The sequence below is a fragment of the Lolium perenne genome, chromosome 7, assembly GCF_019359855.2.
Source record: "Lolium perenne isolate Kyuss_39 chromosome 7, Kyuss_2.0, whole genome shotgun sequence".
NCBI lineage: Eukaryota > Viridiplantae > Streptophyta > Magnoliopsida > Poales > Poaceae > Lolium > Lolium perenne.
The window spans coordinates 286,309,093-286,380,681 of NC_067250.2; the positions used below are offsets into that span (position 1 = coordinate 286,309,093).

At 44.6% G+C, this 71,589-nt stretch overlaps 5 protein-coding genes and 1 long non-coding RNA gene across 7 annotated transcripts; 3 read left to right on the forward strand and 3 right to left on the reverse strand.

The window, feature by feature from the left end:
- Positions 1 to 13,126: 13,126 nt before the first annotated feature.
- LOC127315203 (uncharacterized) lies at positions 13,127 to 17,563 on the reverse strand. Its single transcript, XM_051345713.2, has 2 exons — positions 17,137 to 17,563; positions 13,127 to 13,527 (listed from the first exon to the last, which is right to left on the reverse strand). Exons 1-2 carry the CDS (start codon positions 17,561 to 17,563, stop codon positions 13,379 to 13,381), a joined length of 576 nt encoding a protein of 191 aa, XP_051201673.2. The 3' UTR covers positions 13,127 to 13,378.
- Positions 14,034 to 16,509, forward strand: LOC127312392 (uncharacterized). Of its 2 annotated transcripts, XR_011749072.1 has the most exons (3): positions 14,063 to 14,507; positions 14,694 to 14,784; positions 15,081 to 16,509. It is a non-coding gene; the product is annotated as an uncharacterized lncRNA (long non-coding RNA). The 2 variants fall into 2 exon arrangements; XR_011749071.1 differs by having other exon boundaries at positions 14,034 to 14,784.
- Positions 17,564 to 42,180: 24,617 nt separating the features above from the next.
- Positions 42,181 to 43,644, forward strand: LOC127315202 (pentatricopeptide repeat-containing protein At3g61360). Its single transcript, XM_051345712.1, has one exon. It carries the CDS (start codon positions 42,181 to 42,183, stop codon positions 43,642 to 43,644), a length of 1,464 nt encoding a protein of 487 aa, XP_051201672.1.
- A 606-nt stretch (positions 43,645 to 44,250) lies between these two features.
- LOC127312391 (nifU-like protein 3, chloroplastic) lies at positions 44,251 to 45,357 on the reverse strand. Its single transcript, XM_051342919.2, has 4 exons — positions 45,187 to 45,357; positions 45,039 to 45,114; positions 44,653 to 44,942; positions 44,251 to 44,497 (listed from the first exon to the last, which is right to left on the reverse strand). Exons 1-4 carry the CDS (start codon positions 45,268 to 45,270, stop codon positions 44,306 to 44,308), a joined length of 642 nt encoding a protein of 213 aa, XP_051198879.1. The 5' UTR covers positions 45,271 to 45,357; the 3' UTR covers positions 44,251 to 44,305.
- Positions 45,358 to 49,903: 4,546 nt separating this feature from the next.
- LOC127312388 (uncharacterized) lies at positions 49,904 to 51,873 on the forward strand. Its single transcript, XM_051342918.2, has 3 exons — positions 49,904 to 50,044; positions 50,272 to 50,522; positions 50,872 to 51,873. Exons 1-3 carry the CDS (start codon positions 50,026 to 50,028, stop codon positions 51,325 to 51,327), a joined length of 726 nt encoding a protein of 241 aa, XP_051198878.1. The 5' UTR covers positions 49,904 to 50,025; the 3' UTR covers positions 51,328 to 51,873.
- LOC127312387 (pentatricopeptide repeat-containing protein At5g44230) lies at positions 51,589 to 54,024 on the reverse strand. Its single transcript, XM_051342917.2, has one exon. The coding sequence runs from the start codon at positions 53,856 to 53,858 to the stop codon at positions 51,894 to 51,896; it is 1,965 nt and encodes a 654-aa protein (XP_051198877.1). The 5' UTR covers positions 53,859 to 54,024; the 3' UTR covers positions 51,589 to 51,893.
- Positions 54,025 to 71,589: the final 17,565 nt, after the last annotated feature.

Consider the following 71,589-nt stretch of genomic DNA (forward strand, 5'->3'; position numbering starts at 1 on the left):
CTCTTTTAGATCCATGTACATCTTTGTACTTCCCGGATGTATGGAATATGGTGTTTGATGGGCTTCCCGGAGTATTACTTCCTTAATTTCAGTAATATCCGGAACACAAATTCTCTTTTGAAACCATAATGATCCAGATTCTCCGCGGTGAAATTCTGATGGTCTTCCTTCATCTATTCTTCTCATCTCCTCCATGATGAATGGATCGTCCAACTGACCCATCATTATCCCATTCTTCAAGTTAACATTTAGCTCATCGGCTACTTGTAAGGCCGATAGTCCTTCATGAGCTTCCTTCTCCCAAAGTTGTATTTGGGCTTGACTTATTTTCTTCCTCAACTCCGGTGATATTTCTTGTTCCACTCCTCCGGTACTCTTCCTACTTAAGGCATCTGCTACGACATTGGCCTTTCCTGGAGTATAATTGATTGTCAAATCATAATCCTTGATCAATTCAAGCCATCTTTTCTGCCTCATGTTGAGTTCCTTCTGAGTGAAGAAATATTTGAGACTCTTATGATCTGTATAGAGCTCACACTTGGCTCCATAGAGGAAATGTCTCCATGTTTTGAGTGCAAATACCACTGCTGCTAACTCTAAATCATGTGTTGGATAATTCACTTCATGAGGTCTGAGTTGCCTCGATCCATAAGATATGACCTTCCGATCTTGCATGAGTACGCAACCCAATCCATGCTTGGATGCGTCACAGTACACGGTGTAATCCTTGCCAACTTCCGGAACCGCTAACACCGGTGCTGTGGTGAGTTTCTCCTTCAGAGTTTGAAAACTCTTCTCACACTCCTCTAACCACACGAATGGTGTGTTCTTTCTTAACAGCTTTGTCATGGGTCCTGCTATCTTGGAGAATCCTTCAATGAATCTCCGATAATATCCTGCCATTCCTAGGAATCCTCGGATTTCCTTGACAGTCTTGGGTGCTTCCCATTCTAGAACTGCTGCTACCTTGCTCGGGTTAACTGCTATTCCATCTTTACTAATGACATGACCAAGGAATTCCACTTGATCTAGCCAAAATTCACACTTGCTAAATTTGGCATAGAGTTGATGTTCCCTTAGTGTTTGCAACACTAACCTCAAATGTTCAGCATGTTCGGCCTTGTTCTTGGAATAGATCAAGATATCATCGATGAATACGATGACAAACTTGTCTAGATATGGCATGAAAATCTTATTCATGAGATTTATGAAAATTGCTGGGGCATTGGTTAATCCAAAAGGCACTACAAGGTATTCATGATGTCCATACCTTGAGACAAATGCAGTTTTCGGAACGTCTTCCTTCTTGATCTTTATCTGGTGATAACCGGATCTTAGATCAATTTTGGAAAAAACTCCCGCGCCTCTAACTTGATCGAATAGATCTTGTATTCTTGGAAGTGGATACTTGTTTTTGATTGTGACGTTGTTCAGATTTATGTAGTCTCCGCACATCCTTCTTCCTCCATCTCTTTTATCCACGAAGATCACAGGTGATCCCCATGGTGAAACACTTTCTTGTATAAATCCTTTCTGTTCCAAGTCATCCAATTTCTCCTTAAGTTCTTTCAACTCCTTAGGCCCCATCTTATATGGTGCTTTAGCAATCGGAGCTGTTCCTGGAATTAGGTCGATAGTGAATTCTATCTCCCTATCTGGTGGCATACCAGGTAATTCCGCAGGAAACACATCCTGGAATTCATTCACTACAGGTATATCCTCTAACTTCACCTCCTTCATGCTGTTTAACTGTAGCTCCACTTCAATCTGTGTATGTTTGTCGCCTTGGTAGATCATTCTACTTCCATTGGGGCTTTTCAAGGATACTGTCTTGTTCACACAGTCGATCAATGCTCCATTAGCTTCCAACCAGTTCATACCAAGAATGACATCAATGTCCTTCATCGGTAAAATGAACAGGTCCGCGTCAAACGCGCACTTATTGATCATGATGACTTGTTTTTGTTTGGTATGGGTTACTACTATAGTTCCCCCCGCAGAAAGTATGGTTATGGGTGTATCTAACTTAGTGCAACTAATCCATGTTTGATGATGAATTGTTGAGAAATGAATGATGTAGTTGCACCAGTATCAAAAAGTACTTTGCCACGATGAGTGAGTATCTGGAGCGTACCTATCACCGCCTGATCGGAGTTGACCACCTCCTCCAGACTGGTGCAGTTCAGCTTGCCGAAGGGCTTCTTATTCTTCCAGTTCCCTCCGGTGTTTCCTCCTCGGCTTCCACCTCCTCCAGACTGACCTCCTCCGGTGTTTCTCTTGGGGCAGTCCTTCAGCATGTGCCCCTCCTGGCGACAACCAAAGCATATGATCTTTGGTTTCTTGCAATCCTTGGCAAAATGCCCTGTGAATCCACAGTTTCTGCAAACTATTTGATTTGCAGACTGGAATGCTTGGTTCTTCCTACTACCGTAGTAGTAGTAGTTGTTGTTGTTATTGTTGTTGTTGTTGTTGTTGTTGTTGTTGTTGTTGTTGTATCTGGGCTTGAAACTCAAGCTGGTATTAGGTTTGTTACTAACAAACCTCTTAGGCTCAAACTTGGCCTTTTTCCTTTTCTCCTCCTGCAGTTGTTTGAAATCATCTTCCAAAGTGATGGCAGCATCCACCAACTCTTGGAACTCGGTTGCTCTCATCATACGGAGCTGTACTTTAAACTGGGGACTTAACCCCCTCAGAAACCTTTTCTTCTTCTTGTCCTCGGTGTTGACTTCTTCAACCGCATACCGGGACAGCTTTGAGAATTCCCTGACATACGTCAGGATGGCCTTGTCCTTCTGCTCGAGACTTTCAAATTCTCGACGCTTCAGTTCCACGATACTTTCAGGGACATTGGATTCCCTGAACTTTCTTCCAAATTCCTCCCAGGTAAATACCTTTCCAGCCGGATAAACGGCTACTATATTGTCCCACCATGATGCGGCAGGTCCACACAGCAGATGGGTAGCATAACGAACCTTCTCTTGGTCGTTACATCCAACGGTATTGAGCTTTCGCTCAGTATCCATAAGCCAATCTTCCGCGTCCATTGGCTCGGGCGCGTATGCGAAAGATATAGGCTTGGTGTTCTGGAAGTCTGCTAGTGTGACTCCCGGATTCTCGGGTCTCTCTACCCGGTTCTGTTGCAGCAATTCTTGGAAGAATTTATTCTGCTGCTCCAACGTTACACGTTGTCTTTCCTCCACCAGCTGCATGTACTGGACAAAATTCTGCTGCGTCATGGGTGGTGGTGGTGGTGGAAATTGATTTCTGGCTACTTCCTCAGCCTCTTCCTTTTGCTTTGCCTCGCGCTCCATGCGCTGCGCTTCGGTCTCCTCTCCTAACGCTCCCGACATAACCCCCTAGTTCTGCAACACAAGATGATACTCATAATTACTCCATGCGCAAGTTTTCTGAGCTCAAATTTGTGCACAGAACTAGTCACGCAATGGAAATCAAGAAGCAAATCCAAATCATACAAAACATATACCATGTATATACATACTTAAGTGGTCTTATTACAATACTCAAGTCGATGTGAGTATGCAAACTCACTTATTAAAGTGTATGTACAAATTTATACAAATATTACATACTATAATACACGTGGTACTTGTGTATTATAGCCTCGCCTCCCTTGGTGGACTCTAGTCGATCTTCACTCCCGGTACATCCCAGGCTTCCATCCGGTCGAACGTGTCGTCCTCCTGATAGACCCTGGAACATAAGGTCTCCCCGTCGGCTGGTAATCCGAATCAGATGATGATCCTAGGGAGAAGTCAGTGTTCACAAACTGATCGTTAAGTGCATCATAGTCCACCCATCGGGTGTACTCCCCGGTAGCTCCACCATAGGTGTTTCCAACACTTGTACCCGACTCAACCTGTGTCGGATACCCTCCATCAACTCCTTCATTACTAGGATAACTCTGGTTCTGGATTGTGGCGTCATCATTCATCTCCCCGTCATAATACACTGAAGTACTATGGGTTCCCGTATCAGATCCCCAACGCCAACCCGTGGAATTTTCGATAGGAGTCTCGGAACGCTGATTGTTTCCGGATTCCTCTCCGCCCTCATATCCCCCATAGGAACTACCCAGGTAGTTCTCAGGTGTAACAGGTGTAGGTTCACGCTCAAGGGGATCAATACTAATGTAGTCACTAGCTGAGTAAACTGGTGTGTGCACTACATTCTCCATAGGTTCTTTCCCCCTATTCTCCTCCTTGGGTTCAGTAAACTCCTCTAGCATCGTATCAATTTATCCCGTCAGATGATGGTTCAACTGAAAGAGCAATGATATAAAGTTGCGACTATTGTCCATGTATTTTGCAGCTGCTATTGGTTTGCGTTTTGCATATTTGTAGTGGTTAAGCATGGGATCCTCTTCCTCCTGATTATGAGGGATGTGGGTGAATTCGGAACCCATAAGCTCTTTCGTCTTATGCTCCCGAATGTCGGTTATGGCTCTCATAACGGCTATATGGTAGGCTGTGTTGATAGTTCTGGCTTCCCCTGCTGGCATTACTACGCTCATTCCCAAAGATTCGGGAAGTCGCAGTCCTACCCTACACTTGGCCAATACAGTACCATCATAGTACATGTATTTCTTTACTTGGATCTGGGGATCACACCCAAATTCAAGTAACATGGCTCGTAGAATATCTGCAAGTCCTCCTTCGTATTCACTTAGTGTGGAATCCATCACTTTCACGTTTCTTCCGGGACGTGAACTTGCCATGTTGGCTGTAGAAATAGAAAGATTATAAGATTAGTAATAATGCATCATAATAGAGGTAATAAAGAATTATCGCACTAAAAGATATGATTGTTGTATTCTCAATTGAATATACACCATATTTTTAGAGAATTCTTTACTAATCCTATTTGACTCCTAACGTTTGGTCCCATTTACTAGGTTCCAACCTAAGGTCAAAGCTTTTGCTCTGATACCAACTGTGGTGACCCTGCATACCACTGCATGTTGTAGTATGCCAGTCGTTGATATAACATTCACGAAGTACCATTCCGCAAATATTACATCCCTCAGAGTAGTACAACAGAACATAGCAGGTCCATAACTCATTCATTTATTATTACAAATATCATACACATGTCGTCTCGGAGCTCCTCTTGGGTCCTAAGAGGAATACTCCTGGGTTCGAGGCGAACCCAACTTAGCTTACAATATAAGAGTCTCATTAAGTTATACATTTATTTCCTCGAGCAGCTAAATACTAAGAGTTTGGGCTGCTCGGTTACTACTACTACTCGAGATGTTCAGGCTTGATCTCCTCCGGAAGCCTCCCCGGTTCCGTAGACGATGAGGTAGTATACGCCCTCGATACCTCCAGAGAGGTCTGGTTCTTCATAGCCGATGATCTCGGCTCCTTCATTGTTGTCGTAGTCCTCCTCTAGACGATTCAGACAATCTAAGCATGGGATTTAAGAGTGGTATGAGTACGAGCGTACTCAACAAGTTCATTATAGATAAGAGGTGTTTAATGCACTAGCTACGATATTAGACCAGAAAGTCTAATACCAATGCAGGTTTTGATAATCATTTCTTCAAGAGATTGCTTTTATTCCAAAGAGCTATGTCCGTCAGCCTTCACCGGTTTACTAGAACTTCATGGAGCTCCTTTCCGGCCGCGTTCACAGTTCCTTATCCCGGAACAGGGAGTGACAGGTCACAGTTCTTTACACTCTGCAGAGGGGTGTTGCTTTACCCATAAGAGATCTTAACCTTGTTGCCAACCAAGCTGCAGGCTTGTCCACACTTCCTTTGGTGTGAGGCCAGGAGTAAGGTCATAGTCAATCATATTCCTCCGCTACCTCGCACACCCACCCGTTGTTGCATGCCCCGACCCTGGGTCCACGCCGGTCCCATTATTCCTGTAGATTTCAAGGTGGACCCCGACCACGACGACAGTGCTGGGCTCTACCATACACTCCTACGCCGGTAGCTGCAACCCATCATAGACCGCATTACCGTGGGGAATTAGAGTGGGATCCCCACCCTCCGGTTGTTCCGCAAGACACAACTGCTACGGCAAGCAATGCTTTACCGTGGGGAATTAGAGTGGGATCCCCACCCTCCGGTTGTTCCGCCAGATACAACTGCTACGGTAAGCGCATCTGTTGATGTACAAGAGGTGGAAATACGATTGACTAGTCCGTCCCCTTCCAGATCTTATGGTTAACACGGGTATTACGGCACAAGAATCACTGGCGACATTTGTTGTTTAATCCTAGATGGATATAAACCCTTGCAATGGAACCTCCACCATATCAACACAATCCATGGTTCCATTGCCCACCACATAGTCATATTCATAGTTATGAAAATAGTGGTTTTGGTTTTTATGCAATAGTGATAGTCATAGTACTTTGCAAGTAATTTGATAAAGATACTCAAATGACATGAGCAAGCGATGAACTTGCCTGAACACTGCAAAGTTTTGCAGTTGGAAGGTGTGGACTGACCCTTGTCCTCTGTTTCTGAAAAATAGCATCATTGTCCGATAAGGGCAATGGTTGAAGAAGCAATTATGCTTGATTCCAGTTTTAGGGTTTGTTTCCCCTTCCGATGTCGTTGTAATTTCATGTGAGAGGTTAAATACTAACAACCTCTTGGAGATACTTGATTTAGGGTAAATACAACCTTGAGATATTGTCAAGGTGTTTTTGAGAGTCCAATTGCATTAATGGACTTATTTTCATTATTGAAAATAATATGAGTGATTTAAATTATTATTTAAATCATCAGAATAAGATTTATTCTTAATTGTCTTCAAAAATTCTGTTTGGTATTTTATTTAAATAGAGAATTTTATGCTGATCCATTTACATATTTTTAATTATTTTTTTAGAGCTTTTATCAATTTTCTATGGAATTTCAAAGTTTCAGGTTTTTATTGAATTGTGAAAAGACATATATGCCCCTGGGCCCACCTGTCAGTGGAGCCCAGTGGGTTGGGCTAAACCAGCTCGGGTCCAACCGACCCGAGCGGTCGCTCGCTCACTCCCTCACCCCGCGCCGCTCGACCTAACCCTAATCCCCTCCTCTCTCACTGGCGACCTGCGTCGCCCGCACCTCCGCCGGCCGATTCCGGCGGTCCCCGGCCGCCATGGCCCACGCCATGGGGCGCAATCGAACTGCCAGACGATGGCGATGCGTTCTATCCACGTCGATTTGGAGCTGACGCCGTCCCTCGCTCGTCATCGACCCTCACCGCCATGCCTAGGGTTCGGGATCCGCTTGATCCCGCGGCTCCCCAAGCCCTGGTGTGATGGTGCTGTGGCCGCCACGGTGGGGTGGTGCTGTGGGCCGCCATGGCCTGGCTTGGCCTGGCGCCGCCGTGCCCTGGCGTGTGCCGCCGTGGCCGCCATGGTGGTCGGCCTGCTCGACCCTGGTATGTTCTCCACTTCTTCTTCTCTCTCATGTGCTTGTTCTTCTTCCTCTCTCAGTAGCTCTAGCCATGGCTTGCGGTTCCTGGTGCCTATGCTGCACGATGGCTGGCTTGCTGCTACTGCGTTGCTGCTGATGCTGATGTGCTTGTGCAAGCTTGCTTTACTTGCTAGAATTTCTTCCCTGTGCCTCTGTTCTTGTTTCTATGCTTGTCTGGCACTCATGTGTATTCAAAGATGCTTCCATGGCTTAGTTGCAGTATGCAATTCTTGCAAATTTGCAAGTGCCAGAGCTCCTATGGCTAGTTCTTGTGCTCAGATTCATGAGTAGGCTCATCTGAGCATTGCTATTGGCTTAACTGCATGATTCAGTGATTACTGGTATATGCTTTAGTTGTTTAGCAAGATCTAGTGGTTCATCAAGCTTTTGATGTGCTTCTGGATACAATCATATATCATCTATTTGATTATCTGTGAAGCAACTGTTGATTAAATATGGCTACTTAATTAGCTGTGGTTTGTGTGATGCTAGAATTGGGTGCTAGCATGCTTTAGCAAGCTCTGGTGATCCAGTGATCATCAGCTGCTTGATTATGGCTTGCTTTACTTACTGCCTATGCCTGTCTGGACTTATTCTGGTGACTGTGCATCACCATGCCTTGTGCTGGTGTGTGATGTGCTTGGCTCAGTTAACTGCTGTTGCTTGCTGTGATCACTTGGATCCACTGCAAGGCTCTGGTGTGTAGATTTCCTGGACATTCATTTATCAGTGTTGTCTTGCTTGACTAAGTGGATAAATGAGATGAACTGCTTGCAGTGATGATTCTTATAATGAATTGGATTGAGCTAGAGGGATGCCAACAGTGGTTGGGGACCCTAGCTCCTTTATGAACTCAATCTGAGTAATGATACAATTGCTTGGCTTAGTGTGTGGTTGTTTCTTATTTATCTATGCTTGTCAGTGAAGCTTGGCTTCCTATTTCTGACAATATACATGATCTACTTGATACAGTAGTAGACTGGGCATCCTATGCCCCATCTGGATGGAAACCAACATGTGTTGGCACCTCCTGTGATGCATGAACTCCATGGAGTGATGATATGCTTCTCTTTTGGCTTTTCTGTGTGGCTAGGTAGTTGTTGTGACCCTAGCACTGCTTGATGTGCTAGTAAAGGTTGCTCCTACCTCTTCTGTATGCTACTATGCAATATTACTGGTAGTCAAATGGCTTCCAGTATAATTGATGTTGAAATGAAAATAGACATAGAAATGTCTATATTCTGATGGTCTTAGAAGGGCTAGTGTGGTCTGGTTGTACTTGGATAGTCTCTGGGATTGTTTGCTTTCCTATTTCCATTTGGATGATGCTACCACTGTTCTGGTTGGCATAACCATGGGTATAGGCTTGATTGATCCCTGGTCCTTTCCACTTCTTCCAGGTTTCACTTGGTCTCTGACCAAATGATGATCAAAACAGGGTTTACCCCACCCTTTTATGCTCCTGTGTTGCAAGCATGCTTATGTATGAGCAAGATATGATCTTGCTCAGGCTTTTGTGTGGTATACCTCACTCCAGCTCCTAGAAATAGGTGTTGGTGTAGAGGATTTGCTTTTGTGATGCTTGGTTTGCTTGCCCTGCTCCTCCTTGCAAGCTTGTGGTGCTTTACTCCATCTGGTGCTTGCTCACAGTTGACAGTTCTTGGTGAAGCTGTCCCTGGATGGTTTCTGATGGCTTGTTGTTCTTCCTGTTCTAAGTGTTCTTGCTGTTCTTGGTGAACTTACCCAGGAGCTTGTGTCGATGGAATGGTTAGGGTTTGGATGGAAAAAGGTTTTATATCATCCTCTCTTTGCTCTCCTGGTCGACAGCTGAGCCTGGCACCATTTTGGTGACTCCCCTGGCTTATGTGTGCTGTTGTGCATGCACATAGCCCGGTGAGCTGCCTGTGTGGTTCCCTGTTGGGACTTGGTCCATTTGGTGGATCAGCTCGGCTGATCTTGATAATATCCTCTCTAGTTCATTATTTCTTTGCTAACCTGCCAAGTGGCTATGCCACTTGGCATAACACTTGTTTTTTATTTGCTTTGTGTTTGTGTGCAGGGAAACAACCTGATGCTCCAAGGATCATGGAGATCATCAAGTACAAGGCTCAATGAAGACTAGATTGTAGTGTTAGGATATAACATTAAATTGTACTTTTCTTTTCTTTTCATTTTCCAATTTGTCCAATTCTTGTAATATGTTGTAATATTCATTTGTTCCAATTTTGAATATTGTAAGTGACAATGTATCTTGTGTGATTATTAATAAAGCTCAAGTTTTCCTTAATGAGCTTTACTTAATTGTTGTATTATTTATAATCTTGATTAAGGCTAATTGTTTATTAAATTATCTCAAGTTTGGATAATGTGATATTCATTTGATGTTTGAATTTGAAATTCAAATTCAAACTTGGGTTGAATTCATTCATACAACTTAATTCAATCATGCAACTTAAGTTTGTGATGCAAACTCTCCCCTCTCTTCTCAAAACCCTAGTTTAGTTGAATAAGGAACAGGTTTGTCGCACTCTCGAAACCCTAACCCTGTAAGGTGTCGAGAGAGAAACTTGTCCCCCTTCGATGCAGTTTTTGTTTAAAAGCGCGAAATTTCCCCGTAAATTACAATGCAATGCACATCCCTTTCTAAAATCTACCCCTCGATCGTCTCTAAACCTGGGATATTGCATTTGTATAGATGTATTTCAGCATAGGCTGGACAGGAACGGACAAGCTGCATGTGTGTATATGTATTTCATGGTCACCTGCAAAATGTTATTACATTTCTGGCATGGTCAAAATTGCGGTAATATTTCTTTGTGTGGTTCATGCTCAAATAACAGATTATGGTTTCACTTTACTAGCCCCTTTTGTCATTTTAGAATAGACAGTGGAGCGATTTGTGGATTCAGAAAACAAAGCGGAACAGCCATTTCTAATCCAAGAGGCAGGCAGTTAAGGAGCTAGATAGAAGCATGAGGGACATAATGAACAGACCAGATCTTCCATTCGGTGGGAAAACGGTCGTATTTGGAGGAGACTTTAGACAAGTGCTCCCTGTTGTCTGAAAGGGTACAAGAGCCCATATGGTAGACACGTCACTAAGCAGGTTCAAGCTATGGAAATGCATGAAACAAATGAAGCTTGTGCGTAATATGAGGGCTGAAAACGACCCGGGGTTCGCAGAATACCTAGTGGGAAACGAAACCGATAAGACAAATGAGAACGGAGAAATACTTCTACCTACAAGTATATGCGTGCCAAATAAGGCGGGTGATAATGGCCTTCACAAACTCATCGAGCATATCTACAGAACGCCAAGCTCTTCCCTAGAAGATCCAAAATACATCACGTCAAGATCAATTTTAACAATAAAGAACGACTGCGTAAACAGAATCAACCTAAAAGTGATTGATCGATTCCAAGGGGTGGAGATGGTGTACCATAGCTTCGAATTCCATAGAAGAAGACCCACATGGATACTATCCAGAAGACTTCCTAAACACCCTTACCCCAAACGGACTGCCTCCACATATGCTTAAGCTCAAGATTAATTGTTCGATCATACTACTCACAAACATCGACCCCCCAAATGGCCTCTGCAACGGCACAAGATTGGTCGTACGAGGATTCTAGAAAAATGCAATTGACGTAGAGATTATGCTAGGACAGACGACGGAATGTTCCCGTTCCATTTCAATAGGAAACAATTTCCTATGAGGCTCAGCTTTGCGATGACAATAACTAAATCACAAGGCCAGACAATACCAAATGTAGGTGTCTACCTACCTGAACCGGGTTTGTTACATGGTCAACTATACGTCGCGCTTTCCCGAGCAACCGTGACAACGAACATAAAGGTACTAATAGGTACATGTGATGAGGATAAGGAGGACAAGAAGATGCACACGAAGGACAAGAAGAAGAAGAAAATAAATACAAGCGACACATACATAAAAAATATTGTGTACACTGAAGTCCTAACTAAATAGTTGTAATTTGTAGTATGTTTTTGTGTGATACAGACAATTTTGTACAGATTGTTAGTGTACCTTGCAATGAAGCAATCAGTCACAAGTTTCAGAGTTTCGCTTGTCAATAGTATCTTATAAGACTGTTTCAGCAATCATCTAAAGGTATAATGACAGGCACAATATTTCTTTCAGGATGCGAATTGCAGTGAATAATTAAGCTAAATTAGTGGATACCACAAACGAAAAAATATATATATGATCCTACCATGAACTAACCTGGGCATAATACCCAAGGAGGGGATTGGTCATGACACAGTGGAGTGGTTCGGACATTACTGAGAGAGGGGGTCATGAACATTCGGGAATTGAAAAGAAGAGATCAGGCTAAGAGGAAGGAGAGACAAAAAATAGACCAATTCTACGCATTAAATTATATATTAAAAATAAAAAAATGTCTAAAATTGGATGTATCTAGATCCGATTTAGTACGTAAATACATTTAAATTTAAGTAACTTGAGACAATTTTATAGATGGAGGAAGTAAAAAAATACGGGTGAATCGACTTTGAGCCAAAATTTGAATAGTAATAATGTTAATTAATACTACTAAGTATAGGGTTAAGGCGGGTCAATGAACTTTGAGCAAATATAAAATAGTGACATGTTTTTCAACTTAAAGCGAAAATTTGGCTTCTAATCCATCGGTTCTGATGAACATTCTTTGTTGCGCAACAATGTATGTATATTAGACACAGCTATTGCCAACCAACATGACAGACATGTGTAGGATGAAGTATGCACCAAATTAAAATCACATAGCGGTGGAAGCCACTACAAACTAGTGAAGTGAGAGCTCGCACATCATTTTAGCATTAATTATGTTAACGTGACAACCTTCCACGATTGTGCCAGAAAGAAAAAGTGTCATCACATATAATTGTAGAAGCATTTGCGCAATTATTTGTTCCGATGCAACGCACGGGCACTTTTACTAGTTAAAGCTTAAAAAATTCAGTCTTGCGACAAAATACAAAATCTATTTGACAAAAATAGCAGCAGGAAAACATATTTTATTCAGCCACTTAGAAATGTTAGAAAATCTGAAAAATGACGCATTTATATAACTAAAATATGTTCTTACATTATTTTTCCTTTGATTTACGAGTCGCCAATATTTTCAATAATTTGAACAGTCAACAACAATGCCTAGAAAACAGCTGCTTCATATAGTTTCGAACATCCATCAAATCGAAATGGGTAAAACTTTGCACTTTTGTCAAAAATAGGAGAGAAAACAAAAAATAATACTTGCTACCAATAGCAAGGACTGAAAACAAACAAAAAATGCAAAAACATAAGAGGCTAACTTTCGAAAACTCTTTCTTCGACAGCCGGGCACGGCCGCCACTGCCGGATCGAGGGGATCTATTGGTTTTTAGGGGCTCTTTGGAGCCGCTCGCGCCTAGGTACACGTGATCCATGGAACACGATTTCGGCATGCATGAGTGGAGCCGTGGACACAGCTTCAAGCATTGGGAACCAACATGTTTCATAACATCAGCCAATAGCTATTTTCGATCACCATTAGTTAACCATAACAAGAATCCCACATGCATACAGTGTAGATATTCTCTCTTACAGTACATATAATTAACTTGCCAATTCGATACAAAGATTTATCAATAACTTCTGAGTAACTACTGTACTACTCGTCTCCTGCTTCACCCTTGTAATTCTTGATGGCGTCGTGGAGTTGTCTTGGTCACTCTTCAGCAACATGGAGATGGATCGGATGTGGCTAGTCCCTGATGCGGATCGCCTCGTCTCGTCTTGTCGTCAAGTCGCCGTCATGATCGTTGCCTGCCGGTCGGTCGCGCTCATCGTTGCCACCGTCTGAAGTTCACGTACCCTGCCGCCTGCGTCCTTCTTGATCCCATTGCGTTCGATCTTGTGCCGGTTCACTTCACGCGCGGACTCGTTCGTGGACGACGCCTCGACGATCTTCAGCCACCTTGTCCCACAACGCATGCGGCACCATCCCGATCAAGAGCCTCGGCACCGCCGTCTTGTACGCTTCCCGGCACATGGCGTCCGCCACCGAGTTCCCCTCCACTACAACAAAAACATGCAGTAGAGACATTTTGCTAGAGGCACTTTCCACTATGTCTCCTAAATTCTAATGCAATTTGTTATAGAGGTATTAAGAGAGACACTTTAGAGAATGCCTTAGCGGAAGAGACATCTACCTAGAGACATTCTCCAAAGTGTCTCTTAACATGCTTATAAAGACACTCTAAGAGACATTTTTTAGATTGACTCAACCGTAGAAACATTTTATTGTAGACAATCCTCATAATGTCTCTTGGCACACTCGAGATACACATTGTAGAATTCTTTAAAAGTGAGATGTATAACACAACCACTATAGGACAATCATTTAATACAAAGTTGGAGAAGCTTCAAAATATATCACAGTACAAGTTTCCAAATATGAAGTAGAAAATATAAACTTACTATGTACGTAAATCGTGGAACATAGGTGACTATGTAAAATGTAAAACATCTATAGCAACATCATTTTTTGAATATGCAAAAAAAAAATTCTGGAAAGTTCTCTTACTACATCGAAAGATGGAGCACCGCACCAAACACAATGGCCCAATAGCCGCAGCCGCAACCGCAACACATAGCCCGCACATGGCCGGGCGTCCGCAGTACCCGTCACACACAGCCCCACCTTCTCCTCAACCTCAACTCAGAAGGAACTGCCGATCTATCCGCCACCAGCCCGCCGCCCCTCCCCATATCCTGCAGTACCCGTATCCCGCCGCCACCGTGAGAGCAGCAAGGGGCAGCGCCATAGCCAAAGCCGGCTGCCTTCCTCGACTCCACCGTCGAGGCTACCGCCGTGACTCCGTGGGGCGGTTCAGCGCCGTGTCGGCCTCCTTCCTATCCTGCCGGGCCCCGCTGGTCAGTCTCCTCCTGGACGAGCTCTCCGACGAGGCCGCACCTCCTCCTCGTCCGGCGCGGGCGGCAGCGGGGGCTTATCCTACGGAGGGAACACCATATTGCACTCTATTCTCCACACACACGTACATTCCCCTGACCTATCAACTCTTTGTTTCTTCTTGACCAGGTCTCTCATCCGCCAACGACCACGGGCTATTGGGGCGGATACTGGCTCTTAGAATCCCTACCCTCTCCTGAACCTATTCCTCTAATTTCCCGTTCAGTTATAGCCCCAAATTCTCTAATTTTCTCTTGCTTTTGGATTTCAGGTTGTGGTTCTGCTGGGACTCTTCTACCTCCGCTCCAGGTTCAGGTCGCCGGCCACGCGACCGCAGAGGAGCTGCTCCAGATTCGACTGCAGTTTAGTGCTCTCGCTCTCACTCTGTTGATTGCTACTAATATTCATATAATAAAACTCTAGAGACATATGGCTTTAAGTCCACTTTTATCTGTTGTTATTGTGTAAGTACATCTGGTAGTCAAGCCCTCATGCCTAAGCTTAGTATTTAAGCTAACATTTCCAAAACTTGATTTGGCTGCTCGGTTGCATCTCTATCTCTACTTGGCAAAATTGGATTAGCACTATACCTCACCAAATTTTCAATAGTATATATATGGTCCCGTACTGATCTAACTCTGTGCATATTTCCTGCTAGAGATCAAGCTTCATATGTTAGGCGCAAGGTATCATGTATTCGTGTAATGCAATATATGTACGCAGGTGAGGTCCATCTTTGCTCATCCCCAATTTCACTAGGGAAGCCAACATACAGCTTCTGGTAATCCAATGCCTACCAATTATTTTGGATCTCCAGTATGAAGGCCTTCCAATTAACACTTCCGTTTTTGTTCTACCAAATAGTAAAAAAAATACTCTATTATACATCAAGTTATATGACGTGCAGATGGGAACTTTGATGAATAGATACACAGATCCAACTAATGATCCATTATCAGTGCACACCATCAGTTTGATGAATTGTTTGACCAAACTGCATCGATTAAGAAAAGCTTGCCTAGACATCTGTTGCAGCATTGGCCAGGACTCTATGCTCAGCTCTGCTGCCAACAAGTAAGTGTGGAGCTCAAGCAGGTTGCTCAATGCTTGCCTCTTTCCTAACAGAGTTAAAATTATGTTGGGTGGCGGAGTTAAGCTTTTGCTATGTTATCCTGCGGAATTAATTTACGAAGCATATAGCCAGGTTAGTACATCTAATGTCCGTGGAGACTACAAGAGAAGAATTTACATCCAGACTGAAATCAATAGTGGGAAAGTTCAGTAAGATATATACAATCTCGACACCCATGGTTTCTCCAGTTATTGCGTAGTCTTTGTTTCTTACTTCTCTATGCAACCAACTTCGGCTTACAAAAGGTAATATTTTGTATAGACCATAGTAACAACTTATTATTTAGTTGTTGCTTGGTGTTTGTGGCCCACAACCAATTTCTGGAGATTAAAAGTACCATAGCATTATACATATTGTAGTCATGCACTATTTATGGTGTGACAATCCATGTAAATAGGATTTGATCAGTTTGGATTCAGTTTCATGCTAATAAGTTACCAATATAAACATATATTTGGTATCATCAATGTTTAGAAGCTTCACAGCAGGTTTCTTAAGAAGTCGCACCATTACAAATGAAATGAGTATATCCTTACTACTATTGTTTTAAGCGATTCTAAGATTTGCTAGCCCATGGAGTGCCCGGGTTGATGATAGTAATGATAATTTCTTTGAATTTGTGATAGGGGGAATACATATTTCTATATCAGCGGTTGGCTCTTTGACGAAAGTGGCATTGGTTCGGTGGCTCCAAGGTCTCTGAATTTTATATGTTGGTTGGCAACAATAGCTCGGAAGGGAACTCTATAGTGTTTGGTCACATGGTATAATGGTGTGTAGTATTAAGACTATGTCGTTTGATTTTTGTGATGTTGTATAGCAGAGAGAAGTTAGTTGTGATTTTTTTTCTTCAGTTCTTTTTTTTAATGGGCATCTAGCTGGCACACTCTGGTGTCAATATTTTATTTGTAATACTCATGTCTTTATCTACATTTAGTGAAATCCCAGTGAATAAGAGTAAGTATATTTTGTTCCTATGTCATTTAATTTGTATGTGTATTATGTTATTGAATCTCGGTAGTGTAATTTTTAGAGAGCAAATGTTTTGATCTAAGTAAAGGCATAAAAGAATGTCTCTATGATGTCGCTCTGGAGACTTGTTAAGATACCTCTATAGGGACTATATATGCGCCTAAAAATGCCATTACCAGATATTCAAAAAGGACAAAATCTATGTCTCTACACAGTGTGAGATATATTTCTATAGACAAAACAATATGCCTTTATTCAATGTCTCTACATTTCTAGAGATGGATACGTTGCCACACCAAAATGTTTGTATTAATGTTAGAGACAAGCTTAAATGCCGCAAGAAAGTGCCTCTATACCTATACATACACTTTCGAAGTGTATCTTTGAAATGCCTCTATGTGTGTACATACAAAACCTGGTGTCTTTACGAAGTGACCATATATCATTTATAAACATTTTTCAAAATGTCTCTATGGTATAAGACACACTGCACGTAGTGACACTTTTAAGACAATGGGTAAAATGCCTTTACAGGAATGTAAAGGCAATATAAGTGTCTCTACGTGACCAAAATAGTGCCTCTATGGGCTAGTTTTCTTGTAGTGCTCGCGGAAGTTGTGCTGCACCTCGCAGACGTCGAAGGAGTCCAGCAGCCAGATGATCTCGTCCAGCATCTCGCGCGGGATGCGCGTCTGCGTCGACTCGCAGCGCAGCAGCTTTACCAGCGTCAGGTCGTCGCCCTCGACGACTAACCGGTCGCATCCGTAGTCCAGGGCGAGCTTCAGGCCACGGATCAGCGCCCGGGCCTCGACGATGCCGATCGGCGCGTGCTCCGTCCGCTCGGCGAAGGAGAGGACGACGCGCCGGTTGGCGTCGCGGATGACGCCGCCGATGCTGGCACGCCCGCTGCCGTCGTGTAGCACTGAGCCGTCGAAGTTGAGCTTCGTCCAGCCGAACCGCGGCGGCGTCCACCGCACCAAGGTGACGCTGGGTGGAGAGCGAGGCTGGGCGTTGCCGCTCCAGGGTCGGCACGCCATGCTGCATGGCGATGGCGAACCGGTGGAGAAGCTAGAAGCCCTGTGGAAGGAAGTCGCCATTGGGTTGGATGGGCGGAAGGTTGCGGGGAGGGAGAAAAATTATGACCTAGATGACATTCATGCCCTGGCTTATATTATCAGCCATTCAGGCCAAATCGAGTCCGGCTATGCATAGTAGTAGAAATCAGAACGGTGGCGTTTATCGTAAGCATCCGAAACCCACACAATCGAGTCCCACAGCGTACATACCACGCCGGTGACGTTAGTAGCAAGCATCCGAAACCGAGACAACTGTTCGTGCTGTGATTTTTACTGGAACGTCGAGAATTTTGTGTTGTGATTTTTACGGGAACTCAGAGAGACCGCGTGCCGACCCAAAGCTACTCGCCCCCGACGGTCCTACGCATCGGTCAACGCAAAGCTACCGCCACTATTAGAAAATGAACCTTCGTTCCATACCTTTTGTCACGGTCCATTCCGGAGCCGGGACAAATGGACAGATCATGTCGCCCCGAAATCATCGAGAAGGTACGGGATCTTTTATCACGGTTTAATGCCTTTTGTCCCGGTTAGAGCGTCAAACCGGGACAAAAGAGTCTGAGGCCTTTTGCGGCCTGCTGGCAGCCCTTTTGTCCCGGCTGGAGACACGAGCCAGGACATAAAGTCCAACAGTTCGTTCCCGCGCGGAACCCGATCGTCGCCATTACTGGCGCACAAAATTCGGGTCGCTGACGCACACAGAATTCGGGTCGCCGACGGCCGGCCATGGGAATTGATCACCCGGTGGCCGGCCTCTTCATCTTCACCTTCCTCACCTTCATATATGTTTCTATCTCCTCACCATTGCCACACATCTCTTATCACATCTCTCATCTCTCCCACAAAAGCTCTCTCTCCCGTCGACATTCCAGCCTCAATGGAGCACCTCGCGCGCGTCAAGGCTCCTCGCTCTCGGATATACCATCTCATGGCCGAAGGGATGGCTTTCAAGGTCACGGTCGCTCTCCGTGCATCAAGAGTGGAGTTTTGAAAACAAGTAAATAATATGAGCTTCACATCACAACATTATGGTCGTGGCACCACTACTGTCTACCACTCCTCACGTCCATTCTAGTTGCATCGTCGTCCCTCCTCACGCCTATATCTTCTCCCACCTCCTGCTCTCTCACTCCCCATCACTTCTGGCGCTCTCCCTATTATGCCACTTGCTTGACCTCCCCCCATTTTCCAGTCATCGAGAGCTCCGTCCTGGTCCTCCTCCAACTCCTCGCCCGCTCCTGCCGCATGTTAAATATAAATTCCTAGTCTCTTTCATGAGATCGGTCTTCTGATTGAGTTGGCTTGAGAATATAATTACACATGGTATCAGACCTACAAGATCCTGGGTCAAATCCTAGCTAACGAATTTAAAATAAACATTTGCTGATTCCCTAGAAAAAAGATCCACGTCTAAGGCTTTTGCGAGATCTAAAAAAGGTCCACCAGCCTAGAAGAGAAGTAGGTCTTAAATATAATTGTTTGTTCTCTTCCATAAGATAGGTATTTTGGTTGAATCGGCTAGAGCAGGCAACTCCACACCACCATGTTCCCCTATCCTGCGAGATGAAGCATCCATCACCAATCTTGAAAACCATCTCCGAGTCATGCGTCTCCAAGGCCGATATGTAAAAGGTAATGCCTGGGGACTCTATTTTTAGTGGGGTTGGACAAGTTACTTATCATTTTCCTACTCTGCTTTTCCCAAAGTGAGATGATCGCAGTTGATGGAGGCCAACATCTCAAAGTTCAAGTCTTAAGTGTCGAGCTCGTAGGTATTAGTTCGAGGCAAACTCTTGAGTCATGGTTTGCCTTTTGGTGCCCATGGTGTCAATGCAATGACATTGTCTTTGAAGACGCCACCCCGTTGATAGAGGTAGTGTGTCGGAGGATCTACTCTGAGGAGGATCTGTGGGGCTCAGCCAACCTCTTCAGAGGTAGGATCTCTCAGCGGTAGATAGGTGGATGACGGGCTAGTCTGTGGTATGTGTCTTGCTTCTTCGGTAGCATGGGGTGTCCATCGCTAGTGTCTATGCCGAATATGTTGTAATCTAGCCTCTTGGCTACTCCTATGAAGTTGATACGTCTTTCCATGAGGTATCCTTGAACAAATTGAGGTGATCATCAACAGCATCGAGCTGTGCTTCAAGGATATTATCTAGACGACTCTCAATGACATAATCGATATCCTCTCCGCGAGAAGCAGGGTGACTACAGCGTGGTGACAATTGTTACACCATGAATTGGCATAGCTGTGCTTGTGAAGTTGCTGGCGCAAAGTTGACGTGGGAGTCAGAGATCTCTGTAGTGTAACTTTTCTTCAGGTCCCCGGCAACGGCGCTAGGAAAAGCGCTGCTTGTGACGGTAAAGCACACATCCGTTGGGAACCCCAAGAGGAAGGTGTGATGCGTACAGCGGCGAGTTTTCCCTCAGAAAGAAACCAAGGTTATCGAACCAGTAGGAGTCAAGAAGCACGTTGAAGGTTGATGGTGGCGGAGTGTAGTGCGGCGCAACACCAGGGATTCCGGCGCCAACGTGGAACCTGCACAACACAACCAAAATACTTTGCCCCAACTTAACAGTGAGGTTGTCAATCTCACCGGCTTGCTGTAACAAAGGATTAGATGTATAGTGTGGATGATGATGTTTGCAGAAAACAGTAAGAACGAGTATTGCAGTAGATTGTATTCGATGTAAAAAATGCACCGGGGTCCACAGTTCACGTCTCCGATAAGAAATAGCATGTTGGGTGAACAAATTACAGTAGGGCAATTGACAAATAAAGATGGCATGACAATGCACATACATATTATGATGAGTAGTGTGAGATTTAATTGGGCATTACGACAAATTACATAGACCGCCATCCAGCATGCATCTATGCCTAAGAGCATCTCCACTCGTCTCCCCGCAGAGCCCCCCACGGCCACTTTTTTTCATCCGGACGGCGAAAAACGGCCCAGTCAGGCCCCCGGTTCCTCGTTTTGATCCGGATTTGAGCCTATTTTCGTCCGGACTCCCCATGCCATCCCCGGCCCCCCGGGGAGCGCTCGGGGACTCCGGATGAAGCTAAACCAACCGCCCACGCCCACATGTCTCCTCTTTTGTCCGGATTCCCCGAGCCGTCCTCTTTTTCCCCGAGAAACGCCGCTTGGGGAGCACACGACTGGAAATATACTGCCCCCCACGCCAAATCTTCCTCCAATCCGGACAAAAATTTCGCCGGATTTGGGCGTGGGGAGCGCCAACGAGTGGGGATGCTCTAAAAAGTCCACCTTCAGGTTAGCATCCGCACCCCTTCCAGTATTAAGTTGCAAACAACAGACAATTGCATTAAGTATGGTGCGTAATGTAATCAACATAAATATCCTTAGACAAAGCATTGATGTTTTATACCTAGTGGCAACAGCACATCCACAACCTTAGAACTTTCTGTCACTGTCCCAGATTTAATGGAGGCATGAACCCACTATCGAGCATAAATACTCCCTCTTGGAGTTACAAGTAATGACTTGGCCAGAGCCTCTACTAATAACGGAGAGCATGCAAGATCATAAATAACACATAGATGATAGATTGATAATCAACATAACATACTATTCCATATTCATTGGATCCCAACAAACGCAACATGTAGCATTACAGATAGATGATCTTGATCATGTTAGGCAGCTCACAAGATCCGATAATGATAGCACAATGAGGAGAAGACAACCATCTAGCTACTGCTATGGACCCATAGTCCAAGGGTGAACTACTCACACATCAATCCGGAGGCGACCATGGCGATGAAGAGTCCTCCGGGAGATGATTCCCCTCTCCGGCAGGGTGCCGGAGGCGATCTCCTGAATCCCCCGAGATGGGATTGGCGGCGGCGGCGTCTCTGAAAGGTTTTCTGTATCGTGGCTCTCGGTACTGGGGTTATCTCGACGAAGGCTATATGTAGGCGGAAGAGTAGGTCAGGGGGCGTCACGAGGGGCCCACACACTAGGGCCGCGCGGCCAGGGCCTGGGCCGCGCCGCCCTAGCGTGTCGCCGCCTCGTCGCCCCACTTCGTTTCCCTTTCGGACTTCTGGAAGCTTCGTGGAAAAATAAGACCCTGAGCGTTAATTTCGTCCAATTCCGAGAATATTTCCTTACTAGGATTTCTGAAACCAAAAACAGCAGAAAACAGCAAATGGCTCTTCGGCATCTTGTTAATAGGTTAGTGCCGGAAAATGCATAAATATGACATAAAGTATGTATAAAACATGTGAGTATCATCATAAAAGTAGCATGGAACATAAGAAATTATCGATACGTTGGAGACGTATCAGCATCCCCAAGCTTAGTTCCTACTCGTCCCCGAGTAGGTAAACGATAACAAAGATAATTTCTGAAGTGACATGCTATCATAACCTTGATCAATACTATTGTAAGCATATGTAATGAATGCAGTGATCCAAAGCAATGGTAAAGATAATGGTTAAACAACTGAACCATATAGCAAAGACTTTTTATGAATAGTACTTTCAAGACAAGCATCAATAAGTCTTGCATAAGAGTTAACTCATAAAGCAATAAATTCAAAGTAAGGCATTGAAGCAACACAAAGGAAGATTAAGTTTCAGCGATTGCTTTCAACTTGTAACATGTATATCTCATGGATAGTTGTCAATATAAAGTAATATGATGAATGTAAATATGCAAGCATGTAAGAATCAATGCACAGTTAACACAAGTGTTTGCTTCTAAGATAGAAGGAAGTAGGTAAACTGACTCAACATAAGAGTAAAAGAATGGCCCTTCACAGAGGGAAGCATGGATTGCTATATTTGTGCTAGAGCTTTTATTTTGAAAACATAGAGAGAGCATAAAAGTAAAGTTTTGAGAGGTGTTTGTTGTTGTCAACGAATGGTAGTGGGCACTCTAACCCCCTTGCCAGGCAGACTTTCAAAGGGCGGTGATACATCTCAAACGTATCTATAATTTCTAATGTTCCATGCTTTGTTTTATGATAATACCTACATGTTTTGGTCACACTTTATGATGATTTTATGCGTTTTCCGGAACTAACCTATTGACGAGATGCTGAAGTGTCAGTTCCTGTTTTCTGCTGTTTTTGGTTTCGGAAATCCTAGTAAGGAAATATTCTCGGAATTGGACGAAATCAACGCCCAGCATCTTATAATTCCACGAAGCTTCCAGAACACCCGAGAGGGACCAGAGGAGAGCCACAGGGCCACCACACAGGGTGGCGGCGCGGCCAAGGAGCCAGGCGCGCCCCCCTATTGTGTGGAGCCTCCGTAACCCCTCAGACTCGGCCTCTTCGCCTATAAGAAGCCCCCTGACCTAAATCTTCGATAGGAATAAGCCACGGTACGAGAAACCTTCCAGAGCCGCCGCCATCGCGAAGCCAAGATATGGGGGACAGGAGTCTCTGTTCCGGCACGCCGCCGGGGGGAAGTGCCCCCGGAAGGGATCTCCATCGACACCACCGCCATCTTCATCACCGCTGCTGTCTCCCATGAGGAGGGAGTAGTTCTCCCTCGAGGCTAAGGGTTGTACCGGTAGCTATGTGGTTAATCTCTCTCCCATGTACTTCAATACAATGATCTCATGAGCTGCCTTACATGATTGAGATTCATATGATGAGTTTTGTATCACTATTCATCTATGTGCTACTCTAGTGATGTTATTAAAGTAGTCTATTCCTCCTCCATGATGTAATGTTGACAGTGTGTGCATAATGAAGTACTTGGTATATGCTATGATTGTGATCTCTTGTAGATTATGAAGTTAACTATTACTATGATGGTATTGATGCAATCTGTTCCCCCTTTCATAGTCTGTCGGTGACGGTGTGCATGCTATGTTAGTACTCGGTATAATTGCAATGATCTATCATGCACTCTAAGGTTATTTAAATATGAACATCGAATGTTGTGGAGCTTGTTAACTCCGGCATTGAGGTGCTCTTGTAGCCCTACACAATTAATGGTGTTCATCATCCAACAAGAGAGTGTAGAGTGGTTTTATTATGTGATCAATGTTGAGAGTGTCCACTAGTGAAAGTATGATCCATAGGCCTTGTTTCCAAATACTGCAATCATCGCTTATTTACTGTTTCACTGCATCTTTACTTCCTGCAATATTACTACCATTGACTGCACGCCAGTTGTAGACATCAACTATTTTCTGGCGCCGTTACTACTGCTCATATTCATTCATACCACTTGTATTTCACTATCTCTTCGCCGAACTAGTGCACCTATACATCTGACAAGTGTATTGGGTGTGTTGGGGACACAAGAGACTTCTTGCATTGTGATCGCAGGGTTGCTTGAGAGGGATATCTTTGACCTCTTCCTCCCTGAGTTCGATAAACCTTGGGTGAACCACTTAAGGGAAAACTTGCTGCTGTTCTACAAACCTCTGCTCTTGGAGGCCCAACACTGTCTACAGGAAAAGAAGCGTGAGTAGACATCAAGCTATTTTCTGGCGCCGTTGCCGGGGAGGAAAGGTAAAATGCGCTCACACTCTGGTCCCAGGTAACTAAGTTATTTTCTGGTACCGTTGTAAGTGCTCGAAGCTATTTCCTTTAGATCCTGCAATTGCATCTTTTTGTTTCTTTTTTTTATTACACTAGTTAGGCATAATGGAAAGCAACATGGAGCTTTCTAATCTTCTTCCTGAGTTAAGACATGGATGGTTTGATGCAAAAATTAAAAAACCCATGGAACATATTAGTATGAACACTTTGAACACCATTGTTGCTAATGATATGGAAAATTCTAAGCTTGGGGAAGCTGATTTTGATGAGCATGATATTTTTAGTCCCCCAAGCATTGAGGAAAAAATTTACTTTGATGATACTTTGCCTCCTGTTTATGATGATTATAATGATAGTGGTCTTTTGGTGCCACCTACTATGGAGAGTAAATTTTATTATGATTATACTATGCCTCCTACACTTGATGAGAATAATAATGATAGCTACTTTGTTGAATTTGCTCCCACTACAACTAATAAAATTGATTATGCTTATGTGGAGAGTAATAATTTTATGCATGAGACTCATGATAAGAATGTTTCATTTGATAGTTATATTGTTGAGTTTGTTCATGATGCTACTGAAAATCATTATGAGAGAGGAAAATATGGTTGTAGAAGTTTTCATGTTACTAAAACACCTCTCTATATGCTAAAAATCTTGAAGTTGAGCTTGTCTAGTTTTCCTATGCTTGTTGCATTATGCTTAAATGACTTGTTTATTTACAAGATCCCTTTTCATAGGAAGTGGGTTAGACTTAAATGTGTTTTGAATTTGCTTTTTGATGCTCTCTTTTGCTTCAACTCTTATTTCTTGCGAGTGCATCATTAAAATTTCTGAGCCCATCTTAATGGCTATAAAGAAAGCACTTCTTGGGAGATAACCCATGTTTTTATTTTACTACAGCAATTTTGTTTTTTATTTGTGTCTTAGAAGTTGTTACTACTGTAGAAACCTCTCCTTATCTTATTTTATTGCATTGTTGTGCCAAGTAAAGTCTTTGATAGCAAGGTTGATACTAGATTTGGATTACTGCGCAGAAACAGATTTCTTGTTGTCACGAATTTGGGCAGGGTTCTCTGTAGGTAACTCAGAAAAATATGCCAATTTACGTGCGTGATCCTCAGATATGTACGCAACTTTCATTCAATTTGAGCAAGTCTGGTGCCTCTAAAAAATTCGTCTTTACGGACTGTTCTGTTTTGACAGATTCTGCCTTTTATTTCGCATTGCCTCTTTTGCTGTGTTGAATGGATTTCTTTTTTCCATTAACTTCCAGTAGCTTTGGGCAATGTCCAGAAGTGTTAAGAATGATTGTGTCACCTCTGAACATGTGAATTTTTGATTATGCACTAACCCTCTAATGAGTTTGTTTTGAGTTTGGTGTGGAGGAAGTTTTCAAGGGTCAAGAGAGGAGGATGATACAATATGATCAAGAAGAGTGAAAAGTCTAAGTTTGGGGATGCCCCCGTGGTTCATCCCTGCATATTTCAAGAAGACTCAAGCATCTAAGCTTGGGGATGCCCAAGGCATCCCCTTCTTCATCGACAACATTATCAGGTTCCTCTAGTGAAACTATATTTTTATTCGGTCACATCTTATGTACTTTACTTGGAGCGTCTGTTTGTTTTTATTTTTGTTTTGTTTGAATTCATGCTTGTGTGGGAGAGAGACACGCTCCGCTGGTTCATATGAACACATGTGTTCTTAGCTTTTAATGTTCATGGCGAAGGTTGAAACTGCTTCGTTCATTGTTATTTGGTTGGAAACAGAAAATGCTACATGTGGTAAATGGTATGATGTATTGAATAATTTGATACTTGGCAATTGTTGTGCTCATATAGATCATGTTTAAGCTCTTGCATTATATACTTTGCACCTATTAATGAAGAACTACATAGAGCTTGTTAAAATTTGGTTTGCATGATTGGTCTCTCTAAGGTCTAGATATTTTCTGGTAAAGGTGTTTGAACTACAAGGAAGACGGTGTAGAGTCTTATAATGCTTGCAATATGTTCTTATGTAAGTTTTGCTGTACCGGTTCATACTTGTGTTTTCTTCAAACAACCTTGCTAGCCTAAGCCTTGTATTGAGAGGGATTACTTCTCGTGCATCCAAAATCCTTGAGGCAATAACTATGCCATTTGTGTCCACCATACCTACCTACTACATGGTATTTCTCTGCCATTGCAAAGTAAATTGCTTGAGTGCTATCTTTAAACACTTTAAAAGTTATTACCTCTTATTTGTGTCAATGTTTTATAGCTCATGGAGGAAGTATGTGGTGTTTATCTTTCAATCTTGTTGGGCAACTTTCACCAATGGACTAGTGGCTTCATCCGCTTATCCAATAATTTTGCAAAAAGAGCTGGCAATGGGATTCCTAGTCCCAAATTAATTAACTTTCATAATTTTACAAATAGACACTCCTCCATGGTATGTGATTGTTGGACGGCACCCGAGGATTCGGTTAGCCATGGCTTGAGAAAGCAAAGGTGGGGAGGAGTGTCATCTAAATAAAACTAAGATAAAAAGGCACTCCTTCATGGTATGAGGTTGGCAGGCACCCGAGGATTCGGTTAGCCATGGTTTGTGAAAGCAAGGTTGGAAGGAGTGCCACCCAAAAATAAAAATGTTTCATGGGAGCCGCTCTTTGAAGGTCTGTCTGGCAAGGGAGTTAGAGTACCCATTACCATTCGTTGACAACAACAAACACCTCTCAAAACTTTACTTTTATGCTCTCTTTATGTTTTCAAAATAAAAGCTCTAGCACAAATATAGCAATACATGCTTCCCTCTGCGAAGGGCCTTTCTTCTACTTTTATGTTGAGTCAGTTTACCCATTTCTCTCTATCTTAGAAGCAAACACTTGTGTTAATTGTGCATTGATTCTTACATGCTTTCTTATTGCACTTGTTATATTACTTTATGTTGACAATTATCCATGAGATAAACATGTTGAAGTTGAAAGCAACCGCTGAAACTTAATCTTCCTTTGTGTTGCTTCAATGCCTTTACTTTGAATCTATTGCTTTATGAGTTAACTCTTATGCAAGACTTATTGATGCTTGTCTTGAAAGTACTATTCATGAAAAGTCTTTGCTATATGGTTCAGTTGTTTACTCATGGTCTTTACCATTGCTTTGAATCGCTGCATTCATCTCATATGCTTCACAATAGTATGATTAAGATCACGTTGGTAGCATGTCACTTCAAAAATTATCTTTGTTATCGTTTACCTACTCGAGGACGAGTAGGAACTAAGCTTGGGGATGCTGATACGTCTCAAACGTATCTATAATTTCTGATGTTCCATGCTTGTTTTATGACAATACCTACATGTTTTGTTCACACTTTATGATGATTTTATGCGTTTTCCGGAACTAACCTATTGACGAGATGCCGAAGTGCCAGTTCCTGTTTTCTGCTGTTTTTGGTTTCAGAAATCCTAGTAAGGAAATATTCTCGGAATTGGACGAAATCAACGCCCAGCATCTTATAATTCCACGAAGCTTCCAGAACACCCGAGAGGGACCAGAGGAGAGCCACAGGGCCACCACACAGGGTGGCGGCGCGGCCAAGGAGCCAGGCGCGCCCCCTATTGTGTGGAGCCTCCGTAACCCCTCCGACTCCGCCTCTTCGCCTATAAGAAGCCCCCTGACCTAAATCTTCGATAGGAATAAGTCACGGTACGAGAAACCTTCCAGAGCCGCCGCCATCGCGAAGCCAAGATCTGGGGGACAGGAGTCTCTGTTCCGGCATGCCGCCGGGACGGGGAAGTGCCCCCGGAAGGCATCTCCATCGACACCACCGCCATCTTCATCACCGCTTCTGTCTCCCATGAGGAGGGAGTAGTTCTCCCTCGAGGCTAAGGGCTGTACCGGTAGCTATGTGGTTAATCTCTCTCCCATGTACTTCAATACAATGATCTCATGAGCTGCCTTACATGATTGAGATTCATATGATGAGTTTTGTATCACTATTCATATATGTGCTACTCTAGTGATGTTATTAAAGTAGTCTATTCCTCCTCCATGATGTAATGTTGACAGTGTGTGCATCATGAAGTACTTGGTATATGCTATGATTGTGATCTCTTGTAGATTATGAAGTTAACTATTACTATGATGGTATTGATGCAATCTATTCCCCCTTTCATAGTCTGTCGGTGATGGTGTGCATGCTATGTTAGTACTCGGTATAATTGCAATGATCTATCATGCACTCTAAGGTTATTTAAATATGAACATCGAATGTTGTGGAGCTTGTTAACTCCGGCATTGAGGTGCTCTTGTAGCCCTACACAATTAATGGTGTTCATCATCCAACAAGAGAGTGTAGAGTGGTTTTATTATGTGATCAATGTTGAGAGTATCCACTAGTGAAAGTATGATCCCTAGGCCTTGTTTCCAAATACTGCAATCATCGCTTATTTACTGTTCCACTGCATCTTTACTTCCTGCAATATTACTACCATTGACTGCACGCCAGTTGTAGACATCAACTATTTTCTGGCACCGTTACTACTGCTCATATTCATTCATACCACTTGTATTTCACTATCTCTTCGCCGAACTAGTGCACCTATACATCTGACAAGTGTATTGGGTGTGTTGGGGACACAAGAGACTTCTTGCATTGTGATCGCAGGGTTGTTTGAGAGGGATATCTTTGACCTCTTCCTCCCTGAGTTCGATAAACCTTGGGTGATCCACTTAAGGGAAAACTTGCTGCTGTTCTACAAACCTCTGCTCTTGGAGGCCCAACACTGTCTACAGGAAAAGAAGCGTGAGTAGACATCAAGCGGCTCCCATGAAATTTTTTATTTTTTGGTGACACTCCTTCCAACCTTTGCTTTCACAAAGCATGGCCAACTGAATCCACGGGTGCCTGCCAACAATCTCATACCATGAAGGAGTGCCTTTTTATTTTAGTTTTATTTAGATGACACTCCTCCCCACCTTTGCTTTCTCAAGCCATGGCTAACCCAATCCTCGGGTGCCGTCCAACCTTTCACATACCATGGAGGAGTGTCTATTTTTTTTGTAAAATTATGAAAGTTAATTAATTGGGGTTGGGAACCCCATTGCCAGCTCTTTTTGCAAAATTATTGGATAAGCGGATGAAGCCACTAGTCCATTGGTGAAAGTTGCCCAACAAGATTGAAAGATAAACACCACGTACTTCCTCATGAGCTATAAAACATTGACACAAATAAGGGATGATAAATTTTGAATTGTTTAAAGATAGCACTCAAGCAATTTACTTTGGAATGGCAGAAAATACCATGTAGTAGGTAGGTATGGTGGACACAAATGGCATAGTTTTTGGCTCAAGGATTTGGATGCACGAGAAGTATTCCCTCTCAGTACAAGGCTTAGGCTAGCTAGGTTATTTGAAGCAAACACAAGTATGAACCGGTACAGCAAAACTCACATAAGAACATATTGCAAGCATTATAAGACTCTACACTGTCCTCCTTGTTGCTCAAACCCTTACTAGAAAATATCTAGACTTTAGAGAGACCAATCATGCAAACCAAATGTCAACAAGCTCTACAGTATTTCTTCACTAATAGGTGCAAAGTATATGATGCAAGAGCTTAAACATGAGCACAATAATTGCCAAGTATCACATTATTCAAGATATTATACCAATTACCACATGTAGCATTTTCTGTTTCCAACCATATAACAATTAACGAAGCAGTTTCAACCTTCGCCATGAACATTAAGAATAAAGCTAAGAATATATGTGTTCATATGCAACAGCGGAGCGTGTCTATCTCCCACACAATGAATTCTAGGATCCAATTTATTCAAACAAAACAAAAAACAAGAACATAAAGACGCTCCAAGTAAAGTACATAAGATGTGATGGAATAAAAATATAGTTTCACTAGAGGAACCTGATAATTTGTCGATGAAGAAGGGGATGCCTTGGGCATCCCCAAGCTTAGATGCTTGAGTCTTCTTGAAATATGTAGGGATGAACCACGGGGGCATCCCCAAGCTTAGAGCTTTCACTCTCCTTGATCATATTGTATCATCCTCCTCTCTTGATCCTTGAAAACTTCCTCCACACCAAACTCAAAACAAACTCATTAGAGAGTTAGTGCATAATCAAAAATTCACATGTTCAGAGGTGAAATAATCATTCTTAACACTTCTGGACATTGCACAAAGCTACTGAAAGTTAATGGAATAAAGAAATCCATCAAACATAGCAAAACAGGCAATGCGAAATAAAAGGTAGAATCTGTCAAAACAGAACAGTCCGTAAAGACGAATTTTTTAGGTGCACCAGACTTGCTCAGATGAAAATGCTCAAATTGAATGAAAGTTGCGTACATATCTGAGGATCACTCACATAAATTGGCAGATTTTTCTAAGTTATCTACAGAAAACACTGCTCAAATTTGTGACAGCAAGAAATCTGTTTCTGCGCAGTAATCCAAATCTAGTATGAACCTTACTATCAAAGACTTTACTTGGCACAAAAATGCAACAAAATAAAGATAAGGAGAGGTTGCTACAGTAGTAACAACTTCCAAGACTCAAATATAAAATAAAAGTGCAGAAGTAAAATCATGGGTTGTCTCCCATAAGCGCTTTTCTTTAACGCCTTTCAGCTAGGCGCAGAAAGTGTGAATCAAGTAATATCAAGAGACGAAGCATCAACATCATAATTTTCACAACTTGTCACAGTAGGTATCTTAGATGCTCCATTATCTATAGTGGTATCAAGGGCTTTGTCAATTTTAGGCCTATAATAGTTTTTTGGTTTAGGCACCTTAGAGACATACATGAACTTTTGCTCCTTACCCACATAAGCTTTCTCCTTAAACTTAAGAGAAGAAAAGGTTGAACCTAAGGTTCCCATAGCTTTTTCAAGATCACTAATCCTTTGAGTTTGATTATCATGAATAACACAAGCTTCTAAGATGGCAATTCTGTCATTAATTCCACCTAGAGATTTGTCAAGTTTATCAGTGCTATTAAGTAATTCTCCCAATTTAGTCTCAGTACTTGGAAGATTTTGCTCTATGGTCTCCAACTTTTTCATGACATCTTCAAGAGAGATTTCAATTTTAACTTCATTAATAGGTGGTATTCCAAATAGACTCTCAATAATGCAACTAGCTTCTAAAGCAGGAGTGCCTAGGAACTTACCTCCCGCGAGACAATCAAGAACATACCTATTCCAGCTAGAGATACCAACATAAAAATTCCTGAGTAGGATAATAGTGGAGTGTTTCTTAGTGCACCTATTATGAGCATCACTAATTCTATACCAAGCATCTTTTAAACATTCTCCCCTGGTTGCTTAAACGAACGAACTTCAACTTCAGGATTACTCATTTTAGCAGTGGTAAATAAAGCAAACTAGATAAAGTAAATGCAAGTAACTAATTTTTTGTGTTTTTAATATAGGGAACGCAAACAAGATAGTAAATAAAGTAAAGCTAGTAACTAATTTTTTGTATTTTGATATAATGCAGCAAACAAAGAAGTAAATAAAAATAAAGCAAGATAAAAACAAAGTAAAGAGATTGGAAGTGGAGACTCCCCTTGCAGCGTGTCTTGATCTCCCCGGCAACGGCGCCAGAAAAAGCGCTGCTGGCGCAAAGTTGACGTGGGAGTCAGAGACCTCTGTAGTGTAACTTTTCTTCAGGTCCCCGGCAACGGCGCCAGAAAAAGCGCTGCTTGTGACGGTAAAGCACACGTCCGTTGGGAACCCCAAGAGGAAGGTGTGATGCGTACAACGGCGAGTTTTCCCTCAGAAAGAAACCAAGGTTATCGAACCAGTAGGAGTCAAGAAGCACGTTGAAGGTTGATGGTGGCGGAGTGTAGTGCGGCGCAACACCAGGGATTCCGGCGCCAACGTGGAACCTACACAACACAACCAAAATACTTTGCCCCAACTTAACAGTGAGGTTGTCAATCTCACCGGCTTGCTGTAACAAAGGATTAGATGTATAGTGTGGATGATGATGTTTGCAGAAAACAGTAAGAACGAGTATTGCAGTAGATTGTATTCGATGCAAAGAATGGACCAGGGTCCACAGTTCACTAGTGGTGTCTCTCCGATAAGAAATAGCATGTTGGGTGAACAAATTACAGTTGGACAATTGACAAATAAAGATGGCACGACAATGCACATACATATTATGATGAGTAGTGTGAGATTTAATTGGGCATTACGACAAAGTACATAGACCGCTATCCAGCATGCATCTATGCCTAAAAAGTCCACCTTCAGGTTAGCATCCGCACCCCTTCCAGTATTAAGTTGCAAACAACAGACAATTACATTAAGTATGGTGCGTAATGTAATCAACACAAATATCCTTAGACAAAGCATTGATGTTTTATCCCTAATGGCAACAGCACATCCACAACCTTAGAACTTTTACATCCTTGTCCCAGATTTAATGGAGGCATGAACCCACTATCGAGCATAAATACTCCCTCTTGGAGTTACAAGTAATGACTTGGCCAGAGCCTCTACTAATAACGGAGAGCATGCAAGATCATAAACAACACATAGATGATAGATTGATAATCAACATAACATAGTATTCCATATTCATCGGATCCCAACAAACGCAACATGTAGCATTACAGATAGATGATCTTGATCATGTTAGGCAGCTCACAAGATCCGACAATGATAGCACAATGAGGAGAAGACAACCATCTAGCTACTGCTATGGACCCATAGTCCAGGGGTGAACTACTCACACATCAATCCGGAGGCGATCATGGCGATGAAGAGTCCTCCGGGAGATGATTCCCCTCTCCGACAGGGTGCCGGAGGCGATCTCCTGAATCCTCCGAGATGGGATTGGCGGCGGCGGCGTCTCTGGAAGATTTTCCGTATCGTGGCTCTCGGTACTGGGGTTATCTCGACGAAGGCTATATGTAGGCGGAAGGGTAGGTCAGGGGGCGTCACGAGGGGCCCACACACTAGGGCCGCGCGGCCAGGGCCTGGGCCGCGCTGCCCTAGCGTGTCGCTGCCTCGTCGCCCCACTTCGTTTCCCTTTCGGACTTCAGGAAGCTTCGTGGAAAAATAAGACCCTGAGTGTTGATTTTGTCCAATTCCGAAAATATTTCCTTGCTAGGATTTCTGAAACCAAAAACAGCAGAAAACAGCAACTGGCTCTTCGGCATCTTGTTAATAGGTTAGTGCCGGAAAATGCATAAATATGACATAAAGTATGTATAAAACATGTGAGTATCATCATAAAAGTAGCATGGAACATAAGAAATTATCGATACGTTGGAGACGTATCAGAAGTCCAAGTCTCAAAGACGAGAATAATAGCGGGTGTTTGATGCTTCATGCGATCAAACGCAATAAAGTACCCCTAGGAGTGGAGATGTGTCCTGCTTTCACGGTTGTTTATATTAAGTTTCCTAGTTCCTATGTACTATGTGCTTCCTAGGCTTTAGAACCACCATATTTTCTTATGTATCATCTGTGACATGTTTTGAAATTTTGTACAAAATGTTTCCATGTACCTAATTTATGGTATTTGTTCACTACATTTTTCCAAAGGGGCACCGTAGCAGTATTGCACTCTACTGTAGCAATGTTGATCCCGTCTTGAGATGGTCGCAGGTGATGGAAGTCAATGGGATTAGTTAGAGAGTTATACAAGTAGAAATAGAATGGAAATGAGAGAGAGAGAGAGGTGGCCATCCATGCCGATGCATGGCATGGTCGGCTCCCATCCTTGCGAAGCAATGATGGACAAAACTAATTGTTCAAAGGACAATGTAGATGGACCAATATGCATAGATTCTATTGTTAGATCACTTGGGTGGTTCTCATGATGATTGAAAAGGTTTCTAGAACTAAAGGGGAAACAGAGTTTAATCCTTTGAATGGATCAAATGATCATTTGGTCCAAGAATGGTTTGGGGAATAAGTGGATGATGAGAAGTTTGGAGAGGAATGGCGATGTCCGCCACCACCAGCCACCACCGGTGTGCCGCCGATAGGAGGCGGGGAGGCCGCAGCATAGGCTCTGGCCACCGTCCCCGTCCATCCATGAGGGAGGCGAGAGGGCCGCCGTCGCCCCTCCATCCTCGTCAGACCGCCGCCGCACCGGGAGGCGGGAGGGCCGCCGCCGCACGTGAGAACTCCCTGGCCGCCGTCCCCACCGCGTCACGAGGGAAGGCCCCCGACGCCGCCACGCCCCGAGGTCTTTGCCCCGGCGGCGGCGGGATGCGGCTAGGGTTGGGGGTTAGGGAGGGTTGGGGGTGCGGGAGTGGGTTGGGGGTGCGGAAGCAATTCAAGACCGCCAGCCCTGTTAAGTAATTTAACTCTGCATCCCCCCCCCCCCTCCCATCAAACTTTCTAATGGGATATCAAAAAGAATTGGTTGAGTGTGGTTTTAGTGCCACATCGGTCAAGGAGTCCGTAGCATTTGTCAGTGGAGTTCTTGTCTATCCTAGGGATAGTGCCTCACCAGAGAAGGTCGAGAAGTGGAAAACTGGATCTGTTAAGGTCGAGAAGTGGAGACCAAGGAATGCAAAAAAATGTGGGGTTTATTACGTAGAAAAATATCAGTTGCCAGATTTTAGTTCTCGCAAATGATGTCACCACAGACGTCACCATGTTTTTGAACATGAAATTTAATTGTTTCGTGTAGAATATTCGGCTTCACTAGCACCGATCCTTTTTTCTCTCGAATTCTTTTATTCCTAGAACCAGCTTAGAGCAATTTCAATAGTGTAGCTACCTGCTGGCTATAAGTCAAGTGTCATGTTATTTATAGTTAACTTAGAGCCACATATACAATAGTAAGCTATAAATATATAGTACTTTATCAATGTATGACCTACATTTTCACTCTCACAAAGTGTCTAGGAGCACGTGCTAGACCTGACTCTTGCATAAGAGTCCCCTCTCCTTCTTTCTTCTCCTCTCTCTTCCAATTAAGCAATAATATATTATTTTAATCCTTATAGCTAGCTGACTAGGATTTATTGTACTTGCTCTTAGTGCTTGATCAGTCGATTGACTCCATCGTTGGTAAACAATCCAATATATGTGTGCATGGGGAAGACAGGAGGCAAAGCCATCATTGGTGGTGGCGGTGAGGGTCGCGGCCACAGTGGCGACGTGAACTAGACCGATTCGGAGGCGAGCAATAAACTTAGGGAGGTGGGGTGGTATGTTGACGCCAGAGAAGATGAATAAACTTAGGGAGGTGGGGCAGCGGAGGGGGAGTTTTAGGGAGGGCAGAGTGGCGAGGTGAACGGCGGCACGCCCGGCCACAGCCGGGAAGGCCGGCGGTGGTTGCAATTTTGTTACTAAGGTTTATTTACATTTTTTACATGGCTTCGAATGAACTGCGTACCTGTAATCCATGGACCACGATTTCAGCATGTATGGAATGTGGACAGAGCTTTCAGCATTGGGCACCAACACGTTTCATAACATCAACCAATAGCTATTTTTGATCACCATTTAGTGAACCATAACAAGAATCCCACATGCAAACAGCATATATATTCTCTCTTATAATACAAATAATTAACTTCTTCGATACAAAGATCCATCGATAACTTTTGAGGAACTAAAAAAAAAATACTGTACTACATGATCGACGATCAGTGCTACTCGTCTCCTGCTTCACCCTTGTATTTCTGGCCGGCCGGATATGGCGTCGTGGAGTTCTGGTGTCTTTTTTTTTCGAGAAAAGGAACCAAAATAAGTTCTGGTGTCTTGATCACTCTTCAGCAACATGGAGATGCATCGTATATGGCTAGTCCCTGATGTGGATCGCCTCGTCTCTTCGTGTCGTTAAATCTCCGTCATGATCATTGCCTGCCGGTCACGCTCATCGCTGTCGCCGCCGCCGCGCTTCAGGTTTGCCGCCAAGTTCACGTACGTCCTTCTTGATCCCAGTGCGTTCGATCTTGTGCTGGTTCACTTCACCCGCGGACTCGTTCGTGGACGACGCCTCGACGATCTTCAGCCACCTTGTCCCACAGCGCGTGCGGCACCATGCCGATCAAGAGCCTCGGCACCGCCGTCTTGTACGCTTCCCGGCACATGGCGTCCGCCACCGAGTTTCCCTCGCGGTAGTTGTGCTGCACCTCGCACACGTCGAACGAGTCCAGCAGCCAGATTATTTCGTCCAGCATCTCGTGCGGGATGCGCGTCTGCGTCGACTCGCAGCGCAGCAGCTTCACCAACGTCAGGTCGTCGCCCTCGACGACTAGCCGGTCGCATCCGTAGTCCAAGGCGAGCTTCAGGCCGCGGATCAGCGCCCGGGCCTCCACGATGCCGATCGGTGCGTGCTCCGTCCGCTCGGCGAAGGAGAGGACGACGCGCCCGTTGGCGTCGCGGATGACGCCGCCGATGCTGGCACGGCCGCTGCCGTCGTGTAGTACTGAGCCGTCGAAGTTGAGCTTCGTCCAGCCGAACCGCGGCGGCGTCCACCTCACCAAGGTGACGCCGGGTGGAGAGCGAGGCTGGACGTTGCCGCTCCGGGGCCGGCACGCCATGCTGCATGGTGAGCCGGAAATGGTGGAGAACCCAGAATTGGCTTGCAAGAAGCTTGCCATGGTGACTAGAGAAAAAGCTTCGAGGGAGAGATGACCTAGATCGGGGATTGCGGTTGCCTTATATCCTAGTCGGGAGAGAAGTGAAAACTGACTTACTACCATGCCTACCTTTTATGTTCGGCTGGATCCGAATCCGACTATGTTTGGGTTTCAACCCAAACTTGAGTGGTACGCGTTCTGCCAATGCTGAGCCTGCCTACCGCCACAGCGGCGCGCCGCCCCATGGCTCCACAACCTCAAGCAGCACCTCTCCCACCTCGTCCTCATGCACGCGCCAGCGATCCTGCCTTCAGTATCGTAGGCAGGTTTCTGTGTAGTCAATTGACTGCACCAAAATGTGCCAAAGCGTTTGTATGTTTTAGAAAAATTCAAGGAAAATCTGTGGAGTTTTTGAAACATGTAAATATTATGAGCTTGACATCAAAACATTTTGGTCGTGTGCATCCGTACTTCCATTAGGGTGTTGCGTTGTTACATTTTGGTCATGGCACCTCTACAGTCCGCCACTTCTCACTGCCATTCTACCTGCCTCACCGCCCATCCTCACACCTCTCTTCTCGAATCTCCTGCTCTCACACTCCCTGCGGCTCCCGGCGCTCTCCCTGTTCTGCCGCTTGCTTGACCTCCCCCATTTTCCTGTCCCTAAGAGCTCACTCCCGGTCCTCCTCAGCCGTCTCTCCTCCTCCCGCCGCCTATTGAATATAATTGCCTAGTCGCTTTCATCAGATCAGTCTTTTGATTGAACTCGATAGAGCATGCAATTCCACATGGTATCAGATATATATGATCCTGGGTCAAATCCTAGCTAACGAATCAAAAATAAATATTTGCGGCCTCCCTAGAAAAAAGATCCAACGATCAACGTCTAAGACATGTATGAGATCTTAAAAAAGGCCAAGCAGCTAAGACGAGGGTCGAGGGGTTAGGTGTTCAATAGAATTGTGTAGTCTCTGGTCTCTTCCATCAGATTGGTCTTTTGGTTGAATTGGCTAGAGCGTGCAATTCCACACCGCCACATGCCCATCTCCTTCAAGACGAAGCATCCAACAACGAGGTCCTCCATGCATCGTAAAGAGCATCTCCGAGTCCAGCGTCTTCAAGGATGATATGTAAAAGGTAACACCTACCGCCTGTGGACTCTAGTTTTGGTGGGGTTGGACCGGTTATTTATCGCTTTCCTAGTCTGCTCTGCCTAAAGTGACATGCTCACAGTAGTTGGCGGCCAACTTCTCAAAGTTGAAGTCGTAAGTGCAGAGCTCGTATGTATTTGTGCGACCAACCCAGGCACTAGCACCTGTTGGAATATTTATAGAAGAAAACTCATGAGCACCCGCCGAATCCAAGGTTCGAACCCGGGTGGGTAGCGTGCGCTCCCGCACGCCTTGCCACCAGACCGACGGTCTGTTCTCAGCTCGCATGTATTTGTTGGAAGCAAACTCTTAACTTGTGGTCCGGCCTGTTGGTGCCTATGGTGTCATTGCAATGGCATTGTCTTCGGAGACACCACCCCCTCAACAAAAGTAGTGCGCAACGGCCAGCCTCTTTAGACTTTTAGAGGTAGGCTCTCACACCGGTAGATAGGTGGAGGACGGGCGAGTAGTCCGTGGTGTGTGTGTGTGTCTTGCTTCTTGGGTAGCGTGGGATGTGTGTCACCAATGCATGTGCCGAATGTGTTGTAATCTAGCCTCTTGGCTACTCCTTCTATGAAGCCGATATGTCTTTTCATGAGGTATTCTTGAAAAAAGAAAGGTGTCCATCAACATCATCGGGCTTTGCTTCAAGGATGCCACCTTGAAGACGTTCGACGACCAGATCGTTGTCCTCTCCGTGAGGAGCAGGCTGATGATTGCATGAGCATGGCGAAAATTGCAACGCTATGAATTTTCACAGCTATGCTGGTGGATTCCAAGTCTCGAAGACGAGAAGTATAGTTAGTGCTTGATGCTTCATGCCATCAAATGCACCAGATTCCTCCTGAGAGTGGACATGTGTCGTACTTCTGTTGTCACATATGCAATGCTTCAGGTTTGTTTATATTAAGTTTCCTATTTCCCATGTACTATGTGCTTCATGGGGTTTAGTACCACTATATTTTCTTCTGTATCATTTGTGACATGTGTCGAACTTTTGTACAAAATTCTTCCGATTACCTATTTTATGGTATTTGTCCATTACACAACAACGGCAATGTTTCAGTAATAATGTTTTCCTGCTCCAACAATTATCAAAATGTGTTTTCAATGGCTCAATACCATAGCAACAATATTACATGTGACATGCTTCAATGATAAACAGGACATGCATTCCTCTTACTTACACTAGATAACAATGTTTGGTACAACATCGTTCATGCTTCAACAATCATAAATTTGTGTTTTGAAATGCATCTATATGGCTTCATAGTAGAACCAAATAATGACATTGCTTGGATAAAAACGTGACTCAATTAGGACGCATGTTCATTGTGTGGTGGAAAGCGGTTTGGAATGGAAAGGAAGCATGCTTGTCTATAGTAAATGGATGATACATGGCGTGCGCTAGCCGTCGGTCGGCGGATTGGCGAGCCAAAGATCGGTCGTTCCCGCGCCCGTTGATTAGCCATTGTACGGTAGGAAATCATTTGCTTTCTCCTCACGTGGACTGGTCCCTCCCGGATGCTACATTGCGTCAGACTAGAGAGAAGACATGTCGCTTTCATGGCTGCTGCACTGCTCGCACGGTCATGAGGCCTAGTTGAAGTTGGCTGCTAGCTTTTGCATGCTCGCGCGAGTACACAAGCTTGTGCATGGCAGTGCTCACATGGGTGGGCTCCACATACGCTATGTGCCTGCTCTACTATTTAGGTAGCTAGTTCCACACTTAATTATTAGGAATAGTGGGTTAGTTTATCTAATAAAAATAAGTGTTCTAACAAAAAGTTTGGTATTTTACAACAATATCCAACAACGACTTCAACAAAAAAAAAGTTTTAACACTAATAATTGTATGTGCGAAAATGTATATATACAACAGATCATTAATATATTTACAACAATAGTTAAAAACAAAACCAACAAAAAAAATTGGGTGTTCACAACAATAATCGACTACAATTTTAATAAAAACAACAATTCCAATGCTAAAAATTCCCAAGCAAAAAATATCTTCACCACAAATCGTCGACATATTTACAACAATAATTAACAGTAAAACCAACAAAAAAAAATTGGGTGTTTACAACAATAGTCTACAACAATTTTAACAAAAAATAACAATTTCCACTAAAAAATTCACATGCCAAAAATATTTTACAAACAATGCACCATAATATTTACAACAAAAATTGCCAGTAAAACTAACCTTTTTTTGGGGTGTTTACAACAATAGTCAACTACGCAAAAAAATTCCGGGCTCAAAATTTTCGCAACATCTCATTGTGATTTACAACAATATTCCATAACTATCTTAGCTAAATCAATTAACTAATCCAACATTGGTAATATTCCCATTTCCACTAGTTACTCGTGTGTTTGCAGCAAAAGACAGATGAGACGCCGGTTTGTCAAAAATAATATATACATAAAATCAAAAAATCTAATTTAGTTTTCACCACTAAAAATTTAACTAATCACTGATATTTTTGTAGCTGGGCAATTGAAAATATGATGGATAGCTATCTAGTGTTACAATCGTAGCCTCTTACTCACATTTATCTTGCAGCCCCTAGGCTAGCACACAACAGATCGCAAGTAGTACATGAGTAGCAAAAAGGAAGAGCAGCGCAGAAGTGGTCCAATCCACGTGAGAAAAGCAAGTTGATATGAGCACGCCATCTAGGCTCTGGCTCGGGTACGAAAAAGGAGGAGCTCCTGTGAGCTAGCTCGGCGGGACCAGCGAAAAGTAAGCGCGCAAGCAAGAGTGTGAAGGAACGACCGATCGCGCGACGCTGATCGGTCGCCGGATCCCAAGCATTTTCCATTATAAATACCTGGAGTCAATTTTAGGAGTATATATAGAAGCATCTTGTGTTTGGAAACCACCGATGGAGTGGGGCATTCAAAGCAACTGATTAACGGGAGCGAACTGCGCGGGGCCTGGACGGAAACCAACTTCAACTAGTCCGATTTTAGGAGTATAGCAGTTCGCTCCCGTGGAGTATACCTGGAGTCAATTTGTCTATTAGAGTATTTCCTTGCGCGGGGCCTGGACGGAAACCAACGGAGAGACTGCTTGCAATCCTATGACAAGAAGCTAGTCCGATGGGAAACAATACATCGGGCGCCGGTTCCTAGTGGCGTCCAAAAGACTAATGATGCACTAGAATTGCCAAGATATTTGGTTGACTGTTCGCTTTAATAATCTCTATCATAATTTGTGAGGATTATAAAAATATATATGTGAACAAATGTATCTACACATAAATACATGTGTATACGCTATATAATGTATCCAATCGTGAAAATAGGTAAAGGAAAACTTTTAATGTAACATACAACTTTTTTTTTTGGTGGGTAACATACAACTTAAATTTAGCACAATTGCTGCTTCGGCCTTCGGGGCATGACGGGCTGGAGGTAGAATCCAGAATTGGCGTGGAACTAACTCGTCATGGTGATAATAAAGGAAGAAAATAACTCCCTCCCCGCTCAATCTCCCTCTCCCTCCCGGGTCGCTCCCCCTCGGGCGGCTCCGGAGGAGATCCATCTACCCCGACCCCGTCCCTCTCCACGCCTGCCCTGGCTAGGCCGCTGCTGTCGTCGGCGCTGGCAGCGGTGGTGGCGCCAGACCCGCCAAACGGTGGAGGGCAGAGGAGGCGGCAAGTCCAGCGGCGCATCTGAGCGGGGAGGTGCGGCGGCGGGTGAGCTTGGCGTGGCGGAGGAGGCAGCAAGGCGACGGGATGTGGGACGGCGGCGGTTGGGCTTTCTTCAACAAGACATCGTTTTGAGAGAGAAGACTTTCTTCAGGGTGAAAAACTAAGATCCATGATCGAGCGACGACAGCGTTTGTGCACTGTTTCCTTCTTGGAGGCGTCGCTTATGGAGAAGTTGTGCTTCTGATGTATTCTTGGTGGTGTCAGTGTTGCTGTTTCAAGTTATGGATCTCTGTAGCGGGACCTTTCTTTTCTGTAATTTTTTTCTCTTTTTTGATTGTTTGCATCCTTTATGTCATTAGGGGATGATGCTGGTGCAAAGGCTAGATGTAATTGCTATCTCCGCGATATTAATATGTGCTCTTTATCGAAAAAATAAAGGAAGAAAATTTAGGGATTTTAACCTAGATCGCTAGGATGCGAGTCAGGGTGGAAGTGGAAGTGGAAACCAAGGGGGAAAGTCGTAAAACTGTGGAAACGAGAAATCCAAACGAGAATCGCTGCCGTGGGCTTTGGCTGGGCTGAATCCGAGTCCGACACAGCCCAATATTTACCGGTTACGTTGTTCGCAAGAAAGCCCACCCACAACCGCAGAGTGACCGCTACGCCTCTTGCCCATGCCCGCCCTCCTCCCGCCGCCGCCGAGCGCCGCCGCACGGCTCCTCGCCCCGACGGTGCCGCACCTCGCCCGCCTCCTCCTCACGCACGCGCCGGCGATCCCGCCGCTCCTCACCGCCATCCTGCCCACCTCGCCGTCCCTCCTCACGCCACTCCTCTCCCACCTCCTGCTCTCCCACTCGCCGCCGCTCCCGGCGCTCACCCTGTTCCGCCGCCTGCTCGACCTGCCCCATTCCCAACTCCCGGAGAGCTCCCTCCCGGTCCTCCTCCGCCTCCTCGCGCGCTCCCGCCGCCACGCGCCGCTCTCCTTCCAGCTCCTCGACACACTCCCGTCCACCCACCCGCACCTCCTCTCCGTGCCGGCCCTCTCCGTCCTCCTCTCCACCGCCCTCAACGCCTCCGCTCCGGGCGCGTCCTTCGCCGCCGCCGTCACCCGCTTCGAGTCCGCCGCCGCCGTCTGGGCGCGCGCGGGGCGCTCGTTCGGCGCCAGCGAGCTCAACGCGCTGCTCCGCGTCTTCTGCGCGCGGGGCCGCGTCGCCGAGGCGCGCGCGCTGTTCCACCGCTTCCGCGACGCGTACCCGCCCGACACCCGCACGTTCAACACGCTGCTGCTCGGGTTCAAGGAGGCCGGCCACGCCCAGGCGCTCGACCTGTTCTACCACGACGCCGTGCTGCGCGGCTTCGTCCCGGACGCCGTGTCCTACTGCGTCAGGATGGACGCCCTGTGCAAGAAAGGGCGGTTCCTCGACGCCCTCCACCTGCTCGACGAAATGCGCAGCAAGGACTGCGAGCCCACGCTGCAGGTTTACACCACGCTGATCTACGGGGCTGGGATCGCGAGGGACGCGGCTCGTGCGCGTCGCCTGTTTGACGAAATGGAGCAGTGCGGCGGAGTGGCTCCGGACCGTGGAGCGCACAATGCCCTCATGGGGGCTTATGTGAGGGCCAAAGATTTGCAGTCCGGGATGGCGCTGATGGGCGAGATGGAGCGCAAGGGGATTGGCCTGGACGACGTTACCTACAACACGATGCTGTGTGGCTTCCGTAGGGTGGGCGACTTGGAGGGCATATGGAAGATATATAGCAAGATGATTAGCTCGGGGTTCGTGCCAAGGACCAGGACGACAATGTTGCTCATGAAGGTCTTTTGCGAGAATGGGCGACCGGATCTTGGACTTGAGTTGTGGGATTATCTCATCGGGAAAGGATGTGTACCTCACCGGCATGCATTGGATGTTCTGGTTACTGGTTTATGCTGCAGAGATGTGGTTGGTGAGGCATATAGGTGCTTTCGGGAGATGATCGAGATGGGGATGGCACCTACAGAGCGTGCATTTGGGGTTCTGGAAGGGTTCTTAAAGAAGAAGCGGGAGTTCGGGAAGATTGAGGAGATTAGACAAATGATGAAGGCAGCCCAAGTGGAGGAACATCAAACTGAAGAAGAAGAAGAAGAAGCTGCGTGAATCTATCAACCCTCTCGCGATTCCTTTTGAGAAAAAAAATTTATTTCTTCGACCGTGTAAAATTTCAGAGCCTCCCTGAGTTATAAGTTCTCCATACTTGATACCCTGCGATGGCGATGTTGAAATGGTCGTTGTTGCAATGACCAAACTTGCTTAAGAACCTGCATGACCAAACTCGCTTTGACTGTGACAAACAGAGTGTAAAGTATAGTCCCAAGCTGCCAATTTGAGTGAAAGAAATGAAGATTAGAGAAACTTTTAGCTGTTAAAGAGTTTGAGTGACTGAGGAGGAATGTTTGTGCAGCCAGGTTCTACTAAAGAAACTGAATTTGTCATTTCCTTGTAGAAAGTTTTGGCTTAGACTTTACCAACGCAATGCACTGAGTCTAAAATTATAAAAATATATTGATTATGTTAAATATGGCGTATTCATTGATATAACACTGGTTGAAAGTTTTGTTGAATTACATTTTTTTTACACTTAACAGTGGCATGAAGATTTCTTCTCTCCTAGCCACAGAATCCTTGTACATAACTGTATTAGTCTATTCAATATTTCAGTGCTGTGATTCGGAACTAAAAGACTGAAGTACTGACATGGAAAAGTCATCACAAAGCTGAATTTTATCTTTCTTTTATTGATGCGCAACTGAATTCATGTTTAATCTATCAGCTGAACAGCCAGGATCGTTGGTATTTTCTCTCTCAGTTTTTGTGTCACAGCTACACGTACTGTCATCACACTGGCTGCAGGTCCACTGATTTGAACCTTCACGACAAAACCATCGATCTGAACAAGCTCTAGGCTTCCACCTCCGGTGCCAGAAAGGTATGGCCTGATCTCATCTAGCAGCTACAATATCAAACAAAATTCAGGATTATAGTTTGATCACCCAAAAACCTGCATTTTTATTGAACTAAGAATTTTAGAGGCGCAGAAAACAGACAAGTGGCGTGCACAATGAACACTGATTGGTAAGCGAGCATATGACAAGGTATCTGGCTGACCTTCTCGACATTCTCGGTGTTGAGCTCGAGCCCAGTCTCGGTGTCATGGATCTGCTCGACCTCAAGGATCTCGGGGATCTTGTCGCGGAGGCGGGTTTCGATGCCCATCTTGAGCGTCATGGTGGAGCTGGGGCAGGAACCGCAGGCGCCCTGGAGCATGAGCACGACAACTAGGCCGTCGATCTCGTGCAGGGCCACGTTGCCTCCGTCGGCCATCAGGCTCGGCCGCACCTCGTCCAGCACCCTCTCCACGTTCTCCTCCGTCAGGGGAAGCACGCGCACCGCCCATCCTTCAGGTATCGTCAAAACATGGTCAATACTACAATTCTGGCATGTATACTGTACGTCTGTGGCATGGTGTAGCTCTAATCATTTTCTTTGTGTACCTGCTCTCTTGGCGCGGTGGTTCAGTAACGTGTGGCTGAAGCTGAGTCGGCCATGGATATGGGAGTTTGAAGAACTCTGTGCAGAAGTAGGATCGGTTAGTGCCAAGAAGAATGGTTCAAAAGGAAGAGACTGGGTGAGTGGAATTACCTTGCCGAGAGCTGCTGCGAGGGGGGTGTTGGCGCAGGTTGCGGCCGCGGTGGCTTGCCGGAGATTGGGCGAGCAGAGCCTCATCTGAAACAGATCTTTTTACAAGCTCGTCGCGAGACAAATTAGACGACGGGTGTGAGCTGGTATCGTGGACGTCCAGCCAGCGGCAGGCTCACCCGTTCGTGATTCCTTCTTTTCCTGGATGTGGTTCACCATTCACCCAAGGAGAAGTTTGTTGGGCCTAATGTGAATGTGTGATCCAACTCCAGGCCCATGATCAAATTGAAAAGCCTGTTTTTTAATGGTTTGAAAAGCCTGTTGAAAAGAGGTTTGTAAATTCTGAAAAAAAAAAATCCTGTCCTGCGTTGTTGGTGCCAAGGTCTTGGCTTTCCTGCGACTGGAGTCTACTCACTAGTCTAGATCTCAAGGTTTTGTGCCAGCGGCACACCACCCCTTTCCCCCGCTGGTGACCTTGGAACCTTGGGTGGCATAAGTGAGGCCGAGTAAAAGCTCCATTCTGTAGCATTGGTGACGACAAGGTGTGCGGGTGTTGTTTCCCTTTTGGGGGCGTTGTTGTGGTAGTGCTCCGAGTGAAAGCCCTAGTCCAATCTTCAGTCCCGTCTATGGTGCCACATTGCATCATTACCCTTTTAGGAACTGTCGTTGTGTATTCGACGGTACTTTGGTGAGGGGAGACTCGCTGAGGGGAGAGAGGGAGGGGTCATAGGGTGAGGAGTCAATGGGCCGGGGACACACAAGCTACCTAGCTTCGGAAACCTCACGACGGTGGCTCATAAAGGCTTCGGATCTAGGATTACAAGGGTAGAGATCCTACCGGACATGACTAAGCCTAGACTACGCTAAGTAATCATTGTCTTTCACGTCACGGATCTGACAGACATAAGTCATGGACCGAATCCGGCAGCTTGTCTCCAGGCCGGATCCCACCACTTCTGTTCTCGGGCTTGCTGGAAGCCCTGCTGTGGTGTGCCTCGTTGGTATATCCCCAACAGGAACCATGGCGTATTCATTAAGTTCATATTGGTCGTAGGATGTTGGAGATAATATTGGTCGCAAGATGTCGGCATCTCCGGGTTGCCTTGATCCTGGTGTGAAGATTCTTCGGCTCTGACATGGGATGGGGCATGGCAATGGGTACCCATGACCCGCGTACCCGCCGGGTAAAAACCCAATAGGAGTACGGGTATGGGACACAATATTACCTATGGGTTCGTAAATGGGATAATCATAACCATCTGATAGAGTGGGTACAGGCATGGGAACGTAGAACCCATATCTACGTACCCATGTACCCATCTATATTTGACAAGTAGGTGGTGTAATATTCTAAATTATTTAATTTCACCACTAATCATGCCTTCATATAGCTAGGTTGAACCTCACGCTTTCTGGTCTCAGAATTGTTGGTAGGTTAGTGAGGATTAGTTCCCTTTTTAGGATTGCTTGACATCATGTTATATTTTTTTGATCAATTTGATGTGTTGTAAGCACGGGTATTTTTACCCCCATGTACCATTTACCCTACCGGGTGACGGGTATGGGAAAATTTGTACCCATTGATGGGTATGGGTACGAGTGATGGGTAAGATTGAAGGTGACGGGGTACATTAGGTCTCGGGCTACACTAGCCTATTTCTTTCTCTCTCTTTTTTTAATTTAGTAGCCTATTTTTTGAGCAGTTCAATAACTGTGTTTTGAAGTTTCAAAAAATTCAATGAAAAAATTCTAGATGTAGAAAATAATGTACTCTACCAATCTGAAAATATCTCAACTCCAAATACCTAGTATGACATCTAAAGTAGTGAACACTGCGAACTTTCAAACCTCCAAAATTTGTCATTTATGTTAATCCTAGAATATAAGGTATTTTGGGGTCCAGATTTTGTATGGTTGTAGAGTACATCAGCATCTACATCTAGGAAATATTGTTTAGAATCTTTTGAAACTTTGTAAAATAAAGGGCTACCTGCAGCCCGAGTTCTATAGTGGTTTTTTGCAAAGAGATTATCAACAACGCCCACAAAAGGGAGAGGTGCATAGATCTCGTTCCAAAGCTGACATCCTGCAGAAAATCCAGTTCTTTCTCTGCGTGGTCTGTGCACGAGTGCAAAAATCGACATATGGTACACATTCAGGGCACTCGGTTCATATCAAACTCAGGCCAAATCATTGCTGCCCACACCTTTTTGAATAGCAAAAGGTTCTGCGTCCATTCATTATAACAGAGTAAAAAGGGATTAAGGGAACCATAGCCCAGTACACATGACGACCCTCACAGTTGAGATGCCGGTAACCACCCCCACGCATCACTTCATCAAATCACTTTACAATCCACTCCAACAGATCTAGGCCAGGAAAGGTCCAAAGTACTCACTCATGGCGTGGCGAGAAGCCACCAATAATCTATGTCCAGATCCCTCGAGCGCATCCGAGGACGAAAGCTGCACGTACGTACGCGAACAACTGGACTGGACGCCACGGTGTGGTCCATGTGATCCAGCCAGTTTGATGTTGTTTGTGCTGGCCACCAAGCGCGCACCTACACACATACACAGGAATACTCATTAAGAGATTGGCCGCAGCTCTCGACAGCGAGGGAAAGGATCAGCGGCAGGTAGCCTGTCGGGCCTTGGACGCGAGTGCGACAGTCGCTTTGCATTATTTGGACGCTGCTGCTCCTTATTTAGGATCCTCACTACTACTTGATTCTCTCCCAGCAACTGTAGAATCAGGCCTTAACAACATAGGAGAGCTGCATATCACAGGTTTTCGGGAGGATATATGCGTTAGAGACTTTTTTCCCGAAAAAAGGCAGAAGCTTTACGTTAGATGGAGAAAAGATTTGATGTTTATCAACAAGCCACCGAACGCAGGCAGTGCTATTTGTGCTAAAGAATTGGCGAGCAAAAATAGAGATTTAATATGTGCGTACCTTTTATGAGCAAGTTGTCCATGCGTATCTAGTCGTTCTTGAAAGGAACTATCGAATATCTGGTCTCAGGGTGCAACAAGAGCCAGTAGATTGTTGTCGAAGTTATCCAGAGTTGATGCTGCTTGTCTGACTTTGAGTGGTACGTGGATGGCCATGAGCGCCAAGACGTTGCAAAGTTCCTTTCCATGTTAGATATTTTCTTGTCTGATATAGTGATATCGGGCCCTTAGCAGCATATGGTATAGAGAGCCGAATTGAACAAATAAACAAGTTATGCTGCTGGACAGAAAAGCCTGTTAGATTCTCACCATATCGAAGCAGCAGAAGGTCAAATAATAACTTCACTATAAAGACAGAAAGACCAAACTTCATGCGTACGTTAACGTTGGGTGTATAATTCAAAGTCTAACCACGAGGTAGGGCTCATCAACGAAAACAAACTGCAAGACACAGATTGGGTCAAAACTATGATCATGTGATATATCCAAGTGCAAATCCTTTTCAGCAACAGTGACAATCTGGTATCCAGATCCCTTTCTTTTGCGGAGAAGGAAACATGAGAAAGAAAATTAGCTTGGAGATGGAGTGGCTAGGATGTAACATGGCCCCAACAATAAATCCTAGTTATTGACATAGGATTCTTGGATGGCCAAGTGATGGGCAGCTCAATCTTATCCTACGTTGTACTGCACTACTGTCCTATGTACGCACGACATCTGAAAAAAATGATTAAACCGTTTACAAAAAAATCTTTTAGCTAGCTCAGGATACCGCCCATATGGTGAGGCTTAAATCAAGGCACAGATCCATCAAGGGCACACATGAAATAATAAAAGTCAAACTATATGGAATCTGGACTGCAGCTCAAATCCAAAACTGATCATTGAACAGCCTAGCTACTGTTTAAGTCAACCCAAATGTAATTAAGATCAACAAGAGAGGTTAGTTTAGTGTCTTGTCGGTGCAATTAAGGGATTAACAAAGGCTTAGTTTGAGATACGGGGCGTCCTAGAATCTTGGGAAGGCAGGGATGGAACATGCTGAAGCAGCAATACAGCAACAACCTATCCCGGTTAAAAAAAGAAACGCAAAGTAAGGAAGGGGTTTGCAACTCACATGGATACTCAAACGGTAGTTCACTTTTCCAAGGCTGTGGCCAGATCCCAGGGCTGGGACTGTGACGACTACCAAGGACAGCCTAGGATAACTCATTGCCGTGTAGGCCCACGGTATCTGCAGATCTGTACTACTACAAACTGCAAACATGTGAAGATATGTCTGGCCTTGCTTATCTATATCAGAGGGGAGTGGGGTGGGGTGGGGGGCTGCAAAGTTCAAATCCTTGATATCCTTAGTCCCGGCAAGGCCTGCGTGAAATATCTGCTCCACATGCTTATAGGTTGGCCTTGTTGTTTCATTAAACCAGCGAGATTTGGCCTTCCAATTGGTTGTTGCACTTCCCTGATCCTTCCTTGAGCCTGTTAAACAAATACTTGTGCCTCCTGCCAACGATCTCAAATCCTGAACTTTTCCCTTGTTGCTGCCCTTGCATCCTGCTTAGCCATCACACACAGCCTGTCAACCCTTTGCATTACTGCCTTTCCTTTTGGTTGGCCTAGCTATTGTTCTTCCTACAAAAGGATGCAGTTCACTTCATGAGCATGAGAGAGAGCCTTGCTGCTACATCCAGACTCCAAGACTGTCTTCCCCAGAATTCTCCGATAGTTCGGGCCCTATCCACTGCTCTGAAATGAGTAATGGGTGCTGAGGAGAGATATACGCAAGCCGCATCCCGTTCAGTGCCCTTGCTGATATATGGAGATTCCGACTGTTCATGAGCAATAACCAGAGGAGAGTGAAGATGCGAGATAAGCAGCTGCTGCAGCATGAGACGCCAATTTTCAGGTGAGTGAATCTTCATGTGAATTGCTCCGTGTTTGCTTCTCGCAATCCTCTATTGGCCCAGCATCCAGCATCGCTCTCTTCCTCTCTTACTCTGCAGTCAGGCATATCATAATTACCATGCAAATAGTTGAATCAAGTTTATTTTAGTTCAAATTTCATGTGATAATTAACTCACCCATGCAAACAATATCGGCGATGGGCCTGACCTTTGACTCTGATTGTTTCAGGAATGGAAACTGATTTATTTGGTACTAGTAGAATCCTCTTTGCCTTGTTGGAGAAAGAGGGCGTAACCATCATTAGAGAGCTAGAAAGTGAAGGTTCTGTTCAGAAGCTAGCTAAAATACTGCTGAAAGCTAGTGGGCGAAGGCTTTTGAACGACACCTTGATAGATCCAATGGACAAGTATTCCGAACAATATAGCAAGGAATCACTTCGGAGAACAATCATGGAACATGATGAGGTCTTCAGACAACAGGTAACAAGGAGTAATTTTTCTATTCATCATTTATCTCATAAAGCACCAGATTTACAAGACATCTATACAGCATTACAAAAAAAGGAATTGTGACAGTAAGGAAATCAAAGTTAAAATACCAGATTAAAATTTGAGACTCTTGAATTCGAAAGATGTGCTTGCAGTCATCAATAAGAATATTATTAACAGGTGTGTTCCAGCTATACGATATAATGCAGTGCATAGTACTGTTAACCTGCATCGACATTAGGCATTCATCTGAGAAGTTGCTGAGCAATTTTTATGCTGCTCTGTGATTGTCTTGTCATTCTGCACATCATAATTTTACATTCATGTTCTCTTGCATCAGGTGCACGAACTGCATCGGCTATATAGTGTACAGAGATCACTGATGGCTGAATTAGGTGGTGAGAAGCACAGTTTCCAATCCAGAACAGAAGAAACTAGAGAAATGATGCAGGGCCACAGGTCAAACCTGAAGAATAGTCCCTGTACATCAGAGACCAGCCAATCTGCTCGTCTTGCTGGTGCACAATACTCTGCTCCTAGACAAGTACCTGAACATTTTTTTCTTCAAGAATGCAAGCCCGTGTCATGCTTAAACCTCTTCAACGAAGAAACCTCGAGAAGCCAAGAAGGAAGACCAGAAAGCAGTAAATCAGTTCAAGATGAAAGTTGGAGCGTTTCTATGGAAAGTGATCTTGACCTCAAGCTAACCATTGCGCCCAGTTCACATGAAACAAAAGCACCACACTGGCTCTTCTCAGATAACAGGGAAAGAAAACCTTCTGGTCATCATCGATGACAACTGGCATCTTAGATCAGTTAGTTATACATGGAACAAGAAGCAATGGGATCAACACCTAGGAAGACAGAGTATCCTAACAATGGACCACAACACTTCCAAGCTATCTCACAAGAAATCATATCTCCCTGACATGCTGCCCTGAAATTTTGATCCAAACTATGCCTCGGTCACTGGTCACAAGTAACCTGTATGCAAAAGTATAAAGCTTCTCACTTCTCAGGTTATCAAGCACAAGAACTTGCTAGGAGCACGCCAATCTAGTGTGAAGATAGCAAACATTGGCAGCAATTCATTTCTTATTTTTCTTCCCACTATTACTCAGACTGAAAGAGACAAGAACGAGTAGGAAATTACTAGACTTCCGTCCTCCTGCAATACGTATATTTACCAATGCCCTGAAAGGAGTTTTGGCTAACCTACCATGCGCAGTGCTTTGTTATTTGCATTCTTGTTTATCTGCATCACCCATGTAAGTTCACGTACAGAAGTTCAGAATGATTGTGGGACCTTTTGCAATCAAACACCAAAGTTCCTATTCTGCCATGTTATTTGTTTATCTGCTTTCACCAGAATCCACCACATGAGCATTCTCCATCTTTGAAATGATGGAATCTCATATTGTCTCTGACTATAATGTCAACATGCTCAACTCTTGAAACTAGTCGCATAAACAAATGACAGTCCTCACAGATCCTTAGATTTTTTACTATTCGAATTGTGCATCTAGATCCAAGAGTCAGCAATCCAAACAAGAGAGCAAGTTTCTCACTGTGCCCCATTAAAATCCGCTCTTTCTCTCCATTGCTCACATCATAAACAATAGAACTCAGGATTGGCACATAACCAGCTTGCTTCAGTTTTGCTACTAGCTCTATTAATGCCTTCTTTATTTCATTGGTCCTCGGATGTGAGTTATCACCAGCAAAGAATTGATGGACCAGACCGTCTCTACCTTCAAACCAGCTCACAGCAGGATCCTTTTTCAGCCTCCGGCTTCTCATTAGCTTCCGAACCTTGGAGACTTCATCCCATTTTCCTGCCGATGCAAGTGTATTCGATAACAGCACGTAGTTCCCTATACCCTCTGGCTCAAGCTTAAAAAGATGCTCAGCCGCAACCTTGGCAACTTCAGTATTCCCATGGATCCGACAAGCCCCAAGCAGCGCTCCCCACACACCACCGTGAGGCTCCACGGACATTGACCTCACAAGACCAAAAGCTTCATCCACCAATCCAGCACGACCAAGCAAGTCGACCATACAAGTATAGTGATCTGGAGATGGCGATATCCCATATTTGTCCTTCATCTGTGCAAAGTAGTAGCGCCCATCTCTAACCATCCCTGCATGGCTGCAAGCCGTCAATAGCCCTATAAAGGTCACATGGTTGGGCACCACATCAGCCCTCCTAACCATGTCCTTGAACAGAGCAATCGCCTCCGTTGCCCTCCCATGAGCAGCTAGGCCAACAATCATTGAGCTATACGTGTACACATTCTTCTCCTGCATCCCATGAAAAACACTGCGTGCTTCATCGATAAGCCCGCACTTTGCAAACATATCCACCAACCCCGACCCGACAACCACGTTGCTCCCAAAACCACCCCTCTCCGCGATCTCCTTAACCCAAGCGGCACGCCTCACCGCACCAAGCTGAGCGCAAGCCGAGATCGCACCCGTCAAGGAGACCTCGTCAATGCCCACGCCGAGCGCGGCCATCCGTTCGAACACTTCCAGCGCCTTCACCGGCATGGAGTTTTGAGCGTACCCGGTCACCATCGCTGTCCATGCCACCAAGTCCTTCTCCGGGCACTGCGCGAACACCTCCTCCGCGGAGCCCATATCCCCGCTCCTGGAATACGCCACCACGATATTTGTCCAGGAGATGGCATCCTTCACCACCATTTCATCGAACACCTTACGTGCAGCGGTTACGTCGCCACAGGCGACGTAGGCGCCGATCAGCGAGTTCTCGACGTACCGATGCTTGTCGAACCCGCCGACGAGGATCGCGACCGCGTGGGCGGCCTCGGCGGCCGGGAGGGAGCGGGCGGCCGCGGCGGACTTGGCGAGCGGGGAGAAGGCGAACGGGAGGAAGGGGAGGGAGCCGCCGTGGGTGATGCCGAGGAGGCGGGAGAAGACGCGGAAGGGGGTCAGCGGCGGCTGCGTGAGGAGCGCGAAGCGGAGGAGCGCGGCGGCGAGGAAGGGGTCCGGCGGCGAGTGCGCGGAGAAGACGGAGAGCGCGTAGGGGAGCGGGGCGGGAGGGGGCGGGAGCGCGGCGAGGCGGCGGAGGAGGCGGGAGAGGAGGTAGGGCTGGGAGCGGGGCTGCAGCGGGAGGCGGACGAGGAGCGCGTGGAGGCTGCGGAGGCGCCGGAGGGACGCGGAGGAGTCGATGGCTGAGAGGAGGAGCGAGGCGAGCGCGGGCGGTGGGAGGAGGGGCAGCGGCAGCGTGCTGGGGAGTGGCGGCGGCGGCGGCGGCGCGTGGAGGAGCAGTGCGGGTGGGGGACGCGGCCGGACGAGGTGCACCATGCCGGCATGGCCGTGCGGCGCGGCGCGGCGGTGATGCGAGCGGTGTTCTAGGACGGCGGCGGGGTGGAGCTGCTGCGCTCGCGGTGAGCCGCTTGTTCCGCGGGCGGCGGCGCGAGGCAAAAACTATTGAAACGCCCGCCCAGGCAGCGCTATGGGCTATTGGGCCTAGTAACTTTCTCTGTGCATGGGGCTGGTCACTTTTGGTGTGTTTCGTTTTGAGTCCAATCCAATATGGTTTTCTTTGCTTTTTTTTTTTGGGTGAATGTGGGGGTAAAGCAACAACTATTCCCCTAACAAAAAATGGAGAAGAAGCAATTTTAGCAACCATCTAAGCAAGCTTCAAAAATATTCATGGTTAAAATCTGATAGAGTTAGAGCGAAGGCTGAACCGTGGTGCCGACGGTTCACCTCCAAGGGTAGCAAGACGATCCTCATTGATTCGTGCCTGTCTAGTCTTCCCATGTATATCATGGGCATGTACATCCTTCCTGAAGGGGTATATGCGGCCTTCGACAAAGAGCTCTCTCGCTTCTTTTGGCAGGACATGACAGGCCGTCAAAAATACCACATGGTCAAATCGGCCGATGTGTGCGCCCCCAAGGATCTTGGGGGCATAGGGATTATCTCCTCTCGTCACATGAATGTGGCCCTCATGCTGAAATGGGTTTGGAGGATCCTTTCTGATGACGGGGGTCTGTGGCTTAAGTTAGTTAAGGCTAAATACCTGCGGGGCTGGCCACTTCTTGCTTGTGACCGCCGGGAGGGTTCTCAGTTTTGGAGGGCCCTCCAGGATATTAAGCATGAGATTAGAGCAGGACTATCCCTCTCCATAGGCGATGGTAGAGGGACCATGTTCTGGCTTGATCCGTGGCTGGGCGTTCGCCCCATTTGCCTTGACTTCCCGGACCTTTTCGCCATTTGCGCCGACCCCCTATTCTTGTCGCCGACGCTGCCCAGGGGGGCTGGGACATCCGGTTCCGTCGCGGCCTTACCCATGGAGAGGCCCTGAGTCTGGCCCTGCTGCGGAACCTCCTCCCTGACGTTCTGCCGGGAGGACTAGATTCGCCCTCTTGGCGCTTGACGCCTTCCGGTTCGTTTTCCGTGTGGACTGCCTATAGGGCCTTGTTTAGGGCCCCCTGCTGCTCTGGACGGCCCCTCTTTTTAAAGCGCCTATCCCGCTTAAGACGAAGATTTTTCTATGGCAGTTGCTTAGGGATCGCCTCCCCTCTGGGGTGGAGGTTGCGAAGAGGCACGGTCCGGGCGACGGGCTTTGTCCATTGTGTGCGATCCTGGAAACGACGGCCCACATAATGTTCTCTTGCCCTGCGGCCCGTTTCCTCTGGTGCTTCCTCCGGGAGGCGCTGGGGCCAGAGTGTAAGGGTACATTGCCCCTATGTGTGGTTTTGGTAATTAATGACAACCCCTATGGACTAATGTTTTCATTGAGTTTATATGAAGAAATATTCCATAGGTACTACTTGTACTCCATGTGTTGGATTCAAGTATGGATGTCATGAAGATAAAAGGTATTCTTTGTGTATTGGCATCAAGATCATCGGTATGAAGATACATATATGTGATATGATCAATAAGAAGAAATGAAGATGGAGTTCTTATGTGGAACTCAGTATTAGCCATGCTCTATCTTATGTGAGTATGAGAAGATACAAGGTTGAGTTGGGCAAGTTCAAGATGAGCATCTCAAGTGAATCACATGCTTGAAGCTTGCCGTCCATTTGGTGATAATGGACTAGTGAAGATGTGCATCAATGGAGCTTTCCCATCATAGTGTATGGGGGAGCATTTGTTAGTCTTCACGAAGCAACATCGGTCAAGTGAGGCATTCCGGCTTGAGTGAAGCTTGAAGAGTTATCATCAAGATCAAGCGGGATGCGCAAGGCAAAGGTATGGCCTTGCTAGGTTTTCCTTTTACCGGTCTCAAGGTGGATGTTGGGAGACCGGATTATAGGATAGATAGCCGCACTATTAAGAGGGGCTTTCGGTTGAGTAACTTGATCACATCGTCTTAGGGAGCTCAATCCTTTGCATACTTTGCATATCCTTATTGCTTCTTGGTGTTTCTCTATGTGAGGTTCTTGAGCTTGTTGCTAGCTTTACAATAAGCCCAAGTTCATCGAAAACGGAGTTCGCATGCATCTTCTATTGCGTTTTCGAGGTTGGGTGATTTTACCGGTTATTCATGATATAAGGTTCTACCCTTTTATATTCATGATAAAATCCCCTCCTACAGTTTCTTGAGTTTGCACTTTCTATTGGATAGCATTTGTTGTTATCTTTCCAATGAAATTAGTTTCATGTCAATCGGAGTTCGGGAGCAATAGTTATTAAAGAAAAGGTAAAAGAAGAAAAAGAAAAAGAAAAGAAAAAAGGGGAAGGCTGCCGGTTGGCGCCCGGCCTGCCGGGCCGCACGCCGGCCCACCCGGTCCGCACCGCGCGCCAACCGGACCGGGCGGCCACCGGCCCACGCGCCGGCCTAGCCCAGCTGCCCCTCCGGTCCAACCGGGATTTGATCGGGCCGCCTCTCCGTCCGGAGGCCCACGCGGCCTGCGCCCCCGACGCGCCCTGCGCGGCTCGCCCTCCGCGCCGCCCCGAGCGCCGCCGGGCCGCCGCGCCACGCGGCTGGGCCGCTTCCCGCGCGTCCGTAGCCTTTTCGCCGCCTCGTGCGCTGCTTCCGCCCCGCCCGGTTCTTTGGGCCGGTCGGACTGGCAGGCCTCCGGGTCTCCCCAGCCCAGCTCGGTCAACTGCTCGGCAGCCGGCCTGGGCACATTTTCAGCCCGTTTTTTTATGCGATTTTCACCCGGTTTTCTCCCCAACGGTTATTTTTCTCCTTAGACTATAAATAGCCCTTCTTCCACCTTGAGCAACAACTTCTTCCCTTTTCTCTCACCTCCATTGTTGCATTTGAAGAAGTTGCTCTCTCCCTTGATTCCTCCAACCATTCTTGCTCATACTTGAGGATTTGAGAGAGGAGATCTAGATCTACACTTCCACCAAACCATTTCTTCTCTATGTGAGGGAATCTCTTGGGATCTAGATCTTGGAGTCTTTGGTTGACTTTCCCCCTTGTTCTTCCTCTCCAATCTCATCCTAGCATTCGTTGCTTTGGTGGGATTTGAGTGTGAAGGACTTGAACACCTCCGGTGTTCTTGCTTTGCATCATTGCATAGTGTTGAGCTCTCCACCATGATTTGTTCGAGTGAGAGACCGTGAGCTTGTTACTCTTGGAGGGTGACCTCCTAGTTGGCTTGGTTGGTGTCCCGGTGATCTCTTCGTGGAAGATTCTGAAGGGGCCCGGGCTTCTCCTTCGTGGAGCTTGTGAAGTGGTTGTGGAGCTTTCCATCTCTGGAGCGGAGGAAAAGCTAACCATAAGGAAAGGGCCATTATCCTTCGTGGGTGTGGTTCGGAGAATAGGGTGAGCCTTCGTGGCGCGGGGAATCCTTCGTGGGACCTCCACTCCTCCAAACGTGACGTACCTTGTTGCAAAGCAAGGGAACACGGGAATACATCCTCGTCTCCGCGTGCCTCGGTTATTTCTATACCCGAGCTCTCTTTCCTTGTGATAGCCATCGTGCTTGAAGTACATATATCTTGCTATCACTTGTGCTACATATATCTTGTGCCTATCTTGCTCAGCTCTAGTTGCTATTGTTATACTTAGTTGAGCTTAGCATATTTAGGGTTTGTGCTTGTAAACTAAAGGATAGTTTAATTCCGCATTCTTACAAGACAAATCCGCAAGAGTTTGTAATTGCCTATTCACCCCCCCCCCCTCTAGGCGACATCTCGATCTTTCAATTGGTATCAGAGCAAGGTCTCTCCTTGTTTAAGGCTTCACCGCCTTGAGAGTAAAGATGTCGTCTAGTATAGTGCACAATGACACAATTGTCTTTAATGGCACAAATTATCTCTTGTGGAGAAATTGCTTGCTTTGTAAGCTTCGGACCTTGTGTCCACATATAGAGCAATTTCTAGATGTCGGTTTTTCTCCTCCGATGGATTCTCAAAATCTATCTTTAGAGGATGAGAAAAACTTACATCTTGAAGCTCAAGTATCTAATGAGCTTTTATTCTCTTTGAGACCCGATTTTCGTAGGTTCTTGATATATATAAAGCGAAAATCGTCTCATGAGATGTGGATCAAGCTTAAGGAAATGTTTGGTGGATCCACTTCTCAATTGGTCGGTGGTGACTCCGAGGAGCTCTCTTCCCCTTCACATCATGAAGAGCTCCAAGTTGCTTCCACCTCCGGTCGTGATGAGTTATCATCTTCTTCCACTTCACCAACGTGTAGCAAGACACGAGAGGAAACCGAACACTCTATGGATCAAGACACGACTTCGAATGAGGATTCAAGAATATCTTCATCTTCATCCTCCGGTTTGCACATGTGCCTTATGGCAAAAGGATCAAAGCTATCTCCTACTTTGACTCCTAACACATCCTCTAATGATGAGAACGATGATGATGATAATGATGAAGAATATAATACCTTGGTGCATAATATGGCAATGGTTTATGCTTCTCTTCGTGGTAATAAAGAAGCTCGTGCTAATCTCGAACACTCTATGGATACCTTGTATAAATATAGGGAAACCATAGTGGAGTTGGAGTCCCATGTTGAAAATGGGGAAATGAGATTCACTCTCCTCAAGCATGAGCTAAAAGATGAGAAGCATACTAATTTTATGCTTACACAAAAAATTGAATCCTATGAGCTTGAAAATGAAAAATCTATTGATGATGCTTGTGCTACTAACTCTAATTCTTGTGAAGCATCGACCTTAAAGGAGAATGTTGAGCTAAGGGCTCAACTTGAGTTGCTAACTAGCAATTATAGGGAATTGGAAGAAAGTCATAAAAAGCTCTCAAGCTCTCATGATGATCTTCTAATTTCCTATGATGGGCTAAAGTTAGCTCATGAGGCTAGTATCACTAAGGTAATATCTTGTGAGCCTCATGTGGACATTAGCACAATCTCTACTACAAATACTATATTGCCATGTGCTAGTCCTTGTAATCCATCTAGTCAAACTAGTGATACACCTTGTGTTGGATTACTCACTTTGCCTTGTTGCTCTAACAATGAAGCTTCTACTTCCTCTAGTACTTGTATTTCAACTAACCATGTAGAGGAAATAAAAGAGCTCGAGGCTCAAGTCCTTTCTTTGAAGAAAGACTTGGAAAGGCGTCATGAAGGGAAATCCGCACTTGACAAGATGTTGAGTGCGCAACAATCCCCCAATGACAATAGTGGACTTGGATTCAACTCCAATAACAAGAACAAGTCCAAGAGAAAGAGCAACAAGAAGAAGGGCCAAGATAAGGTCGATGATCCGGCCAAGTTGGTTTGCTTCAAGTGCAAGGTTGAAGGGCATCATGTTAGATCATGCCCATTGAAGAAGAAGAAGCACTTGAGTGAGAAACAACAAGGGAAACGGCCACAAGGTCAAAGTCAAGATCATGCTCGACCTCAAGTTGAAGATAGGCCACTTCCCAAGAAGAATCAAGATATTGTTCCCCAAGAGAAGAAATCAATAAAGAAGAGAAAGGGGAACACTTGCTACTTATGCCGTGAGAAGGGGCACTTTGCTTCTTCTTGCTTAGGTGGTACCTTATCTAACCCTATAATTGTTGATGATGATTATTCTCTAGGGAAGGATAAGGATGGCAATGTGTTTGCCAAGTTTGTTGGAACTCAAAGTGGTTTCAAGAAAAGAACCATTTGGGTTGCCAAGCCTATTGTGACTAACCTCTTAGGACCCAACTTGGTTGGGGACCAACAATCTCAAACTTGATCAATAGGTACAAGTGGAGGGCATTGGAGACTTGGCTATTTCATGAAGAATTAAGGGATCTTCATATATTATATTTTTACCAAGCCAAGTCGTATGGATTATCATCTATAACTTATATCCAATGTTCCTCTTTGCGGTAACTTATACTTCAACTCATCATATATATTGTAAGTTACTTGCCCCTTTGCATGTTTGGTTTTGTACCAAATATGTGTTTGTATGTGTTGTGTCTTACTTGCTTATCTTGTGTATTCAAGTATGTTTGTTTGACTCATCATATACTTGTGTATTGTTTTGAGCCTAATGCATCTTGATGATATCTTATTTGGCTCTCTTTGAGGTGATTAATGGAACATCCTATTTTGGGGGAGTGATATGCTTTGTGCATCTCTCTTTCTTTAAAATGTATGTACATGAGTACCACCACTTAGTATTGATATTGCAAGATTATCTAGTCACTATGTGGTGTGTCATACTCATGAGAAATTCAAATTCTAAATATCCATTAATCATCTCTAGTTGAATTTGTAATAACCCAGAACATAGGAACAACGAAGGGTAGATTTAGAAATGGGATGTGCATTTCATCGCAAAACGGGGGAAATTTTCGCGCCTTATTGCAACTAAACCTAAGAGGGATCGAGGTTCTCTCTCATTTTGCACTTAGGGTTAGGCAATTTGAGTTAGGGAAATTTCGACATGATCTCTTTTGTATCTTGTTGATTTGGGGAATTGATTTCATTTGACAAGTGTTAATTTATTTAACAATAAGCATTGAACAATATAAATATGAATTCATAATTTAAACACAACTTATGAAATCAAATAACTTTGAATTACAAAGTGAATAATGAATATAACATTTAATTCAGAATATAAATATTACATAAAGCAAAAGCTCATAAACAAAAACTTGGGCTTTATTGATATCACAACATAGATTACAAAGTCTTTACAATATTCCTGATACAAGAATTGATGAATAATAAACAGAAATAAAAATGAAGATTACAATATTGCTCCTAAACTAAAACCTAGACTAAATGACTTGAAGTATCTCTTCATGGTCATATTCATCTTCAAAAACCTGCAAAATAAAACACCAACACTAGCCAGAATGTTAGTGTTAGCCAAAGAATTCAGTTTGGACAGAACCAAGTGTCATGCACACTTGTGCTTGTCCAAAACCAAGGACAGCACAAGATAAGGGCAAGAAGCAGACCAAACCTGAGCACCACCAGGGCTCAAGTTTCAGCATATGAGAGCACACAGCTCATGTGTGTGGGCAAGCAACAAAGAAGGCCATGCATCAGCTTAGTCACTCAAGTAAGCCAGGCTTGTGTGTCAATGCAAGAACAGAAGGTAGTTCATATAAAAGGGACACAAACCCTAGAAACAAGAACTACCGACTCGATAAGGATTCACCAGGTAAGGGTGAAGCAAGAACAAGCACAGTTCATCCAGGCTTGCTCAAGAACAGAACCAACACACACACACCCACTCAACCACCAGAAATCATGGTGACCTGAGAAGATCATCCAAAACCTGGAGGTGAAGGGCTGTGACACAAACCCAAGTCTGCATCAACAAAGTATTTCTTTCTAGGAGCTGGAACAAGGTATACCAAATACCTGGACAGATCCAATGGATCTGATCCATCATATGCATGAAATAAGCATGGGATGAGCAGATGCTCATATGGGTAGATCATCACTTGGTTTTCACCAAGGAATACTGCCAGTCAAAAGCCACTAAAATAAAAAGCATCTAGGTACAGATCTTATACACAGAAACTAGCACATATGCACGGATGCACACACTAGCCAGATTAGATGCACAGATAGCACCAGTAGATGGCAAAGATTAGCAGCTAAGACTACACAGTAAATCCTAAGCATACAACCATCAGGAAACCCTAGATTTCTTCACAGCAAGCATATTGGCATTCATATTTATTATGATCCCTAAATATGCAAGCAAAGATGAATAGCCAACAAGATCCAACCAACCATGTGAGCAACCAGTCAGTAGCAAGGCTACTGAGGTCACAGCACACTTAGAACCATCCCAAGGCCAAGCCAAATACAAAGCATCACTATCCAGAAATGGATTCAGACTCTAATTGCTTGTAAAAGAATCATGAATAGCAAATTCAGACACAAGCAAGTAATTAATCATCACTGCATAAGCAGTTCATCATAATTTAAATAATGCAAGCATGAATTTATCACAGATCCATGCTAAACACTGACAGTAGCATACTATTAAGCAACACAGTTAATCTATAGCCACTAGAGCAAGTCTAGGTAGCTAAGATGAGCAACAAAGACAAGTAAGCAACATCATAGTGATGCTTGAGCATCAAGATCACAAGATAATTGAATCATTTAGTCACAAGATAACCAAGAAGCTATCACTGATAATTGAATTGATCAAATGGATCAATTATAGCAAGCCAAGTTACACAGAGAGGTTAGCCAACAAGCAAGGAATGATCCAATGGATCATTGGCTTGCAGAGGAAGCACTGAAGCATATCACAGGCACCACTGGCACACACACAAGTGTCACAGATGCATGACAGTACACCTAGACAAGCAAGTGTAACATGCCAGTAAGCACAAGCAAGCCCATAAGCAAGAATAGCATGACATAGCAAGTTCATAAGCAAGCACCACAGAGCATAGCCAAGTTAGAGCAGGCTAGGAGCAATAGATAAGCAAACAGAGCATGTACAGCAAGCAAGGCAACATTGGCCAGTACCAGAAATTGGTGATTTGGCCATGAGCTTGCAGCAAAGGGAACCATAGGAGGATTAAGCAACCATGGCAGAGTTCTGTGTGATCACAGGATCACCAGAGAGCAACAGAGCATAAGGAAGAAGAAGCACAGTAGCTTAGAGAGGCGCACATGTATGGAGAGGAGAAGGAGAAGGAGCATAGCAACTTACACGCGCCTGGTGGCAGAGGCTATGGCATGGCGAGGCAGTGCTCGCGCGGCCATAGCAGCTGCAAAGCCAGGGAAGGCCCCGGCGTTACGCCGACGAACACCACGACAGCAGCACGGCACGGAGACGATGGCACAGGTACTGCAAGCAGCACCCGCGCCAGGTCGGTCTCGGAGGCGCACACGTCGACGGCGAGGGCGAGAGCTCGTCGGAGATCCCCAATCGCTCAAGGCGATTCTCCACGAGATCCAGAGGGGAGGCGATTCGCCAGGAGAGGAAGCAATAGGAGAAACCACGCGGACAGATCGATAGATCGTCTCGCGGCGGTCCAGATCAGGTAGGTGGCGAGGTCAGGGAAGCACGGCGATGGCCGGAGCAAGGCGGCGGCCATGGCGGCGACGCCATCGCCAGAGCGTCGCGAGAGAGATTAGGGTTAGGTCGAGCGAGTGAGAGGGCCGAGTGAGTGAGAGTGCGGTGGGCCGTTCGGCTCCACCGAGCCGCTATGGGGCAAGCCTTAGTGGGCTGTCCCATGGGCCTAAGTTATTGGGCTGGGCCCAATATGAGTCCAGGGGGTATTTTGGTCTTTTAACATTTAATAAAAAGCCAGAACTTTACCAAATTTTGATAAATCAAATACAACTCTAAAAATCCATTAAAATCTGGATTAATGAATGAAAAATAAATCTTAACAAGAATAAAATATGAAATGGAATTTATGAAACAAATTCAAAATTATGAATTTTAAGAATTTAAATAATAACTTGGAATTTAAAAAATTATTATTTCCTTGTATTTAAAATTCAAGGAAAAATCTCAAATAAGTTCAAATACTTATTTTCAAACATTTCAAAATGAAATTCTAATATTCCAAGTCATTTCTTTTGAAAAAGGGTATTTTTCCCAGAAAAATACTATACTCCTTTTTATTCCAAAAAACTATAGAGGTAACTCTATAATTTTCAATTATTTTTGGAATGATTAAGGGAATTACCAAGTAAATAGTTTTACTTTGAATTATTGTACTTTGTGTGAATTAAATGGTTTATACTTTTAAATCAACTGTAAATTACCGTCAAAAGACATAAATCTTAAGTACAACCCTAAATGGCTATAACTCAACGGGGTAAAGGGATTCAACATAAAATAATCCATCCATGATTGCATTATTTGGATTTTATAACATTGTCCTTACCGGACAATGATGCTTCTTACAGAACCCGAGGTCCAGGTTCCATCAACTGCATTGAACTGCACTATCTCGCAGTCCACAGGCAAGTTCACCCTTGCTCATGTCAACTTGATTATTTTCTAATACTTTAATACAAAGCTATATACTTATCATTCCTGCATCGCAAATAAAATGTTACTTTCCAACTATGAATATGACTATGTGGCTGGCAATGGAACCATGGTATGTGTTGATATGGTGGAGGTTCCATTGCAATGGGTTATATCACCCTAGGATTAAATTACCAATGCCGTCCAGTGATTCTAGTGCCGTACAAACCGCGTTGACCATGAGATCTATAATGGCTCTGGGGAAGCCAGTCGTATCTTTTCCCTTCTGCACGCCAACGGATTGGTAGAGCCGGCGGGGTGTTGGAGGCACTGCCGTAGGTTGGGATGGCCTTTTAAATCCCCATCCATTAGTGATGATGGCTCTACGATCTATGAAGGATTGTCCGGAGTACACCATGAGTAAAGCCGTATTATCGGGGGAAGTCTACTGGAGGTGTACGGTTGGACAAAAGGGTGGGTTTGCAGTCGCGGAGAAGGTGGTGTGGGCTTGGATCTTTATACCTGGCCTCACACCAAAGGAAGTGTGAACAGGGGCAAGTCCCTGCGGATGGCAAAAAGGGTGAGATCTCTTGTGGGAAAAGTAACACACCTCTGCAGAGTGTATCAAATTGTGGCTGTCACTCCCTGTTCGGGAAGGGAATCGCGAACGCGGCAGGAAAGGAACTCCACGAAGTTCTAGTCAACCTGTGAAGACTGACGGGCATAGTTTTCATAATAAAAGCAACCTTTTGAATAAATGTTTTCAAAACATGCATTGACCTGCGATTTCCTGATCAATGGTCGTAGCTAGTGCATCAAACACCTTTTTATTCTTTTAGAACTTGCTGAGTACCCCTGTACTCACTTTCTTTCGACACCCTTGCTAGACTGTGATCCGGAAGTGGAGGCCATCAACGATGGAGCACCAGAAGGAAGTTACGAGCTGGTCTACGAAGAACCTAATCTTACCGGCGGAGTGGAAGGCGTAGACTATGGGATAGTCTATGGACCAGATGACACGGAGGTGGAGGAGTAGTGACATACCCTAGCATCATAGAGCCGAGCAACGTACAACTTACCTAAATAAGTTGTTGAGCTCTTTATATTTGTTATGAGTTGTAATCGTACTTAAGTAGTATCTTAGGGTGTTCTCATAGGACATGTGAGAATACCAACTTGTTAAGACAATGTTTGTAATAAAGTATGGAGTGTTATGACCTGCAATGTTTCTGTTGTACCACTCTGAGGGATATGGCAAATTGTGAAGAAGTCCCTTCGCAAAGATCATATCAACGACTTGTATACTACAACATGCAGTGGTATGCTGGGTCACCGCAGCTGGTATCAGAGCAAATGTTGCGACCTTAGGTTGGAAAAACCTAGTATAGGGAAGAAACCTGTAGGAGTCTAGTAGAAATAGTAAAGGATTCTCTAGAAATATGGTGATTATTCATTTGAGAATAGCAAAACCATATATTTTAGTGCGATAATTCTTTATTATAGCTATTATGATGCATTATCACTACTAATATTCTGCTTTTGTATACAGCCATAATGGCGAACACTTTTCCTAAGAGGACTTTGAGGAAGGTTGAGGGATGGCTTGGTGATTATGATGGACCAATAACAGCTCTCCTGTGTGGGATGCTGAAGGAACTTCATTGTGATCCACGGATACCTGTTATCAAGTATACCTACTATGATGGGGAAATCCTAGCCAAGTGCAGAGTATCGGTCCAACTACCGGAAAAACTGCTGATGAGTCGTATAATGCCATACGGAGAAGCCAAAACTATCACCACAGCCTACCACATGGGCCTATTCAAGGCAATCCTTGAGATAAGGCAGCACAAGTCAAGCAGAACTGCTATGTTCGTAGTTTTCTCATATACCTCATGCCGAGGAAGATGAGGATCCCACTCTCAATCATTTGGTGTTAGCACACGTAAGTCCTGAAGCTGCAAAGACAAAGACATGGATAGTCAGTAAGTCTTTATTGACCACGATGTACCTTTTACACATGAAGATGAGAGGTGAGATTGACCACATGCTAGCTGAGTTCACGGACCCTGATAAAGTCCAAACTCGGATGCGTGATTTGAGGGCACAACCACAACATACTACACCTTTCTTTAGCCTAGACAGCTATGTAGATTTGAGTGACCAGTTATCCCATAAAGATCCACTCACACCCAACTTTGTTCCACATTATCCACATGTGTCAGCATCATATGAGTCTGGATATGGGGGAGATGATTCCAGGAACCTAAACTGCTCGGAGTCACCAATCGAGAATTCGACTGGTTGGCGTTTCGGGGAACCATTTGGAGATGAAGGAGAACCTATCACTTGTGAGTCAGAGGATGAAGGAGGCGCAGTTAACCAGAATATTAACCAAAGCTTTGGGCACGAAGAGAAAGACACCAACTCCATTTCTTTAGATTTGGAGATGGGGTTACCCAAAACATCCCAGTACGTCATAGGTGAGAGTTCTGGAACAAAGAAAAAGAAGAAGAAGAAGATGAGGGGTCAAGTGAATAGGAATCCTCCATGGATGACAGGAGAAGAGGAGCTGTATTCCACTGGGGATATGTATGAGTCTTTATCTAGTTACTTTGGCATGACAGATCTCTGTCTCGGCACTTCGTCCGATTCAGACTACATACCTACGGGAAGAACCTTCATTCCGGACGGTGTTCGGAGGACAGACCGCTGTACCGGATGGACCCCAGGAATGTACGCGGAGGCGAGCTATGATGATGAGGAGTAGAGCTCCGAGGAAGAATAAAGTAATCTAGGTGGTATTGTATTAGAGCGTATTTTAAATTCCCGTTGGCTTGGGCTTTGAGCCAAATAAGTGGTTTATATGTACCACATGTAATATAAGTTTGTGAGTGTGTTATGTATTATACAAAGTATATGCATAATAAATGTTTGTTTTGTATTTGCTTCTTGATTTCATTGTGTGACTATGTAACATCCCAAAAATTTCAAAACAAACAAAATAAGATTGATACATATAGATCTTGTTTAAATCTTGTGATATTGCCATGATTGCTTGTTTAACTAGTATTTGAAATACTCTTAAACCATAAACCTCACCCCTCTTTTCACCATCCTAATTAAAATAAAATAAAAGGAAATTAAATAAGAAAAAGGCATATGTGCCTATGGCTATATTCATAAAACCTTACCCTAATCTTTTCTACTTTGCTTAGAGGTTTGGAAAACCTTCATACACCTTACCTAGTACTTATCAAACCAAATCCAAGTGGTTTCCAAAGAAAATAAAAAGAAACAAAAAAAATGCCATAGAGGCATATGAGAGAAAAGTGCAAATTTGTGAATTTGAGAAGATTGACCCTAGGACTTGTTGTGAATGGTTGGATCACTTCCATATACCATTTCAACACTCAACAACACCATTTGGGTCAAGCAAAGTCAAATTAAAAATCAAATGCAACATATGCATAGAAGCATATGTGACACATAGCCATTTCACCAAACTTTGACCTATGACTCTAAACCTTGACCAAATGATGGGAAACCATCTCTCAACCTAATATAACACTAAATTGACCCTAACCCATGCCCAAGTAAAGCAAGGTGAACAATTTACAAAAATAATAAAATTTAACACATCACCTCTTATGTGTTATGGCCATTTTTGCAAATCTTTGATCAAGACCTTTTGAAATGGGTTCAATGGTCTTAAAATGTTTCTAAACTAATAAGAATCACATTAGAGTCAACAAAAGTCAACTCAAATGGAGAGAAATCAAATAGGGAGAAAATCCCCAAAATTCACTCACATACACTTAGCCAAATTTGCAAATCTTCAACCAAGGCCACCATTGCTTGATCTATTGTTTGTAAAACTCTTATATATGATAAACAAACACAATTGCATCAAAGAACCCAAAATCAAATCAAAGCAAATCTCAAATTCAACATACATGTGATAATGGTCATTTGGCCATTTTATAAAATGTTCCTCACTTTACCCCTCTGGCTTTGACTTTTCTTCAACCAAACTTGGTCAACTATTGCCATGTCATCCAAGACCATGTCAAGGTGAACAACTTTCATGTTGACCACCATACCTAATGTTGACCAGGTTGACCAGAATGAATTTGACAAGTGGAGACTTTGAAACTATGTGTAGATGACCCACTTTTTGAAAACTTGCAAAACAACACCAAATTGACCACCACCACCACCATTCCATCCCTATGAATATATGAATGAGATCCACCAAAGGAATTTTCAAAATTTTGAAAAGATTTTTCTTTCGGCCATATCAACAAACACCTTGTGGGCAGCATCTAAACTAGAGCCCCTGCTGGATTTTTTTTTGACTTGGACCAAGTCCAACCTGACCACCTCTGCCTCCCTGCACCTCTCCTCTACCTCACCACCCACTTGCAACATAGACAAAGCCAGGAAATGAACCATGTCAAGACCATGCCGGCCCTCATGTCACTCCCCATGCCAAATCCCTCTCTGGTCAATTCTACCATGCCCACCCATGTCCTGGAGGTTCTCCACGTCACACTGGACTCGCTCGTGTTAGCCCTTGCTCGAGGAAACGTCGCCACTGCCCAGGCCACGCGCGCCCAGACGCGCCCAGCACCTGCCAGGATCGGCATGGACGCGCGCCAGGACGCCTCTGGACGCGTCAGAGCACCGCCATGCTCCATCGACCCTGACCTCCCCCTCGCTCTCCCCAGGCACCAATCGCGTCGCCACGGTCCCGTCTACCTCCCAGACAACTCCACTTGGACGCGCCAGCCCTGTAGACGACGACACGGACGACGACCATCCGCCGCAGTACACGGGTCCCCGATGACGATGACGACGCGACCCCTCCTTCCCCTGCCTTGCCACGCCGCTCGCCAGCTTCGCCTTGACGTCGCCCGCGCTCAGAGCCCATCACTTGCCCCTTCGCCGCCCTGGAACGCCGACTCCATCGACGACCTGCCCCGAGCGCCGCAGCACCCCCTCGTCCTATAAATAGAGACGCCCCCTGATCAAATGGAGCACGCCAACCTTCCTCCCTCATCTCACTACCTCCCCTCGAGCAACGCCGCCCACCAATTTAGGCCGTAGCCCTCGAATCGCTTGCCGGAGCTCCGCCAGCACCCCTGCTACCTCGCCGGCAACTGGAGCCCCATTTGGAGCCGCTGTTGGTGCCAGGAGCTTCACCACCGTCTTCCACGACCTCCGCCCACCTCGCCGACGCTCTTCCGCCACCAGGTAGCTCCCCGACCCCCTAGTCTGGCCGCCGGTAGGGTTCCTTCTCCGGCGAGCCTCGTCGAGGATGAGGATGGCCGACAACCGTTCGATCCAGTTCTAATCGGGCGGGCCACGTTGATCGTACCGCTTCGGCTGGTTAAGTGGCGCTGACAGTGGAGCCCACTGTCAGGCGGCCCGCGAGCATCGCCAGCGTATCTGGGCCGGCCCGTTTAAGTTTCCCGCGCGTCTGTTAGTTTGAATTCGTTAGATTTAATTTAACTCAAATTTGAATACTGGTGTCAACTTCAAAATTCAATAGATCCAAATCTACTGAGCCAAATTCGACAAATTATATATGGTTGGAAAGCCTGTGAAATTATCTATCCAGCTACACTGGATTCAAACCCATATCTGTTGTAGAATTAAAGTAGCAAAATAAACAAGACATAAACTTTTCTGACTTAGAATAATTATTAAAAATCAACCCTTTTGAATTTTTAGGTGATTCCACCTCTCATAATTCACATTTCACAAACTCTAATTGTTTATGTAAAAATATGATATGGGTACTGTGTATGATCATGGGCTAGAAGAAAAATATTGGCTATGTAGTCAATAACTAGCCCATATAAACCTTTTTAAAAATAGTTTTTAAATTGTATGAGGTATAACATCTCATTTAAATTTGTATTCCAAGTGATTCAATGTGAGGTGATGACCTTAGTCTTCATGACCCCATAGGATTCTTCTTGAGAATATTAAGTCACCTTAATAGTACTTTTTAACTTAGTTACAACTATGTGTTAAATCATATGAGAGGTATTCCTCTCATTTAAACCTTGTTCTCAAGTAATTCCACATGAGGTAGTAACTATGGTCTATATAATCTCATGTTGAGTTAATTGGTGATATTAAATCACTTCCAGGTTAGTATTAAATTGCATGAGGTATGGAACCTCATTTAAATCATTTTCTCAAATGATAAGTATGAAGAGGTTGACTTTGGTCAACCTAGGTCATATATTGTTCATGAGAGAAATTAAATCTTAATAAGATAATGAGAGGAAATTATTTCTCTAAATAATTAAAAGTAACACCTAAGTTAGTATGAGAGGAAATTATTTTTTTCTTAAAATAAGAAAGGAACACATCCACCCACTTAATAGTAATGTGTGATGCTAGTTTAATTTGTGTAAATTATATGAGGTGTTTCACTTCATTTAAATCTTGTCCCAAGTACTTTCATATGAAGTTTGAACCCCTGGTCAAATACTCTCACATGAAATACTTGGAGATTTTAAATCATAATAGGCATTATTAAATGGTATGAGGTATTCTACCTCATTTAAATCTTTTTCTCAAAAGATAATGATGAATGTTTGACTTAGGTCAACATGACATCATGTAGGATGGTTTGAGAAATTAAATCTTAAGAAGATTCAATGAGAGGAAATTATTCCTCAAGAATTAAAAGGAAACTATCATTTACATATATAATGAGAGGAAATTATTTTTCTTAAGAATAAAACCATATCAACCCACATGATGACAATGTGATAATGCTAGAATATTTGGTGTGATTTATGTGTGTGCTTAGTATAGCTCTTGAACTTGTGTGGTGATTGTATCCTCGTATTCGTGTATAGACGCTAGTACCGGAGAATACCAGGAAGAGGAAGGATTTTACCCAGAAGAAGAAGGGAACTTTGATCACCTCAACAACCAAGGCAAGCTATTACCAATGCAAGCTATTACCAATCCAAGCTATTACCAATGCAAGCTAGACTAATGCAAGTTATATTGTGGCAAGCTAATATTCTTGCAAGATAATACTCTTGCAAAGTGCAAAGCTCACCATGAGCAAGGCATTACCCCATTTACTTTATGCTTATGATCCTATTTCCCAGTTTTACTTTACAAGCTTTATTTACTTTTGTTTTATCAAAGTACTTTTTGATTTATGATTCACTTGATTAGTCTTGGATTAGTACAAGAGTATCAAAGTTAGCCTAGAAGCAAAGCAAATTACTTAGCACCCCTCATACCTAGATACTAGTGCTAAATAAAAATGTGGCTATTCTAGATGGGAACTTGTGTGTGTGAAATGACTTTGAAAACCTTGGAATGATGAGTCATTCTATTGAAAGATTTTGAAGGTGAATATGACTGGTGAATGACTTGGTGAATTTTACCAAAACTGATGGTTGGGTTCGGATGCGATACCATTCCAATTTTACAAGTACCCCCACAATACCTGAATCTGGGTAAGGCTTAGCTGGAAACTTATGTATTTTAGTATGGGTTCCCTCTGAACAAGCGTCATAGGGGTTATGCCGAGGCTGCCTCCGTACTGGTGAAGTGATGTGAAATGACGTGAAATGAGGTGAATGTCCGGCCCAAGCCCTGTGCAGTTCCCAGGCTGACCGCGTGTCTTCACTGGGAGGCCAAGCTCATGG

Excerpts from the sequence above, each read along its gene's own strand:
- LOC127312387 (XM_051342917.2), bottom strand. The coding sequence starts at position 53,858 with ATGGTGCACCTCGTCCGGCCGCGTCCCCCACCCGCACTGCTCCTCCAC.
- LOC127312391 (XM_051342919.2), bottom strand. The coding sequence starts at position 45,270 with ATGAGGCTCTGCTCGCCCAATCTCCGGCAAGCCACCGCGGCCGCAACC. Across the intron at positions 45,115-45,186 it reads TCGCAGCAGCTCTCGGCAAG|AGTTCTTCAAACTCCCATAT; the intron begins GTAATTCCACTC and ends ACTTCTGCACAG. Across the intron at positions 44,943-45,038 it reads CCACCGCGCCAAGAGAGCAG|GATGGGCGGTGCGCGTGCTT; the intron begins GTACACAAAGAA and ends CGATACCTGAAG.
- LOC127312388 (XM_051342918.2), top strand. Across the intron at positions 50,523-50,871 it reads ATGAGGTCTTCAGACAACAG|GTGCACGAACTGCATCGGCT; the intron begins GTAACAAGGAGT and ends CTCTTGCATCAG.
- LOC127315202 (XM_051345712.1), top strand. The coding sequence starts at position 42,181 with ATGCCCGCCCTCCTCCCGCCGCCGCCGAGCGCCGCCGCACGGCTCCTC.
- LOC127315203 (XM_051345713.2), bottom strand. The coding sequence starts at position 17,563 with ATGGCGTGCCGACCCTGGAGCGGCAACGCCCAGCCTCGCTCTCCACCC. Across the intron at positions 13,528-17,136 it reads CGAGGTGCAGCACAACTTCC|TGGAGGGGAACTCGGTGGCG; the intron begins GCGAGCACTACA and ends TTTTTGTTGTAG.